The 72089-nt window shown below is 37.7% G+C and overlaps 2 long non-coding RNA genes across 4 annotated transcripts in view, besides 1 other annotated feature; both read right to left on the reverse strand.

The window, feature by feature from the left end:
• LOC105378851 (uncharacterized) overlaps positions 1–312 on the reverse strand; it is a 12321-nt gene extending 12009 nt beyond the window's left edge. Inside the window, exon 1 of the long non-coding RNA XR_947591.3 lies at positions 170–312. This is a non-coding gene — a long non-coding RNA (uncharacterized LOC105378851). The remainder of the gene's footprint in view (positions 1–169) is intronic.
• Positions 14315–14816: an enhancer, noted in NCBI's record as "NANOG hESC enhancer chr1:90967710-90968211 (GRCh37/hg19 assembly coordinates)". NCBI's record gives its function as "activates a minimal SCP1, AML or CMV promoter by ChIP-STARR-seq in naive H9 embryonic stem cells {active_cell/tissue: H9 hESC(naive)}" and the evidence as "EXISTENCE:reporter gene assay evidence [ECO:0000049][PMID:30033119]".
• On the reverse strand, positions 24149–60092 carry LINC02787 (long intergenic non-protein coding RNA 2787). 3 transcript variants are annotated; one of them, XR_001737796.1, is made up of 6 exons: positions 59897–60092; positions 45530–45801; positions 43784–43854; positions 42616–42748; positions 26144–26171; positions 24149–24170 (listed from the first exon to the last, which is right to left on the reverse strand). It is a non-coding gene; the product is annotated as a long intergenic non-protein coding RNA 2787 (long non-coding RNA). The 3 variants fall into 3 exon arrangements; XR_947592.1 differs by lacking the exon at positions 24149–24170 and having other exon boundaries at positions 25978–26171; XR_947593.1 differs by lacking the exons at positions 24149–24170; positions 43784–43854 and having other exon boundaries at positions 25978–26171.
• Between the last annotated feature and the right edge of the window lie 11997 nt (positions 60093–72089).

The following is a 72089-nucleotide window of genomic DNA, read 5'->3' on the forward strand; positions in this document are numbered from 1 at the left end:
ATCCCAGCAATTACATCATTATATGGAAATGATTTGGTTTTGCATTTTTTCCTAAACTAGATGGTAATCTCTTTATATGTGAGAATGTATCTCGTATCTTTTATCTTCAGGGTTTTATACCTCAGAAACAACTATAAGTAATAAACATAATGTAAATACATTTCCTTACAGTAACGAATGTCTGGCATTTCCTTCATCAGCTGATATTTCCTGTTAAGTCCCCAGCTACAACAAATTCAGATGAAATGGCAGTTATCATAGATATAAGAAATGGAAAAGACCTACTACATTAGTCTTTCCCAAAATGTGCCCTCAGAACACTGACACTATGATATGGTCACAGGATTCCATCTTCCTACGTGTCCGGGAAACGCTTTATACTCTCCAAATGCTTAGAGATTCACAAGGCACATTGGATTTAAAAGCCTCTAAGCAGTCATACAGTAAAAAAATTTGTTTTACTTTAATTCAGTGTTTCTAAAATTGATTAATTTGACCAATGAATCCTTATTGGGGGCATAGCACCTATTAATATCCCAGAGACTTACTATTCCTTAAAAAATATTATACTTTGAGAAACACTGCATTATTTATCAAAGTCATTATAATTGAGTCATTCACATGAGATGCTGGGAAAGTCAGAGATAGATTCTTCTCGAGAGATGATTTGAGTTCCTCTAACTTGTTTGTTTAGCTATTGCTCATAAAGATTATTTCTGAAACAGACTTGTGGATTTGACTATGAATGTATGAAAGAATGATGACTCTAAAAGACAAAAACTTCAATTTCAGAGAAGAAAACATTTTTGTGGTTAAAGGTTCCTACCACCACATCCCAGGCGTTGTCCAAGTGTTCTGAGAACCCCTGGAAAATGCCTGTATTCTTAATGAAAGCTCTTAACTCTCATCGTTCGTGGTAAGACATCTGGAAACATATCCGTTCTTGGGGATTGTTTATAGATTTGGAGTATTCTCAAGTGCATCCACTACAGACATCCATAATTTCCATGAGGAAATGTTCTACATGATACCAATCCCTGACTCATGAACACATGTGTATACAAATATACATACACATACATGCATTTACATGGTTGCAAATTAGTTATCAAAATTAATATATGCACCTAATGGTATTTAATTTGGCATATCCAAGCATTTTCTCTTTTTTAAATCTAAAATTAGTATCTTCTGTTGAAATCATTCTTTTTTTTCCTTAGGTTATTGGGGTACAGATGGTTTTGGGTTACATGAGTAAGTTCTTTATTGGTGATTTGTGAGATTTTGGTGCACCCACCACCAGAGCAATATACATTGCACCCTATTTGTAGTCTTTTATCCCTGACACCCCTACCCCTCCTCCCTCCAAGTCTCCAAAGTCTACTGTATCATTCTTATTCCTTTGTGTCCTCATAGCTTAGCTCCCATGTATCAATGAGAACGTACAATGTTTGATTTTCCATTCCTGAGTTACTTAAAATAATAGTCTCCAGTCTCATCCAGGTCCCTGCAAATGCCATTAATTCATTCCTTTTTATGTTTAAGTAGTATTCCATTGTATATATACACCACAGTTTCTTTATCCACTTGTTAACTGATCAGCATTTGCGTTGGTTCCACAATTTTGCAATTGTGAATTATGCTGCTATAAACATGCGTGTGCAAGTACGTTTTTCGTATGATGACTTCTTTTCCTCTGGGTAAACAGCCAGTAATGGGATTGCTGGATCAAATGGTAGTTCTACTTTTCATTCTTTAAGGAATCTCCATGTTGTTTTCCATAGTGGCTGTACTAGTTTATGTTCCCACCAGCAGTGTAGAAGTGTTCCCTGATCACTGCATCCATGCCATCTACTGTTTTTTAAATTTTTTGATTATGGCCATTCTTGCAGGAGTAAGATGGTATCACATTGTGGCTTTGATTTGCACCCCTGATCATTAGTGACGTAAACTTCTTTTATATGTTTGTTGGCCATTTGTGTATGTTGTTTTGAGAATTGTCATTCATGTACCTAGCCCACTTTTTGATGGAATTGTTTGTTTTTCTTAGTGATTTCAGTTCATTGTAGATTCTGGATATTAGTCCTTTGTCAGATGTATAGATTGTGAAGATTTTCTCCCACTCTGTGGGTTGTCTATTTACTCTGCTGACTGTTCCTTTTGCCATGCAAAAGCTCTTTAAATAAGGCCCAGCTTTTTATCTTTGTTTTTATTGCATTTGCTTTTGGGTTCTTGGTCATGAAATCCTTGCCTAAGCCAATGTCTAGAAGGGTTTTTCCAATGTTATCTTCTAGAATTTTTGTAGTTTCAGGTCTTAGATTTAAGTCCTTAGTCCATCTTGAGTTGATTTTTGTATAAGGTGAGAGATGAGGATCCACTTTCATTCCCCTATATGTGGCTAACCAATTATCCTAGCACCATTTGTTAAAAAGGGTGTCCCTTCCCCACTTTATGTTTTTGTTTGCTTTGTCGAAGATCATTTGGCTGTATTTGGGCTTCTTTCTGGTTTCACTGTTCTGTTCCATTGTTCTATATGCCTATTTTTATACCAGTACCGTGCTGCTTTGGTGACTATGGCCTTATAGTATAGTTTGAAATCAGGTAGTGTGATGCCTCCAGATTTCTTTTTGCTTAGCCTTGCTTTGTCTATGAGGGTTCTTTTTTGGTTCCATGTGAATTTTAGAATTGTTTTTTCTATTTCTGTGAAGAATGATGGCAGTATTTTGATAGGGATTGTGTTAAATTTGTAGATTACTTTTGGCAGTATGGTCATTTTCACAATATTGATTCTACCTATCCACGAGCACGAGATGTGTTTCCATCTGTTTGTGTCGTCTATGATTTCTTTCAGCAGTGTTTTGTAGTTTTCCTTGTAGAGGTCTTTTGCCTCCTTGGTTAGGTGTATTCCTAAGTATTTTATTTTATTTTATATTTTCTTGCAGCTATTGTAAAAGGGATTGAGTTCTTGATTTGATTCTTCGCTTGGTTGCTGTTGGTGTATAAAAGAGCTACTGATTTGTGTACATTAATCTTGTATCTGGAAACTTTGCTGAATTCTTTCATCAGTTCTAGGAGCTTTCTGGAGGAGTCTTTAGGGTTTTCCAGGTAAACAATCAAATCGCCAGCAAACAGTGACAGTTTGACTTCCTCTTTACCAATTTGGATGCCTTTTATTTCTTTCTCATCTCTGATTGCTCTGGCTAGGACTTCCAGTACTATGTTGAAGAGGAGTGGTGAGAGTGGGCATCCTTGTCTTGATCCAGTTCTCAGAGGGAATGCTTTCAACTTTTCCCCATTGAGTATAATGTTGGCTGTGGGTTTGTCATAGACGGCTTTTATTACATTAAGGTACGTCCCTTGTATGCCAATTTTGCTGAGAGTTTTAATCATAAAAGGATGCTGCATTTTGTTAAATGCTTTTTCTGCATCTATTGAGATGATCAAGTGATTTTTGTTTTTATTTCTGTTTATGTGGTGTATCACATTTATTGACTTGTGTATTTTAAACCATCCCTGCATCCTTGGTATGAAACCAACTTGATCCAGCTGGATTATCTTTTTGGTATGTTGTTGGATTTGGTTAGCTAGTATTTTGTTAAAGATTTTAGCATCTGTGTTCATCAGGGATATCAGTCTGTAGTTTTCTTGTTTGGTTATGTCCTTTCCTGGTTTTGGTATTAGGGTGATGCTGGCTTCATCGAATGAATTAGGGAGATTCCCTCATTCTCTGCCTTGTGGAATAGTGTCAAAAGGATTGGTACCAATTCTTCTTTGAATGTCTGGTAGAATTCTGCTGTGAATCCGTCTGGTCCTGAGCTTTTGTTTCTTGGTAACTTTTTCAATTACCATTTCAATCTCACTGCTTGTTATTGGTCTGTTCAGGATGTCTAATTCTTCCTGATTTAAGCTAGGAGGGTTGTATTTTTCTAGGAATTTATCCACCTTTTCTAGGTTTCCTAGTTTATGTGCATAAAGGTGCTCACAGTAGCCTTGAATGATCTTTTGTATTTCAGTGGTGTCAACTGTAATTTTCTCTCTGCTTTTCTTGGTTAATCTTGCTAATGATCTATCAATTTTATTTATCTCTTCAAAGAACCAGCTTTTTGTTTCATTTATCTTTTGTATTTTTTTTTGTTTCAATTTCATTTAGTTCTGCTCTGATCTTGGTTATGTCCTTTCTTCTGCTGGGTTTGGGTTCGGTTTGTTCCTGTTTCTCTGGTTCCTTGAGGTGTGACCTTAGAATGTCAGTTTGTGCTCGTTCAGTCTTTTTGATGTAGGGATTTAGGGCTATGAACTTTCCTCTTAGCACCGTGTTTCCTGTGTCTCAGAGGTTTTGATAGCTTGTATCATTATTGTCATTCAGTTCGAAGAATTTTTTAATTTCCATCTTGATTTTGTTTTTGACCCCATGCTCATTCAGGAGCAGGTTATTTAATTGCCATGTATTTGCGTGGTTTTGCGAGTTCCTTTGAAGTTAATTTTCAGTTTTATTCCACTGTGGTCTGAGAGAGTGCTTGATATTTCAATTTTCTTAAATTTATTGAGGCTTGTTTTATGTCCTATCACATGGTCTATCTTGGAGAAAGTTCCATGCGCTGTTGAATAGAATGGGTACCCTGCAGTTGTTGGATGGAATGTACTGTATATATCTGTGAAGTCCATTTGTTCCAAGGGATAGTTTAAACCATTGTTTCTTTGTTGACTTTCTGTCTTGATGACCTGTCTAGTGCTGTCAGTGGAGTATTGAAGTCCCTCCCCCACTATTATTTTGTTGCTGTCTATCTCATTTCTTAGGTCCATTAGTAATTGTTTTACAAATTTGGGAGCTCCAGTGTTAGGTGCATATATGTTTAGGATTGTGATATTTTCCTGTTGGACAAGGCCTTTTACCATTATATAGTGTCCCTCTTTGTCTCTTTTAACTGCTGTAGCTTTAAAGTTTGTTTTGTCTGATATAAGAATAGCTATCCCTGCTGACTTTTGGTGTCCATTTGCATGAAATGCCTTTTTCCACCCCTTACTTTAAGTTTATGTGAGTCCTTACGTGTTAGGTGAGTCTCCTGAAGACAGTAGACAGTTGATTGGTGAGTTCTTATCCATTCTGCAGTTCTGAATGTTTTATGTGGAGCACTTAGGCCATTTACATTCAATGTTAGTATTGAGATGTGAGGTACTGTTTGCTACATTGTGCTATTTGTTGCCCATGTAGCTTGCTTTTTTAGTTTTAGTTTTTGCTTTTTAACTTGTATTTTTGTTTTACAGGTCCTGTGTGATTTATGCTTTAAAGAGATTCTGCTTTGATTGTTTCCAGGATTTGTTTCAAGATTTAGAGCTCCTTTTAGCAGTTCTTGTAGTGGTGGTTTGGTGGTGGCAAATTCTCTCAGCATTTGTTTGTCTGGAAAAGACTGTATCTTTCCTTCATATATGATGTTTGGTTTCACTGGATACAAAATTCTTGGCTGATAATTGTTTTGTTTGAGGAGGCAGAGGATAGGGCCCCAATCCCTTCCAGCTTGTAAGGTTTCTGCTGAGAAATCTGCTGTTAATCTGATAAGTTTTCCTTTATAGGTTACACGGTTCTTTTGTCTCACAGCTCTTAAGATTCTTTCCTTCGTCTTAACTTTAGATAACCTGATGACAATATGCCAAGGTGATGATCTTTTGCAATGAATTTCCCGGAGTGTTCTTTGTGCTTCTTGTATTTGGATGTCTAGGTCTCTAGCAAGGACAGGGAATTTTTCCTCAATTATTACCTCAAACATGCTTTCCAAACTTTTAGACTTCTCTTCTTCCTTAGGAATACTGATTATTCTTAGGTTTGGTCATTTAACATAATCCCAGACTTCTTGGAGGCTTTGTTCATATTTTCTTATTCTTTTTTCTTTGTCTTTGTTGGACTGGGTTAATTCTAAGGCCTTGTCTTCGAGCTCTGAATTTCTTTCTTCTACTTGTTCAATTCTATTGCTGAGTCTTACCACAGTATTTTACATTTCTATAAGTGTGTCCAATGTTTCCTGAAGTTTTGATTGTTTTTTCTTTATGCTATCTATTTCCTTGAATATTTCTCCCTTCACTTCTTGTATTTTTTTTCTTTTTTTTTTTTTTGGATTTCCTTGCATTGGGCTTCGCCTTTCTCTGGTGCCTTCCTGATTAGCTTAACAGCTAACCTCCTGAATTCTTTTTCAGGTAAATCAGGGATTTCCTCTTGGTTTGGATCCATTGCTGGTGAGCTAATGTGATTTTGGGGCGGTGGTAAAGAGCACTGTTTTGTCATATTACTAGAGTTGGTTTTCTGGTTCCTTCTTATTTGGTAGGCTCTGTTAGAGGGAAGGTCTAGGGCTGAAGGCTGTTGTTCAGATTCCTTTGTCCCTTAGGGCATTCCCTTGATGTAATCTCCCCCTTTTCCTATGGATGTGGCTTCCTGTGAGCTGAGCTGCAGTGATTATTGTCTTTCTTCTGGGTCTAGCCACCCAGCAAGTCTACCAGGCTCCGGGCTGGTACTGGGGCTTGTCTGCACAGAGTCCTGTGATGTGAACTGTCTATGGGTCTCTCAGCTGTGGATACCAGCACCTATTCCAGTGGGGGTGGCAGGGAGTGAAATGGACTCTGTGAGGGTTCTTAGCTTTGGTGGTTTAATGTTCTATTTTTGTGCTGGTTGGCCTCTTGCTGGGAGGTGGCATTTTCCAGAGAGCATCAGCTGTGGTAATATGGAGAGGAACTGGCAATGGGCAGAGCCCTAGAATTCCCAAGAGCATATGCCTTTTGTCTTCAGCTACCAGGGTGGGTAGGGAAGGTCCATCAGGTGGCAGCAGGTCTAGGCATGTCTGAGCTCCTACTCTCCTTGGGAGGGTCTTGCTGCAGCTGCTGGGGGGATGGAGGTGAGGTTCCCAGGTCAATGATGTTGTGTACCTAGGAGGATTATGGCTGCCTCTGCTGAGTCATGCAGGTTGTCAGGGAAGTGGGGGAAAGCTGGTGGTCCCAGGCCTCACCCAGCTCTCACACAATCCAAAGGGCCGGTCTCACTCCCACCGTGCCCCCCTAACAGCCCCAAGTCTGTTTCCAAGCAGTGAGTGAGCGGGGCTTGAGAACTTGCCCCAGGCCACCTGCCTCCCAGCTGCAAAAGAAAAGGGCTTGGTTCTTCCCCCACCTGTGGAGTCTGCACACTGGATTTGCGCCCTCCCCCGAGTTCTGGCCAGGAGGCTTCTCACCGGTTCCAACTGTTATAAAGTTCAGCTGGAGACTTCCTTCTCCCTGTGGTGTTTCCCCTCTCCCCGATACCCGCAGCTCTGACCACCCTCCTGATGGATCCCTGTGGTGCTAGGCAGGAATGGCCTGCCTGGGGACAGAGCGAGCTCCCAGGGCCTTTCCCACTGCTTTCTCTGCCCCTGTATTTCGTTCAGCTCTCTAAATTGACTCAGCTCCAGGTAAGGTCGGAATCTTCTCTGGCACACAGACCTTCAGTTTCCCCAGTGGAAGTGTGTGTTCGGGAGAGGAGAATCTCCCTTTCCCACTTCCATAGTTTGGGCACTCACAGTATTTGGGGTGTCTTCTTTGACTTCTTTCTTGAGTTAAACTGTGAGCCCCTTCAGGGGAGAGATTTTTGCTTACTTAAACTTTTAACCAAATCTCAGTGTGTATTTCATTAAACTGACATTTAAAATTTCACATCTATGTTCTATCTGCCCTCCTGGAATAACTTTTTTTGAGATCAGTGATTGTGCCTTACCCGACTTTTTGTCCCCATCACTTACTACAATGTCTGATTCTGAGAAGATGAATAAATACTTTTGAATGAATAAATGAGTGAATGAACGAATGGAGTGAAATTTACAATCTAGTGCAGTAGCTTCTCACTTCACTATGCTTGTGAAGGATAGTTCAGTAGATAGACACACAAATAAATCTAATATAAAGAAGACTACAACAATACCACTATATTGTTAATAAAGGGAACCATTGAATGTGATAATAGAAAGAAAAAGTGCTAAACAAAAAGCAAGTATTAGGACAGGTGAGATTTAATTAGATCAGGCAGATCTCAGAAGACTTCATGGAGAAGGTAACAAGACCTTTGGGAAGAGTCAAATTTCAACAAGCAAAGATGGTGCAGAGGCATTAAGACAGAAAAGAATGGAACATTTGCATTTGGAAGAAGAGGAGGAGAGGTAAAAGGGAAGTTATGGCTAAATCACACTAGGGGAGAATATGAAAAGAGGCAGAAGTGTGCTCAGATACAGTAAAAAGCAATATTCTGATTTGATTATTAAGGACTTTAAATGCCAGTGGATTAAAAGCAGAATGGAATTTTTCCTGATGTCTGTGAGTTTCAGCTAACAGCCTAAAGCTAAGAATAACAGGTAATAAACATGCCACATTTTAAAGTGTGGTGCTAGATGTGTTGACGTAAAACTTATTCAGAGCCAGCCAAACTTTGTCGCCATCATCAGTCTATATATAACAGCTAGATATTTATTGAGAAGAAGCTTCTTCAAAGGGAAGAAATTAACATAAGTAGGGAATGCTGTGGCATAATCTCTCCCCATCCACACCAATCTCAAGCCAGGTGAAGGAGACCCCAAGAGAACACTTGCAAGGCCTGGAATTACTTGCTAGAGAAAAGATTTTATTCTCAAACTCAAGCCTGATGCTTGCTTTAGAGACAGAAATTGGTAGGCCTTCCCAGTGCTACTACCAGAGCAGGACTCAAAAAGTTCCTGGGCAAGTCTCATGCATGTGTTCAGGAGTAAAGGGATCAAATGACGAAGACAGATGCTGGTGCCTAGCAATGTAGGCAGGACAAGAAGGGAGGACTCAGTGGCTAACCTCCCTCAAATAAGCCCATCTGGTAGGGAAAGAATGGGTGTATTTTGTCATGGGCCACATGGATGCTAAAGAAGGTAACCTACCTCCAGTCATCTCTAATGGACCATTCCCCAAAAGAGGTCCCTGCTAGGGAGAGGAGTCCCAGGTAAAAGTGACAGAAAATCTATCATGGAAAGACAGGAACTGAGGTGGATGAGCATTTCCTGAGTCATGGAACAGAGCAAAGCAGAGGGCCACACAGCATGTCCCAAAGAGCACATCTAGAGATCGAGTTAACATTAGGATTATTCCATAGAGAGCTACAAATACTGCACTTTTTCTCTCTCCCTTCTTTTCTGACCACAACTTGAAGGATCTAAAGGGGAAGGGAAAAATCTGAAAAAAAAAAAAAAAAAAAAAAAAAAAAAAAAAAAAAAAAAAAAAAAGAAAGGCTATGACCCCACCTCCACCTTCCTCCCAGACCTTAGCTTTGAATTAAACAGGAAACAGAAATTTTGTTATGCTGGACTGGAATTATTAATACTGAAAAAAATCTCTTTTCTAATACCTAAAAGTGACAGAAAGCAATGGAATCGTCCCAAAATATCATCAAGGATAATATTGATGGTAGAAAAAAATAAAGCTATTTTCTCGTTATGGTTCCAGCTCATGTAAAATGCTAGTTATATCAGGGTGAGTAGTTTGGAATTGTTCTGCTTGTGAAGGATAGGTTTTTTTTAAGGGAAAAAAAAAAATGCTATGACCTGATTTGTGCATTAGAGACACCCTTCATGACCATGCGAAGATGACTGAAAGAATGACCAATCGCTACTATGTCAGGGCTTCATAGACTTCAATTGTACCATGAAATTTCCCCATATGGTAAAAGTAGGATGGCTTTGGGAAAAAGGAATATATTTTTCCTCTTCATACTAATTCCCCAAACAGAGTAGGATGAAAAGTCACTGTTAAACCATTGTAAATACCCAGAAAAAAATATTAAACCTGACTATTGAACTTTAGTGGACTCATGAGCATATCTGCTTAAGATGTGGAAATCCTATCTTTCAGACTGAGTGTCTCTTTTTTTAATCATTTGTTTGTGCATCCTGAAAGTACTTTGTACTTGAAAGTATCTTTTTCAAAAGATACTTTCAAGAGAAAATGGTTTAGTTGACACATATTAGCAAAGACCAGATGCATCCACAGGTTTACCTATAGAGCTACTCCCTTCACCACAAGGCCTCTGTTCTCCTGTTTAAGGGCCTAATGTGCAGAATAGAGTAATGCAGATAGTAAGTAGACTCTTTGGTCCTTTTCACCAACGTTACTAAGATATAAAAATAAGACTTAGACAATGCAATAGGGAATTTGATATATTTAGATGGTCACAAGCCGAATTTTGCTCGTCACTGCTATAAAGAGGTGAGGAAAAGCTTTTTAAAAAACTGTTTTTAAGATGCAAGGTGTAGGGAGTTAAGATCATCCCTATAACTTGCTAAAACTGATTCTAACAATACACAGTGCCACTTTCAACCTGTTGGGCTCTTATGCAACCTTATCATCACTGACAATGAGAGCTGGGTCAGGACCAATAAACTTTATTCCAAACCTATATTTGCAGTGCCTTCCCAAGTTCTCCAGGGCCCATTAGCCCCAACCTTCTTCCTAAAAACTAGATCATGTGGGCCTGGTGGTTAGTTGGTACCCACACTTAGTGGTCTCTCTCTTTTTTTTTCTTCTCTCCATCAGTCCTCTTTTGATCTAAATTGCAGAATCTCTCCTTTTTATCTTACAACCCCAATGCCACAAGGAACAAATTTTCTGGATAACATTACGTAAAATATAATAGAATTTATATTTGTCTTCAAAATACACAATCAAGGAGATTAGAGGCAGACGTTCATAATGATTGCTTTAAAAATTGAGAAATGAAGAAAAAATAAATGACTGTTTACTGCTGTACCATTTCAGAATAGACTAGACGTGACAAATTGAGGTACTGCACCAGACCTGTGTTAGGAATTATCAGGTGAGGTGAGTTTTTCTATGGCAGCCTGGCAATTGTTGGTGTTGGTTATGAAACAAGAAGCTTATATGAAGCTTACATAGAAGCTTAATTTGCTATACAGTACTCTTGTTGTCTTGTGCTATTCTGGCCTTGGCTATCATTTCTGCTACGAACTGGTTTTTGCTTGCCTCACTTCTGACTTGAAAAGCCTGATGCATTCAGGGTGTTATTGGTTAGAAGCAAGGCAGCAAACTAGAAACCAGGCAAGTATTCAGACAGACGTGAGTACCAGTTCCTACTGTGTTCTTCCTCTAGGTTGTAGTGCTGTTTGTGTTATTAATATTTTAAAAGTTCAGGATATTAAAATAAAATCCAGAATCCTGGTTTTGGGTTGGCCCTGTTTTGAATCATTTGAGCCATAACTTTCCGTTGAACTGTCCACTGTCAGTTGTGAATGGAGCATGATTTTCAGAGATAAGATAAACCAATTAATATCTATGAGATGCTCAGAGGTACAAAAGAAGGACTTTAGAGATTTTATTCTAGCATTAAGTAAAATAAAAAAATAAAATTAGATACCAGCATCATTTCCTTTGGTATTGGCCTTAAACTCTGCATAACTACTTAACCAGAGAATCAGAGGAAATTTTAGATTTTGATAGTCTTTTGATCCTTGATCATATGGGCACATTTTTATAAAGCAGATAACACAAAAAATTCAAACATCAGTAAATCTTCTTAACACATCATCCCTCCAAACAAGTAAAAGTAGAGTTTTGAAATCTAGCACAACAGTGTGGCTAAAGAAAGTGGTCATGTCATGCTACCATGACATTCAATTAAGGACCAGCAGTTCTTAAAGAACTGTCAGTGATCAGTAAATATTATTTCCCTTTCCATACTTTCCACCACTGTTGTCTAATTTTCTAGTCTGATTTGCTATTTTTGTCTTTCCTGTATATTTGGTCATTCAGTATTGAGAGTGCCAGGTGCTGTCCTAATTCCTGGAGATACAGTGCCAAATATGAGGGGCATCACCCTCACCAGCACAGTGTTTTTATTTTAGAGGGGAAGCAGACAACAAACATGTAATAATTAAATATGACAACTTCCGGGTGTGACACCTGCTATGAAACTAATAAAAGAGGCCAATGTAATAGGGAGGAAATATGCTCTGAAATGGTGCCATCAGGAGCGACAATGAAAGAAGGGGTTTGGACTCTCTTGTTTCCTGATAAACCCATGGTGCCTAGAACTGGTAACTAGTAAATCCTCCGTAAATATTTGTTGAGTGAATGAGTGAAAGAACAGAGGGAAGAGTGCACAGGTATTAAATGTATACGAGAGCAGAGGAGCCGGCAAAGGCAAGAACACTGAATTGGATGTTAGAGAAATGGAAGGCCAATATGGCTTTAGTAGAATGAGCAAAGAAAGAAATGGCAGGAGATAATGTAGGAGAGGGAGGCAGGGGCCAGATCATGGTTTTTGTCAGATACTAACCCCTAGGTTAATTAGCAAATCATCTCATGAAGAAGGTTCCCTCTGCAGAGGGCTGACCTGAACCTGTTTCCAAATTCTCAGAGAGTATCTTCTCCTTTGTGCTGTCTCCAACACAGAGATTCCTTCAACTTCAGGGTCTTCACACAAGCTCCAGTCTCTGCCTTCAAGCCCTTCCCCCAAATGTACCTTACTACCTCTCACTCATCCCTCAAGTTCTCTCTTACCCATGTCTTATCCCCCAACCTCAATCCCATCCCTCTCTGATAACTCCTCCCTGTACCCATTGCTTTCCCTTCAATACACTTGTCAATTTTTAACTTGTACGATATTGTCTGTCTCCCCACTAAACTGAAAGCACAACGAGGGCAGAAACTGTGTCTATTTGTTCATGGTAGGAACTCCGTACATATTTCCTGAATGAATAAATTAATTCCCACCTGACTTCAAGTAAAAGGACTGGAGGAAACCTGCTTAAAATTTTCTTATTTTTGGATTCAGTAACAGTTAACTTCATAGTCTCTGACCTTACGATGAATGTTGTCTAGAATAAGGCAAAAGAAGGCAAATGTGCTCGGCTGTCTTCCTGACTTTGGGCAAATCATTTAACCTGGCTTGTGCCTGGGTGTGGGAGGGGAAAAATAGCCTCAATCCTGCAACACATGTTTCAGGGGAAGGAAGGACAGGGAATAAGGAGGGAGGCAGAGAGAAAGAAAAGCCTACAGTTCTCTAGGATTTGTAAGTAGCATGTCCGCTATATCTCAAAATAATAACCACAAATTATACAGGCTTATTTGTATCTAGAGGCCATTTTAGGAAGCTGGTTTTATTTCCCTTTTCAGAGCAAATCTAAAAGAGCAAATGCATGTGAAGGAAGGTGCCTTTAGTTGAAATAAAGGTCAGCCACAAACAGAAAGATGCATTGACAACTTAATCATTGCTTTTTAGGATAACGGTTTTTAATTAAATATTTAAAATTGAGAGGGAGTCATAGGGAAGCAGTTTACATGTGTATTTTTTTCTGACATCAATACTGCCATTGATGAGCAGATCCAATTTAGTTTCACTGTGAGAGAGCAGACAATGGTCAGTTTTCCTCCAGCTGGCTTATTTTACAAGCATTAATGAACAATTAACCAACACTGGCACTCTTTCCATCTGTAATCCTGTAGTAGGATCACTAATCTCTACCACTAGCAGCTAATGATGAAGGTCTCTTAAGCTTTACTTCTTATCTCAGCCAGTTCTTAATACTTGCATAAGTATGCTTTCTGAGGAGGGGGCCCCCTACTGCTATGCAACTGGAGAACAAAAGCCCAGAGACATTTCTGAAGGGGTTTCTGTTCAATAACACTTCTATGCTTATGTTTGCCTTCCTCCTACAACAAACACCAGTGATCAGCAGAGGGCTCTGGAGGTCACGGAGGGCTCTGTGTTTCCATACTTCTAATACTTATAAGAATGTATTCAGACTGCATTATACACACCCCCACCCGCAACTGCACCGGCAGACTCCCCAAAAGTGGGGAGGGAAATGTGGACTAAATAGAATCAAACAGTATTTTTCTCCATGAGTCAGCTTTGATTTGGTATTGAATAATACTGAGTTTGAAACCACATTGTCATTAAAAATGTATATACGAGAGGCAGATTTATCTAGAAAACCCCACACAGGATGGGTCTTCATTTTTCTGAATTTAATGCAACTTATATTCAATTGTCTCTCTCTGGTGGGGCAGAAACCAATCCACCATTTCATTAGAGCTCCTCTGTAGGGTCAAGATTTAAAGAAAATGCAGGGTCAAGATTAAAAAAAAATTCAACCGTAGAGGGGCATGACTGTAGGATAATAGCGTAGGCTGAAATGACACCGTTTTCATTCAAAACTACTTTTGAGACTCTTACAACTTGCTGGGAAAGTTATTATTTTAAGGAAAATTGTGCGCAAAATTTGATTCCAAGACTAAAATATTAGAAAAGGTTGCACAAGCACAAATTCTGCTGGATTTGAGTATTGGGATAGAAGGAAGCAGTGGCGAAGGCGACAGTCGGGGCCTGAATAGGAGGCTTTTGCATCCAAATACTATAGCAAAGCAAACAGCACAGGCTCAAACAGGGCCCAAATCTCAGACATGGCATTTTCTGCAGTTTGTGGTCCTCAGAACGTTTTAGCACATTGTAAACGATGTTGATCTGGAAGCAGCAAAACGACCAGGGTTAGGTTGAAAGTGCTGTGGGTTCCAAGTGACTGAGCACTGCAGGGGGCGTCTGAATGGAATAAGTGCTAGGACATCTACTACCTTGACAGAGGAGTAGGAGTATGAGAGCGGAGGTGGACAGCAATCTGACGCTAGACACCATTTCTTGAACTTTACCCTTCCAAAGTTTCTAACTACTCTCATCACCTTCAATGTACTGCAATTTGGGGACTTGAAGATGTCTGATGCTCTAAATAAATAAATAAAATGTTAAACTATTCTGCAACATTTACCCAAAGTGAAATGAATCTTTCCCACAAATCACCTCAGTTTTTTATTTATCCATTTAGAATACTGAAATACTGTTTTTTTCTTCTAACATTCAGAGCTTCCTGCAATGGAAAAATGGCTTAGTAGACAGAGCCTTGGACTAAAGGTTTGGAAGTTGAGTCCTATTCACACACAGCTACTGACCCCTTGTGTGATCTTATACAAGTCACTTAACCTCTCTGCCCTTCTGCTTCCTCATTCATTCCACAGAGACAATGCTACCTGCCCCTCCCTACCTCTGTGGAGCTGTGAGAGTGAATGAGCTGTGTCTGCAAAGCATTTGAAAATGCCATTGGTTAGCGCTAGGCTCAAATGGTGTAAAATGTTGTAAAAGACCTGCAGTGAGATAACACACACAATGAAAATAAGGATAGATTATAAGACAGGGAAACATGGAGGTCAGGAGCATTTGCCACTAAAAATTTAGTCAACATGAGCTTTGAAAGTGATTCTCAGTGACAGGTTATTTACTTTATTTGCTCTTTATGAATCACCGGGCTGATCTAATTAATTTAAGTGAGGGTTTGGGCAGGAGGAGTGAAGTTTAAAAGGGGATAAATAAAATTGTGATATCCTGTGAATCTCAGATTGTTGCTTATTAACTCCCAATTAGGAATAATTCATTCAAGGTTATCTACTATTTTCATTCTCAGAAATGTTTTCTCCTTTTTTTCACATTCCAATTAAAGTCTCACCCACCTGCCCTTTCAAGGAATCTATAACAATCTCAGCCTATACACACGCACACACACACACACACATTTATATATATCACACATTTCCTAGAACAACACTGGACACAGGGAAAAAGTTTAATAAGCAGTTATGACAATGTGGTAAAAAGAACTTTGCATAAAAAGTCAGTTCCTTGAACACACCAACTATTTTCTGCCTCAGGACCTTTGCAGATGCTGTTCCTTATGCCCAGCACTGGCTCTGTCCCCACCCTACCCTCACCCCATCCCACCTCCTCCGTTTCAATAGCTGTCTGTTTCTAGTCTTCTGGTCTCATCGTGAATACAACCTAGTCACTGAGACCTACTCTGACCACCCAATATAAAGCAGCCCCTCAGCTCCACTGTTCTCTCACACATGCTATTCTTCCTTTTTATTAGCAATCATTACAGTTCTTAATTTTGTATTTATTTTATTATTTCATTATTATCTCTTCACTACTACAGCATACGCACCTTTCTCCTTTAATACTAGAGGCTTGCTTTGCTCACCACTTTTCAGTAAGTATTTGTTGAACTAATTAATTAATGATGTCACCTAATGCGTAAGACACCAATACACCAATATTGCCCAGCACTTTTTTGGCTGCCCTCATTGTTCTCCCTGAGGTAAAAAGGGTCTTTTCTTTTTTTAACCAATGTTGCAACTCTTTTATCAAGATCCGCCAAAAGGGGCCCAATATGTTTGATATTTTACAGTACTTTCTATGTTGACTTATTTTTTAATCAAACATACTCAGTTTCTTATCTCCCCTTCTCTCAAATTTGGGGCAAAGGCCTACAGGCTGGAGGGAAAACAATGAAGTAATGCATATATTGTGTCCAGAGGATCCCACCCCATAGAAATGCAACCAGTGTTCTAGGACAGAGCCCAGGCACTTCATTGTCCTGAGTCTGTTTGTCCCTTAACCACCAAGACCTTCCTGAGAAACTGAAAGTGGTCTTTCCTCCCAGCCCCTTGTTTCCCATGCCTTGGTATGAGGGACAAATTGATAGTTCCACTCTAACTTTTTCTTGACTTTTTGGAGATCTATTAGGTTTTCAATAAATGGCACCCTCTTCACCTCAGATTCCCCAAGATAAGCATGAGATTAGTATCTGTTCTGGGACCCTTGATATTTGGTAATAAAGTAACACATCCACCTCACAAGGTTTAATAACCAAATGAAATAATAGCATTCTGTAAACTGGTAAGTGCTACACAAATGTTACCTTTTATTACTATGACACAATACCACAAGCATGGTAGAAACATTAGACATGCATGGCTTACGACTGCTGTGGGCTGGCAAACATAAACAAGATTTATAAAAAGATAAGGAGATGGGATCAGACAGGGTATTTAGTGCTGTAAGTAACAGAAAACTTAGCTAAAGGATGTGTAAACATAACATAAAGTCCTGAGGTAGGGGGAGGCTCCAAGGTTGATTAATTTGTGGCTAAATTATACCATCAAGGACCCATGTTTTTCTTTCTGCTCTGCCATCCTTGGCATGTGGGCAAGCAATCCTCAAGACCACGTTTGCAGGTATTACATCTTCACACAGAATATCCAGAATTCCTCAACAGATTTTCTTTCATATTCCATTGTCTAGAACTAGATTAAATAGGCAGCCCTAAACAAATCACTTGCTTGGAAGTAGATTTATCATGGCTAGCCTGGACCAATCAAGATAAATCCCACTGCAACTGGAGGTGAAAGCCACTTCAGCCAGGGCACAGAGAAAGTGGACACCTACACGAAAAGTGAAAAAGTGCATTTTGAGTAGTCAGCCTGCTGAACTTTTATCTAGTTTCCAAATTTTCCACATTGAATTTATTTGACAGTCACAAAGAAGTTACTTTTTTAAAAAAAGTTCAAACACATAAATGCATAAGTGACTACAACTGGAAAAATGTGCAAATAAATATTTCTATCTTTCTTCAGTCTCACCATCATCCTTAGTCTACCCTGGTTAGCTGGCCACACTCACATTCAAAGAGCTTTAGCAGCATTTAACCTCTACATAGCTATTGCTTTTTTGTATGTAGTGCCATATACAATACCAGCTTAAGAAAACACAGGGCCTGGAATTTAACCAGAATCCATATTTCCAAATTTGATGGAGAAGACTGTGGACTCCTTGTTGCATCTTTCTTATGGTACACATCACACTTTTCTTTGAATTATATAGCTACTAGATTATAGCAACTCTTAAGTCAGAGTCTACAATTTAGTCATCTTTGTATTTGCTGAGGCATTTAGCACAATGCCTTGGACATAATATCTCATAATTTTCTCAACAAATATCTCTTTAAGTGAAAGTAATCCACCAATTAATAAATTAATGTATTAATAAATCAACTGATTTTTTGATTGTACACATGCCCTAGGAAAAGTGCTAGGCCATGTTTTAATACATACACACACAAGGAAGGTAAAGTGTCCCTGCTTTCAAGAAACTTTCAACCTCACGGTGAAGGAAAAGCTATCGCACATAAGCCAAATAAGTGCTACACTGTGTCATATTGCTATAACTAAAATAGAAATTCAGAGAAGAGAAAGACAAGCACAGACCATGCTGCAAAGCAATTCCAGCAAAGCATCTGCTCTCTAACCACAGACCATGACCTCATAGGCTACCCACCAGGCTTCTCCCATCCAATCTGACATGTTCTGCTCCAGTTCAATCCACTTAGTCAACCAATCTATTGAGCCCATATACTTAATTGTTCCCATACAAGAAAACCTGTAATTGTCTACTAAAATTTTAAAAATAAGCAAAACATATGCCTATATCTATACTTATTTAAGTCTACTGAGTCTAGGGGTGGTTCTTGAGAGAAGACTGGATACATTCCAGGTTATTCCAAAAGTTCAAATCTACTGTTACCTAGACAAATCTCCTCCCTTTAATTTGAGAATTTCTCCTTATCTCATCCTTTCATTGATCTAGCTAACCACTCATAAATTCCATAAATAGGAGATTTCAGTTTAGAAAGAGAAACAAAATATGTGTATCCATAATCAAAATAAAGAAGGAAGGTGTTAATTGCCTTAGGAGAGGGCAGATGAAGTGCTATGAAATCGCTTCTAGGCAGAAGAGGTCAACAAGTGCTCCATCAACAAGAAAGAAATGAGCTGGCCCTTCAAGGTAGATGGGAATGAGACATATAGACATGATGGGGAAACAGCATTATCAAAGCCATAGAGAAGATTTTTTAAATTATATATATATATATATACACATACATATACAAAAGCATACACACAGAAGAGTTAGGATAGCTTAATCTGATGGGAGGACAGGATGCTGGAGTTAAAGATATAAATGTAAACTTGAAACATAGTATAGAGGGAATTGGATCTAATTGTGGGGATAGGAGAGAGCCAGTGAAAGTTTCTGAGAAGGGGAAGTGCCTTGCTATCACCCAGACATCAGCTACTTTTGTTGAGTAAGAGGACTGCCTACTAACTAAGTCTCTTAGTTAACAGTTTTATTAATTCTGACTATTCAGAATAGGTATATCCACTAAGTACACCTACAAGGGATACCTTCCATTTTTATTTCCAACATCTACCTTTCCCTTAGAAAAGAGTTTTATTGCTTGTGCTATGGTAGTCCTGGAATGTTCCCACTCTGTCTTGGCTGTGTCATGCCATCAACCTAAAAATAGATGTTAATTAACAAGGTTATTTCTAACTTGCATTGTTAAAAGAGAGAAAAACAGTGATGAAACACAGAAAGAGTATCAAATTAACCAAGGCTGGAACCAAATTCTAATTCAAAATTCCCACCTCAAAGATATTCAATTCACTAAATAGTCTCTTTTTTTCTGAATCAGATAGTCATTATCCAAATTTCCTATCCCCAATGTGATAATATAGTGTGATGAGACATGCCCCAACAGAACATAAATTGACTTTTGGAGCATAGATGCTACATAGAGTGTGTGGGTGGTAACGCAAATATCTCACTCTATTATCTGTTGTCTCTGAACCAACAGATTACATGGTTCACTGAGTAGCTGAATAACTTTTAGACAGTTTGCTCATGTCTATTTACACATATTCCACAGAAATATATTAACGACTAAGAAACCATTGTAAAAACTATATGGCGAGATGGATAGACGAGAACATCAATCACTCCGTGTACATTTCTGTAGAGAAGACAAAAGTTTTACATGGCAAAGGTAATGGGGAAAAACATACATATGCATATTTGTATGTTGTGGCCACTACAAGGTGTAAATTCCATACAGTAATAGAGGCAGTCCAAGAAAACATGTCACATAATCTTCTAGAGACTTTCATCTATCTGGGATATGTGTTATATATTTTTACAGTGACGGGTTTAAGATTTATGTTTGTGCTCTAAAATAATTTACTGGGCAAATGTATTTTTAATAAGAAAGGCATGATTCATGTTCATTTAATAATCATAGAAATAATAGAAGTTTTCTGATTTACACTTTTTAAATATTTGATTTGATTTGATTTGAAGTTCTTGGGTACATGTGCAGGATGTGCAGGTTTGTTACATAGGTAAACATGTGCCATGGTGGTTTGCTGCACCTATCAACCCATCACCTAGGTATTAAGCCTCAGATGCATTAGCTATTTATCCTGATGCTCTCCCTCCCTCACTCCCCAACAGGCCCCAGTGTGTGTTGTTCCCTTCCCTGGGTCCATGTGTTCTCATTGTTCAGCTCCACTTATAAATGAGAACATGTGGTGTTTCATTTGATTTACACTTTTTTTGAGACAGAGTCTTTATATGTTGCCCAGGCTGGTCTGGAACTTTTGGGTTCAAGCAATCCTTATACCTCAGGCTCCTGAGTCGCTGGAACTACAGGCATGTGCCATAGCACCCAGCTACACTTTTTCTGTACTGGGGTGCACTGAGTAACGTAAGGGACTGCACTGTGATGCAGTAAGTAAGAGGGAACTGTACTGTGATACAGTAGGTAAGATAGGGGATGGCACTATGATGCAGGAGGTAAGATTAGGGAATTGCACTATGATACAGTAGGTAAGATAGGGGACTGCGCTATGAGGCAGCAGGTAAGGGGGACTACATTGTGATGCAGAAGGTAAGATAAAGGACTACACTCTAATACAGTGGATAAGATAGGGGACTGCACTGTGATGTACTGAGAAAGACAGAAGACTGCACTGTGATGCAGAGGGTAAGGTAGTGGACTGCACTGTGATGCACTGGGGTAAGATAGGGGACTGCATTGTGATACAGTGGGTAACATAGGAGACTGCACTGTGATGCAGGGGGTAAGATAAAGGATTGTATAGTGTTGCAGAGGGTAAGGTAGGGGACTGCACTGTGATGCAGTGGGGAAGATAGGGGACTGCACTGTGATGCAGGGAGTAAGATAGGGGACTGCACTTTAATACAGTGGGTAAGCTAAGGTACTGTCATTTGCCATAGTAAGACAGAGTACTATCCTATGATATAACAAGTATGACTGGGTATGTTTAACTGTGCTAAAGCAGGTAAGGCAGAGAACTACATTGTGTATAATCGGTAAGAAGGGTGCTATACTATTTACTCTGTTCCTCAGACATAATCAGTCTCTATACCTTTGTTCCTTCTGTTATCTCAGCCATAACACCTTATCTTTGCCAAGGTATAGCACACAATTCACTTCCTCTACTTTGTTTTCTAGTTTGTATTAAACAGATTTGTTACATATATTTTCTTCCTCCTCTGTCACACTATAAATTTCTTTAGGGATATTTTAAATACTAGATTTTATTCATCTTTGTACTCCCACATTGCCTAATACACTGCTGGGCAGAGAAATGACCCTCTTAGATGAGGTGACCTAAAGTCATCACTGAAATGAACTAAGTCCTGAATAACTGTGCTCTGGAAAGCAAAAGACGGTAAATAGAATGTAGAAAACCTAGGACCCAAGAAGAGAAACCTGGAGACCTAGCTGTATTACTAAAAGTGCCCAAGGCTAAAAGTTTACATATTAAACTAGCCTCAACCTTCCAGAGTCCAGGTCAAATTACATCAGCCTCTCCTGTTGATTTTCAGATTCTATACTCAATGTATCTTCAACCATTTCTAAAGTTCAAATGTTATCTTTGTGCCTAGAAACATGTCCTCAGAACCACAAATGAGAACATTTCTAAGGACTTAATGAAATTCTACTGAAATTGTGGTTGAATGAATTACATTTCTGTATCACTAAACCAACCAACAAACAACGAAAGTCACAAGATTATCATTGTAAGGTTAACTCCTAGAAAGTTCAAAACCAGATCATTCAACTCATCTGTGTCTCCCACTGAGGTTTCTTTGTCATTTGAATCAGACTTTCTTAGGCTTACTCAGACTCTTAAAAACACAATTGCAATCTACCCTCTTGGAGACACTTCACTTAAATTCATGGACTGAGGTGTCTGAACTATTGTTTAAATGTCATAAGTCAATTTGGGGAAAAGAGGAAGTAGGATAACTTTAACAACCTGTAGAAGTTCCACTTTTCCCATTAAGGTCAACTAAATTAAACTGAACAATTAAAGGAAAGATGGCTTTTCTTCTTTTTATTTATTTATTTGTTTATTTTTTACTAGTCAGCTCTCTCCTCATACCACCCATAATTTAGATCATTTAGGGTATAATCAATAAAAAGCACCATTGTTTACAGCTCAATTGCCTTAAGTTGTTCTTTGTTCAAAAGGACATAAGTTACTAGCAGGCAGAAATGGATGATTCTAACTTGGACAAATATTTGATATGTCCAAATTAAAATCTCCCCTGATATGGTTTGGCTGTGCCCCCACCCAAATCTCATTTTGAATTGTGACTGTCATAATCCCTACATGTCATGGTAAGGGCCCAGTGGAAGGTAATTGAATCATGGGGGCAGGTTTTTCCCACGCTGTTCTCATGACAGTGAATGAGTCTCATGAGATCTGATGGTTTTATAAAGGGGAGTTTCCCTGCACATGCTGACTTAACTGCCACCAAAGTCGTGTCTTGCTCTTCCTTTGCCTTCTGCCATGATTGTGAGGCCTTCCCAGCCATGCTGAACTGTAAGTCAATTAAACCTGTTTCCTTTATAAATCACTCAGTCTCTGGTATGTCTTTATTAGCAGCCTGAGAACGGATTAATATACACCCCAACTTCATGCCTACTTCCTTTAATACCCAGTAACCTGGCATTTATAGCTACTTTTATATTTGGGCTGAATACCAGTAAAATTTTTCTTCCTGTAAACAGAAATCATAAGAAGAACATTTCTTGGATTCCAATTGAAAATTAACATGATTCCAAACTTTATTTCAACACAATTAAATATTGCTATCTGCTGCTGGTGTCCTCACTTAAAGCCAAGTGTAAAAAGCAAAGTTCCAAGACTAATTACCTTTCCCTTTTGCTGCTCTGCTGCCAGAGCTGCAGTCGCTGAGAATAATCTTCAGAAGCTTGGCTTTATTTCTAGAGCAATGAATCCAATTTTAAGCATTTTTCGATATCTCTTTTTGGAGCCTTCCAAATAACAATAAGATATATCTCATCTAGTCCACTCTAGCAAGCACGAAGCTCATTTTTTACAATTCTGATCTAGATGTAAGAAAATTAAGAACTTAGTCAAATAGGACCCTGAAGCAACACTCACTCTGTGTAAAAACGGCATGGCATGTGCAACCTTCAGGCCAGTATCCGTTTCCACAGGGTGAGTGGTCACAATAAAATAGAAAAGAGTGACTAGAAAATTCCTGCTTCTTCCAGCTCAGACCCTCCAGCTAGCTCAAGATTTAAATGTACCACTGACCAATTTTACAATGTCCTATATTTCTGTTTACTTGTGCTGATCAGAAAATAAGCAGATTTGGGGCCGGGTGTGGTGGCTCACGCCTATAATCTCAGCACTTTGGGAGGCCAAGGTGGGCGGATCATGAAGTCAGGAGATCGAAACCATCCTGGCTAACACGGTGAAACCCCATCTCTACTAAAAATACAAAAAATCAGCCGGGCATGGTGGCAGGTGCCTGTAGTCCCAGCTACTCGGGAGGCTGAGACAGAAGAATGGCATGAACCTGGGAAGCAGAGCTTGCAGTGAGCCAAGATTGCGCCACGGCACTCCAGCCTGGGCGACAGAGTGAGACTCTGTCTCAAAAAAAAAAAAATAAAATAAAATAAAATAAAAGATAAGCAGATTTGGAATCTCTCCTTGAATGTTAAGAAACTAGAACATTTCAATCCAAATGTCCTACCGAATTACTAATATCAAGCTCACTGCTACCATCCACTAGTTTTTAGTTTATTTTGATTAAAAATGTTCTGTATACATTTTTATATACATTATAAATTTATACATTTGTATATATGTATACATATATTTATGTATACATAATGTAATATATACATTACAATACAATTCTGTATTGTAATAAGAAGCTTGACATATTTTTCAGAAATAGGAATTCTAAATATTAACAAATACATCAGACATAAAACAGACAGCCCCTACATAATTTACAATTTCAGTAACAGTAACCACCTTGTTTTGAAATTATCTACTTTCTACAAAGAGAACAAACAATGTCCAGAAGAACAGTTACCTGTGTACAGCTGTAGCCTCCACTGAAAAAGGGCAAAAGAGAGGAGGGTTTTTGGTTAATTGGTCAGCAAAGGTATTTATCAGTTTGTACCTATACAGTGTACAACACATAAGAATAAAACACATTTCTGCTTCAAATGACTAACAACAATCTAATTATTTGGAGTGAAGGCACTGAATAAAGTAGAGAAAAAAATTGTGTATTGGGCTTTGGAAAAACTGAGGAAAACAGGTTTATATTATCAGTAGTCCATTATAAAGATAAGGAAATATATTATAAGACGTGAACTAACTTGCATGGCTACCACTTGAACACACCCTAAAGCAAATGCAATTGTTCTTACTAAACCATTTTTCCAAGGCTAGGGTACACATTTACCAACTTTTGATCCATAGAATGTGAGTGAGATAAAGTATTCTGAGATTATTAACAATACATTACGATTACTAGAAAACTATTAGTTTTAAATGTTCATTGAGTAAGCTTCCATTTACTTAAAACCCAATGAGTGAATTAAAAATTCCCTTCCAGGAGGCTCTTGAATGATGTGTTTCAATGATTTTTTCCTTTAAGGACATTCTGTGTTTTTGAGATGCAAATTGCAGCTGCCCTCAGTGACTGACATGTGATTGTAAATGTACTATGAATCACTAAAGACAATATACACCTATTTTTTAGTGGTAGGTTTTAAATGCATAGCTCTCAAATAGTTCTCACTACGATGAGTCAGTTTTTCTGAATATAAAATTTGGCCTCTGACACTTTACCTCTTTTTACCTTCTGTGAACGTTTGCTCACTTGTTTCCCTCGCCTGAGACTGTTTTACTTTAAAATCAAATGGAAAATCTGTATTAAATGCTAAACTTAATTTAATAAATATATCATAAAATTCCAACTTTTTGCAAATTTATTCCTAAGAAACCATCTCACAATGATCTTTCCCCTTAGAGATCATTTTGTATGTAGTAAGATTTGTTCTGTTTTGTCATTTAGGAGTTTTACCTAAGGATATGTCTTGTTTCTCTAACTAAATGCCATGCTTCTAAAGCAAAGGGATCCTTTTTATTTCATTTATATCTGAATTGCCTATGATATGTTTGGCAACAGATTAGGTATGTTATAAATGTTATTTGAGAAGATAAAATCAAAGATGAAAGTCGTTGTGAGATGTGACATCTATAGTTAAATTTTATATTTGTGGGTTTTTTTAAATCTTGATATTTTCAGATAAGACTTTTACATAATTAAGCAGGTAAAGCAGTCATTCATTAAATATTTATTAAACATCTACTATGGGTCTAACACCATGCTAGGTGCTACAAATAATATAAAATTATAAATAATGGACTTTGCCTGCGCCCACCCGGAACCAGCAGTTCTCCAAGCACCCAGCATCCAGCAAGATGCACTGTGCACCAACGGAGTCATGTTCTTCTCTTACTTTAAAGTCTTCAGGGCACTGCCTTGCCCACAGGACCGATATGGTTTGAATCTGTGTCCCCACCCAAATCTCATGTGGAATTGTAATCTCCAGTGTTGGAGGTGGGGCCTGGTAGAAGGTGATTTGATCACGGGGCAGATTTCTCACAAATGGCTTAGCACCATCCCCTTGGTACTATCCTCACGATAGTGAGTGAGTCTTGGGAGATGTGGATGTTTAACGTGTAGCACCTCCTCCTCCTCTTTTGCTCCTGCTCTGGCCACGTGACATGCCTGTGCCCCCTTCGCCTTCCGCCATGATTGTTAAGTTTCCTGAGGCCTCCCCAGAAGCCAAGCAGACAACAGCATCATGCTTCCTGTACAGCATGCAGGATCATGAGCCAATTAAATCTCTTTTCTTTATAAATGACCCAGTCTCAGGTATTTCTTTATAGCAGTGTGAGAATAGACTAATACAAAGACCATCTGTAATCCAGTCCCAGTTGTTACATCTTCTACTACTCATCCTATACTCCATCTTTAGTCCAGGCACAAGAAACTTGCTGGTGTACTTACTTCTTAATCATTTATTAGTTCATCCATTCTGTCAAGAAAAAAAAAAACCCTTATCAGGCAATTGCGCAAAACCTTTTGCTAGGTGATAAGAATATAGATGAGCTTGTAATCTAGTGACAGACACATTGCATTGGGCAAACAGTGACTGCGTAGCAGCAATGACTACTCAGCTAGGTTGGCTTGCTCATTTTCCTAGATTTCTGTGGTAAGGTGGCAACAAGCTTAGAGATTCAGACACTGTGCTACTTAGCCAGACAGCCAAAGCACTATCAGCATGGTGTCAGCGCCCCCTCCCCTAACCCCGAAAGCAGCTGACCCACGGGACAGCACTAAGCTGGTGAGCCAGGAAGCAGATGGCATGAGTGGTGTGTTACTCTGTCATGAAGGAGCCAACTCTAACATACAGGCAAGTAGTTTAGTAGACACACACAGAAGCCTGCAGCTGTCCTCTAAAGGGAGGTGGCAAGAAATGAAGCAGAAAGTCCTGCTCTCAGTCACAACCAGGGAGATGAATGAGGAAGCCCCTCATAGCAACCTCCCACGAGATATGATAAACTGTCTCGTGGTGGCTTCTTTCCAGGTTCATCTCCCATTACTCCAGGAGATATCTCAGGGCACTGTACCAGACTCAGGTCAGGTCATGACCACGCCTTGCCTACTTAGCCCATGTGGAAATATGCAAGGTCACCAGGGCACCACAAGTGAGCCATTCCCCTACGCAAGTAAAGAGAAATGCAGTGCCATATGTGTGATGGCAGAAAAATGCTCTGAGAACTGTGGGAACATATAGGAGGGTGCCCTAGCCTAATAATGCAATATGCCTTTTCAGATGCTTGATCTGCCTAAATGTCTCTACCTCATAAAGATTTGTCCAAATCAAGTCCAGGGTAAAAAGTTCCCACCACCTCCTTTGGTCGCCTTCTCCTAGCATTCTAGGCTGAGTAAATTGCTCTTTCCTTTGTATATTCAGAGTCCTTAATTCACATCTGTGTTTATTATTTGCCATAAACCATGTATTTATTTATAGGCCAGGCACTGCCTAAGGCACTGTAGACACTGCAATGAACAAAATGGAAAGAGCCTTTCCCTCACGGGGCTTACATTTGTCCTGTTCTATTCTGTCCTTTCAGTCTATCTCTAAAACTCTTGAAATTGTCTAATAGCCGAGATCCCCTGAAAGATCAAAAGCATCACTTCCTTTCATAAAGTGTATTTAATTCACAGTAGGAGAAACAAATCTATAATGCAGTTTCAAATTTATATAACAATGCAATAAAATTTCACAAAACTTCTTTTTGCCATACAGCTCCTAAGAGGAAAAATATTATACTGGTGAAAGGTGTGCTTATAATTATCATAATGCAGGCATTCAAGTCTAATAGAAGGCTTGTTAAATTCAACTTATGGCTTACATTGTTTTAAAAAGCACTGGAAAAGTTTTCCTATCCAAATTAATAATACTATCTGGCATAGCCAAGTTCTTTCCATTTACTTTTCCCCTTCTCTTATTGTAGTGGTTTTTAATTCCTGTCTGAATTTTGGAGGAAGGAAGGCTTTTTCCTAAGTTGTCTTTTACTCAAAAGCCCTTTTTTCTCCTGATTAGCAAGAGCAATTTAACCATCTTGTAAATTTCATGTCAATATGTAACCCCACGGAAATAAGTCACATATCAATTCTTTAAAGATGTAGGATTTCTTCTTAACGGATTTTTGCAATTCTGCAAAAAAAAAATTATAGAGCTGTGAGATGACTGCTCTCCTTGTTAGAACATCTATCCCCAGCCTAGTGCTATGCACTTAGCTGTACAGAAGAATACAAAGAATGGACTCTGTCTCTCTGAGGATAAAGGCTATGTCTGCCATGTTCACCACTACAGCTCAAAGTCTAGCACGTGGTACAATGCAGTAACTAGGAGAATGTGCTCTACAGTTAGAAGCCCTATGCTTCAACCCTGGCTTTCAAGCTGAGATCTGGAAAAATGTCTATTTGAGATCTCCATGCCTCTGTTTTCTTTTTGTAAAGAGGGGATAATAAGATCATTGTGGGGATTAAATCAATAAAGTGCTCAGTAAAGTACATGATACAAAGCATGAGCTCAATCAATAGTAACTATTATATTAAATTATCAATAAGCATTTGTTGACTGAATGACCCTCAATGAATTACTCAGTATCATAACCGATTTCTGAGCTTAACTGACATCCATCTATCCATACCTCATCTGTGTCCTACTATTTCCAACCATTGGTTCATTCTCTTCCTTTGTCCTTAAGACCACCTTTCAGCCTGTCTTTCAGTCCTTCAGGCTTTTTCTTCAACCTATCTATCTATTCTTCCTGCAACCTCTTAGATACTGACTAAGCAACTCACCTCCAAATATGGACTGACAGACTGATAACTACTCCAGTTTTTAAAGAGGTGTGCAGACACACACACACACATACACACACACACACACACACAACACACACACACTCCTACTTGACCACAGGGTGCAACCCATCTCTGGGAACCCTAGCCCTATTCTTGAGAAGTTCTGAGAACTGTCACAGACAATGGCTTCAAGTTGGAAAACACAATAAACTAGATGCAACACAGAAAGAACAGGGAGTATTGTATTTTGAGGATGATAAAACGAACAAAGAGGTAAGAAAAAATAGTGATGGGAGACTATATAAGGACATTTGCTGAAAGTCCTCCCAATTGAAAAGCAATGATTCTGTAAGTTCTTAGCTCACCTTGTTGACAACTTCCTTTCTCAGAACACAGAGCTAGTGACAAGTTAAACAGTCCATCTGTTGTAATTGTAATCCACAAGAATTGAATTGTAATCTACAAGAACTGGGTGAAGCGTAACTAGGGCCCATGATAGAGAAAGGGAGGACGGTTGGACAAAACAACAAAAATACTCCATGTTTTAAGGGGGTAAATGTAAGTCCCAGAGAAAATAAACAATTCCATTGCTTGATCCCCAGAGCAGGTAATTTGGAGACTATAAAAAGAAGATAATAGAAGAGAGTTGGCAAGATTTTCAAAGTGAACCCTTCATCCTAATGAAAAATAACAAGGGAAGAAGGTCACAAGGAATATTTGCTGGTTTCCTCTTCAGTATCCATTCTATCCTTCTTATGTCAAAAATAAATTTTGTGAAGGTTAATATTAGGTGTCAACTTGACTTGATTGAGGGATGCCTAGATGGCTGATGAAGCATTGTTCCTGGGTGTGTCTGTGAGTGTGCTTCCAGAGAAGACTGACATTGGAGTCAGTGAACTGGGAGATGAAGACCCACCCTCACTGTAGGTGGGCACCATCCAACTAGCTGCTAGCACAGCTAGAATAATGCAAGTGAAAGAAGGTGGATAAGTAGCTTGCTTGCTGAGTTTGCTTGCTCTCTCACTTTTGGTACCATGCTAGACACTTAGCTGTCCTTGGACATCAGATTCCAGGTTCTTCAACCTTTGGACTCTGGGACTTGCACGAGCAGCATCCCAGGGGCTCTGGGGCCTTCAGCCTCAGACCGAGGGCCACACTGTTGGGCTTCCCTGGTTTTGAGGCTTTCAGACTTGGACTGAACCATGGTACTGGCTTCTCTGTTTCCCCAGCTTGCAGACAGCCTAACGTGGGACTTCGCTTTGTAATCATGTGAGCCAATTCTCCCTAATAAACTCATATATGTTTTATATATATATATATATAAAAAATTGGGTCTGTTCCTATGGAGAGCTCTGACCAATATACCTTTGTTTTCAATTGTGGAATTCATCTCTTCCTTCATTCATAGATCAGTGAATTAAGATTCCCAAATGCCATGGTCAGCCCTTCATAGTTCCCCAGTCACACAGATTGGTTTACAGGTGAGCATTAGCTCAAGTAGAAGAAATAAGACTTTAAAAGTTGTTTTCTAAGATTTTTGCCTAAGAAACTCCTCTTTATTCTTCTGCAAAGTAATCAGAAAAGACTTTTTCCTTCCTCTGTATAAATAGCCACATGAATAGGGAAGAATGTAGAACCAGGATTTACTGGAAATCATATTCCAACTATGAGGGGAAATATGTCTCTTTCTTGAGACTTAGAAATAACATTAAATAAATAGAGCCAAGATATAGAGAGAAAGGAAATAAGTCCTAGTTTTAAGCTGTACCTGAAGCTTTACCTCAATACATGTTACTTACATAAGCTAATGAGTTTGCCTTATTGTTTAAATAAGTCTGAGTTGAGTTGTCTGTTTCTTACAACATAAGGAATCCTTGTGAATACAGGCTATAAGAGCTGCACAGGAAAGAGATCAAATTTTTGGTGACATCAGATTTTTAAAAGATAGGGGGAGAGGACACATAGACAAGGACAAAGACAAAAGTAGATCTTTTTAGTAAAAAGGTATTAAAATGTTTAATGCTTAAATAGAGAGAAGCCTGAAAATGATAATGTTAACAAAATACTCTTAAAATTATGTTTAGAACAAAAAGAGAAAATAGGCTGCAGTTTACTATTAATAAATGGCAAATAAATGGCAAAAAATGATTCTGATAAAACCTTCAAAGCAGCTATAATAAATACATTGAAAGAACTTAAAGAATCTGTGTTAAAAGAATTAAAGTAAAACATAACAATGACTCAACAAATAGGAAATCTCAACAGAGAAGTAGAAACTATAAAAGAGAACCAAATAAAAATTCTAGAGTTGAAAAGTACAATAGCTGAAATGAAAAATTCATTAAGCTCAGCAGCATATTTGAAATGTAAGAAGAAAAATCAGTAAACTCAAAGATAGATCAATAGAAACTATCCAGTCCAAGGAACCTATCTTTTCTGTTCAAAAGCTTAAAGAAAAATGAGCAGAGTTTCAGAGATCTGTGAAACAATATCAAGCTTATTAATATATGTGTAATGGGAATTCTAGAAAGATAAAAAAAGGACAGAAAAGTATGTGAAGAAATAATGGCTGAAAACTTCTCAAATTTGAAGAAAATCATTAATTTACATACTTAAGAAACTCAACAAGTTTCGAAAAGAAAAAAATACAAAGAGATCCACACCTAGAAACATTATATTCGAATTACTGAAAATCATCAAAAGACAAAGGAAAAATCTTTAAAGCAGTGCAGTAAAAGAAAAACACCTTATGTACACAGCATCAACAACTTCATTAATAACATACATCATTAGAAATAATGTAGGTCAGGAGCCATTAGAAAGACATATTCAAATTCCTGAAAGAAAAAAAATTCAACAAAGATCTTTATATCCAATAAAGCTATTCTTCAAAATAAAGATACTTCAAGGTAAAATAACTGATGTAAGTTATTGCTAACAGACCTATCCCATATGAAATACTAAAGAAAGTCTTTCAGGCTGAAAAGAAATAGCAACCTACAATAAATGAAATAACACACAGAAAAGGAAATATTAATTATCAAAACAGAAATCAATAAAATAGGAAAGAGAATAAGAAATAATAAAACCAAAAGTTCGTTATTTGAAAAAAATCAACCAAACTGATAAATCCTTAGCTACAGCAGAAAAATAAGACAGAAGACACAAATTACTAAAATTGGAATAAAAAATGGGAGATCATTATAGACATGACAAATAAAAAAGGATTATAAGAGAACAATTTTATTCCAACAAATTAGACAAACTAAATAAAATAGACAATTTCCTAGAAGAACACAAATTACCAAAACTGTCTTCAGAAGAAATAGAATATCTGAGTCCACATATATCAAACAAAGAACATGAAAAAGGAATTTTGAAGTCTTCTCAACACTCCATCACACACACATATAAACTTCAGATTACACTGATTAAATTCCAAAAATATTGAAGGAAGAAATAATATCAATCCTTTCAGAAAATAGAGAATTTCTCAACTTGTTTTATGAGGCCAGTATTGCCCTGATACCAAAGCCAGACAGAGACATCACAAAAAATTCAACTACAGACCAATAGCCCTAATGGATATAGATGCAAAAATTCTTCAGAAAATATTAGCACATCAAATCCAGCAACACATTAAAAAAAAGTTATGCACTAAAGCCAAGCAGGAGTTATCAAGAAAAGATTGGCTTAAGATCCAAGATCAATTAATGTTAACATACCATATTAATAAAATAAAGAACAAAAACCATGATTATTTAAATTGACACAGAAAAAGTATTTGACAAAACTCAACACCCAGTAATAATTAAAAAGGAAAAAGAAATACTTTAAACAAAATAGGAATAGGATGTTTCTACAACCCTACAAAAGTTATCTATGAAAAACGTACAGTTAAATCATACTTAATGGTGAAAGACTGAATACTTTCCCCCCTAACTAAGATCAGGAACATGGCAAGAATGTTTACTCTCACCACTTCTATTTAAAGTTGTATGGAAGGTTCTAGCCAGTACAGTTAGGCAAGAAAAATAAATTAAAGGACTCATTGGAATGGAAGAAGTAAAATTACCTTTCCTGGATAACACAATTTTGTATAGAAAATCCTAAGAAACTTATTTTTAAAATCTGCTTAAACCAATCAGCAAGTTTTGCAAGGTCACAGGATACAAGTTTTTATACAAGATATACAAAAAACAATTGTGTCCTATATAACAATTCTAAAACATAAGAAAATAATTCTATTAACAATAGCATCAAAAAGAATAAAGTACTTAGAAATATATTTAATAAAAGAAGTGGAACTCCTGAAAACTAAAAAATATTGCTAACAAATTTTTAATAGACCTAAATAAATGAAGAGATATATCATTTTCATAGATCGGAAAATCAATATTGCTAAGATGGCAATTCTCCCCAAATTAATCTATAAATCAATGTAATCCCTATCAAAATCCCCACAGGAACCCTTGTAGAAATTAACTATCTTAATTTAGGTAGAAATATAGAGAACCAAGATTAGACACAACAACTTTGAACAAGCAGAACAAAGCTGGGGGACTTAAACTGCCTGGTTTCAAAACTTATAAAGTTATGGTAATCACATCAATGTGGTATTGGCAAAATGATGCTAATACCATATTGACAAATGGATCAGTAGAAAAGAATAGAGTCTTGATATAAAACCTTCACATTTATGGTAAGTAAGACAATTCAATAAAGAAAGGATAGTCTTTTCAACAAATGGTGCTGAACAATTGGCTATCCATATGTAAAAAAGGAACTTTTATCTCTTGGAAGAAAAGGAGGAGGAGGAGAAAGAACTTACACCTTTACCTAGCACCATACACAAAAATTAATTTAAAATGAATTTCAGTCCTGAATGTAATAACTAAAACTAAAACCTTATAAAGAAAATATAGGGGCAAATTTTTGTGACCTTAAGGCAGATAAAGCTTTCATAAATATAATACCAAAGGCAAAACCCATTCAAAAAAATTGACAAATCTGACCTCATCAAAACTGAAAACTTTTGTTCTCCAAAAGACATCATTAATGAAATGAAAAGCCAAGCCACAAATAGGCAGATAATATTCGCAAATGCTATAGCTGATAAAGGACTTTCACCTGGAATATATAAAGAACTTTAGCAACTCAATAACAAGAAGACAGACAAACCAATTTTAAAAGAGGGGAAAAAACTGAACAGACATTTTATTAAAGAGAAATATAAATGGCTAATAAATACATGAAAAATGTTCAACATCATTAGTTACTAGGCAAATACAAATTTAAACCACAATGAATACCACTAAACATCCATTAAAAATGGCTGTAATCAAAAACTGTGACAATGCCAAATGTTAGCAAGGATGTGAAGAAACTGCACCCCATACATTGCTGCTGGGAATGTAAAATGATATCGCCATTTTGGAAAACAGTTTGGCAGTTGTTGTTTTTTTAAGGTAAACATAAATCTATCATAGGACCCAGTAATTCCATTGCTCTGCATCTACAGAAAAGAAATCAAAATCTATGTGCACACAAAGCCTTCTACATGAGTGGTCCTCAATAGCAAAAACAAATGTAGTACTGTGCTATTACACTTAAAAACACAGATGGACCTCAAAATCATTATGTTGAGAGAAAAATAAATGTTTTCAACAGAATGAAGGACAAAAAAATATGATCATCTCAGTAGATGCATAAAACGCATTTGATAAAATTCAAACCCCTTCGTGATAAAAACTCTCAACAAACTAGGCAGAGAAAGAACATACCTCAACATAATAAAGACCATATATCACAAACCCATAGTTAACATCACACTGTGTGGTGAAAAGTTGAAAGCCTTTTCTCTAAGAACTGGAACTAGGCAAGAATGCTCGCTTCACCACCCTTATTTGTCATAGTACTGGAAGTCCTAGCCAGAGCAATCGGGCAAGAGAAAGAAAAGAGAAAGTCAAATTGTTCATCTTTGTAGATTACATAATTTTATTATATTTAGAAAATCTTATATAATCCACCAAAAACTCTTTGATCTAATCAATAAATTCAGTAAAGTTGCAGGATATAAAATCAGCATACTCAACATACAAAAATCAGTAGGGTTCTAAATACAAATAACAAACTATCTGAAAAAGGTGTTAGGAAGGCAATCTCATTTAAAATAACTACCAAAAAAATGCCTAGGAATAAATTTAACCAAAGAGGTAGAAGACCTCTACAAGAAAACCTACAAAACTCTGATAGATAAATAAATAAATAAATAAATAAATAAATAAATAAATACATACATACATACATACATACATAGGACACAAACAAATCAAAAGACAGCCTATGCTCATGGATTGGAAGAATCATTATTGTTAAAATGACCATACTACCCAAAGCAATCTATAGATTAAATGCAATCCCTATCAAAATGCCAATGACATTTTTAACAGAAATAGGAAAAATAATCCTAAAATTTATATGGATCCAAAAAGAGCCCAGATAGCCAAAGCAATTCTGAGCAAAAAGAACAAAAGTGGAGGTATCACACTACCTGACTTCAAAATATATTTCCAGGCTATAGTAACCAAACAATATGATATTGGTATAAAAACAGACACATAGCCCAATGGGACAAAATAGAGAACCCAGAAATAAACACATGGATTTATGGCTAACTAATTTTCGACAAAGGCACCAAGAACCTATATTAGGGATAGGACACAGTCTTCAATAAAGAGTGCTTGGAAAACTGAATATCCATATGCAGAAGAATGAAACTAGAGCCCTATCTCTCACCATATACAAAAATCAACTCAAAATAGATTAAAGACTTAAATGTAGAAACCAAAACTATAAAACTACTAGAAGAAAACAGAAAAACTCTTCAGGATGCTGGTCTGGCCATGGCTAAGACCCCAAAAGCACAAGGAACAAAAAACAAAATAGACAAATGGGACTATATTAAACTAAAGGAAATAATCAACAGGGCGAAGAGGCAACCTGATGAATGGGAGAAAATATCTGCAACATATTCATCTGAGAAGGGACTAATTTCTAGAATACACAGGGAACTCAAGCAACTCAACAGCAAAAAAAACAAAAAAAATTCTGCTAAAAAGTAGGCAAAGAATCTCAATAAACATTTCTTACAAGAAGACATACAAATGGTAAACCGGCATATGAAAAAATGCTCAGCATCACTAATCATCAGGGAAATGCAAATTAAAAACACAATGAGATATCATCTTATCCCAGTTAGAATGCCTATTATCAGAAAGACAAAAAAAAAATAGATGCAGAGAAAAGGGAATTCTTATACACTGTTAGTGGGAATGTAAATTAATACAGCCATTATAGAAAACAGTATGTAGATTTCTCAAAAAACTACAAATAGAACTACCATACAATTCAGGAACCTGACTACTGAGTATTTATCCAAAGGAAAAGAAATTAGTACATCAAAAAGATACATACACTCCCATGTTTATTGCAGCATTATTCAGAATAGCAAATATATGGAATTAACCTAAGTGTTCATATAAAAAAGATTAAAATACCTAGGAATATAGCTAATCAGGAAGGTGAAAGTTCTCTACAATGAGAATTACAAAACATGACTCAAGGAAATCAGAGATGACACAAACAAATGGAAGAATATTCCATGCTCCTGAATAGGAAGAATCAATATCATTAAAATGGCCATACTGCTCAAAGCAATTTACAGATTCAATGCTATTCCTATCAAACTACCAATGATGTTCTCCACAGAACTAAAAATAACTATTTTTAAATTCATATAGAACCAAAAAAGAGCCCAAATAGCCAAGGCAATCCTAAGCGAAAAGAACAAAGCTGGAGGCATCACACTACCCAACTTCAAACTATACTACAGGGCTACAGTAACCAAAACAGCATGGTACTGGTACAAAAACAGACACATAGACCAATGGAACAGAATAGAAAGCCCAGAAAGAAGGCTACATGTCTATGATCATCTGATCTTTGACAAACCTGACAAAAATAAGCAGTGAAGAAAGGACTCCCTATTCAGTAAATGGTGCTGGGATAACTGGCTAGCCAAGTGCAGAAGACTGAAACTGGACCCCTTCTTTACACCATATATGAAAATCAACTCAAGATGAATAAAGACTTAAATGTGAAACTCAAAACTATAAAAACCCCGGAAGACAACCTAGATTATACCATTTTGGACACAGGAATGGGCAAAGATTTCATGACAAAGATGCCAAAAGCAATGGCAACAAAGGCAAAAATTGATAAATGGGATCTAATTAAACTTAAGAGCTTCTGCACAGCAAAAGAAACCATCAACAGACTAAATAGACAACCAACAAAATGGGGGAAAATATTTGCAAACTATGCATCTGACAAAGTTCTAATATCCAGCATCTATAAGGAATTTAAACAAATTTACAAGAAAAAAAACCCCATTGAAAAGTGGACAAAGGACATAAACAGACACTTTTCAAAAGAAGACATACACATGGCCAACAAGCATATATTAAAAAGCTCAATATCACTGATCATTAGAGAAATGCAAATCAAATGAGATACCATTTCACATCAGTCAGAATGGCCATTATTAAAAAATCAAAAAATAACAGATGCTGGTGAGGTTGCAGAGAAAAGGGAACATTTATACACCGTTGGTGGGAGTGTAAATTAGTTAAACCTTTGTGGAAAGCAGTGTGGTAATTCCTCAAAGAGCTAAAAACAGAACTACCATTTGACCCAGCAATCCCGTTACTTATACTGAGAAGAATATAAGTCATTCTACTATAAAGACACATATACAAATGTTCATTGCAGCACTATTCACAATGGCAAAGACATGGAATCAACCTAAATGCCCATCAGTGACAGACTGGATAAAGAAAATGTGGTACATGTACACCATGGAATACTATGAAGCCATAAAAAAGAACAAGATTGTGTCTTTTGTGAGAAGATAAATAGAGCTGGAGGCCATTATCCTTAGCAAACTAGTGCAGGAACAGAAAACCAAATACCACATGTTCTCACTTGTAAATGGGAGCTAAATGATGAGAACTCATGGACACAATGAACGGAACAACAGAAATTGGGGCCTAATTGAGGGTGGAGGGTGGGAGGAGGAAGGGAAGGAGAGGAGCAGGGAAAATACCTATTGGGTGCTAGGCTCAGTACCTGGGTGATGAAATAATCTGTAAAACAAACCCCCATGACATGAGTTTACTTATATAACAAACCTATACATGTACCCCTGAACCTAAAATAAAAAATAAAAACAGAAAATGTGGAATATATACACAATGGAATATTATTCAGCCATTAAAAGAATGAAATTCTGTCATTTGCAGCAACATAGATGGAACTTGAGGCCATTATGTCAATTGAAATAAACTAGACATGGAAAGACAAATAGTTCATGTTTTGTCTCATATGTGGGAGAAAAAAAAAAGCTGATCGCATGGAGGAAAGAGAGTAGAATGTCAGCTACCAAACACTGGGAATGGTGTAGGTGTGGGGAGCCAGGGGCAGGGCAGTGGAGAGATAATGAGAGTTTGGTTAATGGGTATAAACATACAGTTAGATAGAAGAAATGAGTTCTAATGTTTGATAGTATGGTAGTGTGACTATAGTTAACAGCAATGCATTTTGCATTTCAAAATAGCTAAAAGAGAGGACTTTAAATATTCCCAACATATAGAAATGATACATGATCAAGGTGATAAATACTCTAAATATCAACTTGACCATTACACATTCTATGCATGTAACAAAATAGCATACGTACCCCATAAATATGTGCAAACATTTTGTATTCATTTAAAATTAAAAAAAAACACTATGCTGAGTGAAAAAGAAAAACAGATACAAACAACTATATGAGTGGAAAAGCCAGAGGTAGGAAAAAGGATTTAACTGAACAAGGCAGCTGTCAGAGTCACTGAGACCTCAGTCCATGCCCTCTGCAATCAGCACAGACTCCCAGAAAACGAAGTTCCTGTAGATAACACTGTCAGGGCAATGGTGAAGAGCTCAAATTAAGACTGAGAAAATGCAGGAGGCTAGAATTATTTATTTATTTGTGATTATGATGGTACAGATGATGGCAATAAGTTGCCATTTATTGAGTGCTGACTCTGACAAGCAGGAATTTATCAAAGCCCTTTACCAATGTCACATTTAACTCTCACAACAGCCATAAATGGTAGGCCTTATGTGGCTTCCTCAATAAAATGGAAATCGTAAACTCAAAGAGGTGAAATGACTTTTCCAGAGTCATGCAACAAGCAAATGGCAAAACCAGGATTTAAATCTGGGTCTGTTTGACTCTCAAGCCCTTGCTTTTACCCACTATCCATATTGTCTGTCCCATGACACAAACATTTGCAGAGTACCTACTATCTAAAATTCAGAAAATTTATGTACACAGTTATAGTCAGGACCCCTGTTCTTATTTCACAGAGCATAAGATAGGTACACAAACTGCTATTTGGAAAAATTCTGAAGACTCCCCACATTTAGTCAACAGTGCCCCAGAGCCCAGCTTCCCTTCTTACTTCAAGCCCAGTAGGAATCTTCACTTCAGGATTTAATCCCTCTTCTCCCTAAAAAGATAAGAAATGTCCAAGAAATCTACCCAGTTCCAGCACTCAAAGGAAAATTTGTCACAGAGACAATATCTAGGGAGTGGAGAGATGACTAAATTTAGGTGTTGTTAACTTCCTCTTAAACAATGTTAAGCTGGAGGAAAGTGGGGTTTGAGTTGGCAGATCTAACAATGTTTCAGAGGGAGGAAGGCATGGGCATATTAAAGCTCACAACATTAAACTCACAACCTTGTCTATATAAGTAGGATGTGCAAAAAATCCAATAGGCTCTGATTACCAGGAGATGGTAGTGCACTAGTCTCATGTGCATCCTGATTGAAAATTCAGCTGCATAACCTTCCATGAACTGTTTATCTTATGTACTTATTTAACTAACATTCAAACTGACAAGACTCCTACTTCTGGGCCTTCTTTTTATACTTTCATGTACGAACGATCAGATGAAGCTCAGATACCACAAACTTTGCATGTTTTTGATTTTGCACATAAACTGAAGGTTAGAATTCTAGTCTGTGTCCTCAGTCATTCAATTTTTTTAGATCTTTGAACATGACTTCAAACCCTGCCAAAACACAACCCAAATACAGGCTTGCTTCTATGTCTGTACAAATACGTAAAAGAAATGGGTATGTCAACTTTCAATGGATACCAGCCTAATTGAAGCTTTAACTACTGTCAGGGAACAAAGGCAGCCAGAGCTAACTAAGTCTGCTTTGTTCAAGGGTAAGGAGACATTCAGAAAGATGAGGAATGAATAAGTGCAGGTAGCACAATGGAAACAAATCCAAAACTTCACTGGCCACTACAATATACACCAACTTCTCCTTATTCTGATCTCCTACTGCACTTACAACCATACCCAACTGCAGCAAAATATTTAATCACACACACTGTATGAAAAGTATTGGTTATTGTTTCGTGCATATGTCTTACAAATAAAAAATACTATAGTTGTATATTTCATCATTTTAATACTATCTCATTTTATCTCTAAAATGGCCTATTGAGGTAGATATATCATATAGAACCCTTGATTTCACAGATGAAGAAATCGAGCCTGGAGATTTCATTTATGCATCAGTATTCATTAAGCAGAGAGCTGAGAATCTACGCCCATCTTGGGCTCCAGGTCTGTTGCTCTTTCCCTGTTATCACACCACCTTAACATGAGAGCAGTGAGACACCTGCATTTCCCCGTAACACAAAGCTGCAGAGATGCTCAATGAATACTTTCTCACATGACTCCTACTTCTACCCCTCCGCAGGTAAAGCAATCTGTGGCAGAGGAAGCACTCACTTTTTAATTTGTCTGTACAAGTCCATTAGACCTCAAGAGTAGTGTGAGTTGGGAGAAAACATAATCTTTCAGCTTTCAGGCTGATTATGACTGACTCCAGAATTCTTTAAATGTTCAGAGAATATATGGTCTTAACTGTCCATGTCTCAGGGCCAAGCCATATCCTCCCCTGCTGCCGCTTGCACAGGGTGGTGGACTACTAAATGGTGACAATTCATCCAGAGTAGGAAATCTGAAGTCCAATAGAGGCACTAGGATTTTCATATAATTGATATAGTTAGCTCCTTTTCCCCCATTTTTCCACGACCCTTCTTAGACCCAGCTATTTTGTCTCTACATTCCAATCTTTCTCTCCTGAGTGGTTTTCCTCCTGCTGGGTCACTCTGGAAACATTGTAATAGGTGTTACAACAGCTTTTTTCCATTATATTTCACCAAAACAAAAAGACATAGTTCACCGAGAACAACACACAATCAATTTGACTGGAATCGTGTTGACTGGCCACTGGTCTTAACTCCTCCACCATTACTCTATCCGAAAAGCCAAAATTATTGAATGTTATACAAACAAGATAAAAAGTGGTAGATTATTAGGAACAACTCTGTTAGGTTCCGAGAATTCATGTTACAAGGCCAACATCACAGTTGTGCAGCATCAAAAAGAGAAAACAGAACCTGAGGGCCATGATCTCCAAGGTATCCCTTTTGCTATCTAGTTCTGTATCCTGGTTGCTTAATGCCACAGCTTATAAGATGGATGGTACCTTACATTTCATGTCTCCTTCCCGCACCCATAGCCTCCGAACAAAACTGACTTGGGTCCTGCTCAAGCAAGGAATTGCCCTCTGCTTCTTAATCTGACAATTGCTAAGGCATTTTTATGTACAGCGTATGCACAGGTTAATTTGTTTCCCATTCTAGGTAACATATGTGCATTTTAATAAAAGCTTTCTAAAATCTATGCCTTATCTCAAAGGCATGGATTTAAAGGTGAGAATTTCAAACAATAGGGCAGGGGACCCTCTGATCACGTCATGCTTTCAAGACAACTGCCTCTTCCACCCTCACTGGACATAAGCTCCAAATGATTCAAATGCTAATAAGCACTGGGTAACACTTGTTTACCATACTTTTCACCAAAGCAAATAGACTACAGGTCAGATCACTTTTCCTCTCAGTGTTTTTGTGCAGCAAGTCTGTGAAGCAAGGCCTGGTGTTGCAGAACATCTCCTGAAGGTTTCAGCACAGCTTCACCGAGTTCTCAAACCAGCCAGGGAATTTGGAAGCAGTTGTGCTAGATATTTGTTCCCCTCCTTTCCTCAAAGATGTTCACTGTTTGAGACCTCAGATTACTTTCCTCTCAGTATTTTTCCTTTAAATTCAAGGTGGACAGATTTGATGTAAATCATTGAGCATGTATTTGGACACCTTTTTTGTGTTGGCCTGTGTTCCATGCTAGGAGTACAAAAATCAGGGATAGCCCCTGCCCTCAGAGATCAATGTTTTGAACTAACCATTCACTCAGTTTGCTTAATAAGTCTGTTTTTTTTTTAAGTTAGAATATTGTTTGAGTTTTTCATTAAAATTTTAAAAAACATCCTCCATCACCACCATCAATTTACTTTAGAATCCCTTAATACAATGAAGTTAATAAACTCACCCACATTTTGAGGATAAACTTAACCCCTAGGGATTGTGTGAGGCAAAACTTAAATCCCAAAAGACAATGTGTGGCAGAGGCACAGCTGACAATGTACACAGGTTTATAACATCACCTCCCTGAGCAGTTCCAAAAAGCCAGATTTCCACATTGGCTTTTGGGTTTCTACGCAAAGCAGATAAGTAGAAATTGCTTATCATCTATTATAGGGTGGTGTTTTGATCCTTCTGGCTTTCGCTTCTTTTTAATAGTATCGAAAATTCCTGTGGTTCAGTCCCCATTGCCTCTAGGCCAAGAACAGTAGTCCCCTAGTGCCCTGTAGACACTTTATATTCCTAGACACCCACCTCATTAATGACTCTATGAAGGTTTTTCAGGAATGTCTGTGCTCTCCCATGGTCCTCTTTTTACAGCATTATTTCTTTTCTCTCTTCCTTTGTCTATTGCATAACTCTGCTTTTCTTTCTCACAAACAAACATCACCCTACCATCCTATTTGGACTTCAGAACTACTTTCTACTTACCCTGCAGTGAGTCTGTGAAGTGAGGCCTGGAGCTGCAGAACATCTCCAGGGGGTTCCATCACAGCTTCACACAGTTCTCAGACCAGCCAGGGAATTCGGAAGCAGCTGTGCTAGATATTTCTTCCCCTCCCTTCTGCAAAGATGTTCACTGTTTGAGACCTCAATAACCATTATTTAGCACTGATATTAACATATAGCATTGGCAGCTTAGAACTTTCCAGAAAATAAAATCTGATAAAAGACAGTGTCCTAGACACAAGATAACAGACATACAAAGAGAGACATTTTTATATTAGTGGGATAACAAAGGGTGAGATGAAGCCAACTTTGTTGGAGCAGAGCAGTGGCACTCAAAGAAAAGTGTTATTGAGCTCCAAGTGAACAGCCACCACAGGCCACTGACTGGCATGAATTGTTTACATTAGTCATTCCCAGCCTGCCATTCTGTTTCAGCTTGGTCATGCGGAGTAACCCAAAGGAGTAAATAAATAGGAGAATAACAAACCATCTCAACAAACCATTCCAAAATAATTCTAGAAGATACTATGCCATTAACATGCCATCTACACCTGCAATATTCCAGCAACTTCCCATTCACAAATAAAAAGAACATTATAGTATTGTCAATTGCTCATACTGCCCATGCCATAGTATATTTCAAGCAAAAAAGGAACCAGACAAAATTATCAAACTTTTCAAGCTACAATCATGTCATTAGTTTAACATTCTCAAAATGTTCAGAAAGAATTATTAAATGACTCAGTTTATTATCAATACACATTTATTAAATTTCTAGCTGCACTAAGCACTGAGCTTATGTTATCATAAGTAAATTGCATGGGCCAGTGACTGCCTTCTAAGAACTTGGAATCTCCAGGCAACACACTGTATAGACAAAAAGCTCTAAGATGGAGACATTGGTCCATTACAAAAATATCTAGGCCCATAAGTGAACTATAATCAGAAGCATCCTGAACTACGAGCTTCATCTTAAACAACTGATAGTATCAGTGCCCACAGGTTATTCAGGGGTGCCTGCTTTATCAATCACACTGACAAGCAGAGTGCAAGACAAGAAATCAATCTTCGGAGAAGCCATCTCTCAACAGAAGACAGAAGAGTTACCCCATTTATTCAGTTATTAAATAGATAATTATTGTAAACTTACTATGAGATAGGCCCTTGGGATACAGTGGTGAGCAAAGTAGACAAAAATCCTTGCCCTATGGAGCTCACTTTCTAGAGCAGGAGATAGAAAATGAACCAAATAAATAAATAAATTAAATTGCTTATTGAAAGTGATAAGTGCTGTGGAGATAAATAAAGCAAATAAAGGGAATACAGAGATTATTTTTTAAATAAGTCATCAGGAAAGGTCTCACTGAGACACTAATATTTAACTAACAACTTGAAGTTTGAAGTTGGAAGACCCATAGGTGTGTGGAGCTCTAGACAGAGGGACCAAGAATTGGGAATTTCAACTCTGATTTAAACTTTAGGCTGAGGCCTCAGTCATTTTGATTAAATAAAAAGTGAATCAGCATAAAAAAAATATCTAGTTAGGCAAAGTAAATAAATTCTAAAATTATTTTAGAGATGAAACTAGGAAAAGTAGATTATTAGAATAGAGGTTAGAGATAATAACCTCAGAAGAATTTTCTTGGAGAATAGGAAAACAGAAAAAGCAACAGAACTAGTTTCTTGTTGCTTTCTATGGGGATTGGGTAGGGATAGGAAAGAGAGGGATATGAGCACTTTCCTAAATCCAGGGACAAAGGTTTCACTGAGGAGTGGGATTTTAAAAGATTTTAAAATACTGTGGGCAAGGCATTTGACTAGGCTGGGAAGAGAAAGATGTTCCAGGTGTATTCATTCAAAATTCATGTGCTTACTCATTCAACACCACTGGATACACTGAGAGATACAGAGGCAAACCAGAAATTATTTGGGGGTATGCAAACAGAAATACAATAGCCAGTATCCCTACCAGCGCACTATTAAATCACCCCTCTAACCTATATTCATTCACTGAACAAATATTATTTGTGTTTCCACTCTGTGCTAGGCATTTCCTAAGTATTATGGAAGATTAAAAAAGAAAGAATAAGATAAGGACCTGCTTTCGGGAGCTTACTAGGAGCAGTAATAATGATAATAGTTATTACAATAATATACGGTAGACAGAGGTAAATGCCTTAAGGAGATAAAAATGAAGTCTTATGGAAGGTCAAAGAGTTCTCATACTCAAATCTTATCTTCTCTAGGAATTATGGCTTTCTCCTTTGAATTTATTATGCACGTTGTTCATTTGGCACTTATCTTTTATTGTCTCATATTAGCAGGTAGACGAGTTCATTTTATGTCTTATGTTTCCAAACAGATTATCATACTTCTCAGTAGTTCACCACCCCCACCAAAATATTCAGCATAGTGCAGTGTACAGCACACTCAGTCTAATATGTACACTGCACTGTCTTCAACTTGTTGGAAGGGACAGAGTTTCCAACTGTCTTCAACTTGTTGGAAGGGATAGAGTTTCTTAAACTTATTGTAGTCTCTGTTACAAGTGTTTGGGTTTTTTTTTTTCCTACCTCCAGCTAAAATGTGACTTCCTTAAGGACAAGAACTATGTATTGTTGGCAATCCCCTAAGGCCCACAGTCTTGAACATAGTGTTCAATACATGTTTGCTGAATGAATAAATGCTTAATGGGAAACTTTCTGAAAGTGTCATAATGATACCTCACATAGATATCGGGATTTACAGTTCTCAAATTGCTCTAAAATACACAACTGCCTTGAATCCTCTCAATAGAACGGTAGAGTTGCCACTGAGATGGTTATTGCACAGATGAAAGAACAATGATCATGGAAGATCAACCACCAAGTCACTAAGAGGCAGAGCGGGGACTTACCAGGTGTGTCAGGCTCCACATCAAATGCTTCTTTCTCCACCAAGGAATCATTGAATCTCACAGTGGGGCTTGACTTGGCCTTTGTCTCCAAGTCATAGCTTAGTGTCATGAGACAATAACTATCAAGTGACAAGTAAAATTCCTTTCTTCTTCAATGTCATACTGTGGAAATATGGTGAACTCAGACCACAAATCCAGGCCAGTTTACCTCGGATGCAACAAATGGCTGATCTTCGTTTGTATTATAGACTGAAGTGGAGGGAGCTATCTCTCTGGAAGAAAATGAGATGTATTCAAGTCATTTGTATTAGGGAAGAAAATCTTAGGTAAGTCTGATGTAAACACCAATTTTCTGCATGACCTGGGCAGTACAACAAGTAGGCAGTCTAGATCGGGAATGAAATCTATGTCAAAATTGGCAGTAGTAGAACTTGGGAAAGGTCAACAAATCGTCTGACACAGGCTTTTAAGATATCCATAGTAATAGGCTCTCCAGGCCTTTAAAAACCACTGGAGAATCCCCAAATTCATCTGGTATAATAAATAAACTCTGGGGTTTTCACCCAAATTCAAAACTCAGCCATTCTAACCCTTCTTCAGCCATCAATAGACATACGCTGCTTTTCAATGCGTTTCTTGTACTCACCTTGTCTCCTGTCAGCAGCCAGAAGTTGGGGTTTTTTTTGTTATCAAGAGTAAGATTCAAACAGCCTGCCCTGCAGCAATCCCATACTGCAGTTCTTTGTCAGAATCCTAATGACGAATTCTAAATACATAAGAGACCATCTCCAGCTGTAAAAGTGAAGAGCTTCCAGGGCCTGTTGAGTTCCCTGACCCCAGACCTATTTTTATATTTTGATCTTGGGGACCGTGCCTCATGACTTTCAGAACCCTCAAGTTATCCCCGGGGTTACAGAGCACTAGCTTAACCAGTCATAGCAAGACTTAAAACAGGGCAGCCAGGATCAAAGTGGCCAACAAACTAGTGCATTAGCCACCAGACCAGCCCCCGAGAGAACTGCAATAAGCTGCATTGTACAAGTGGTTAAATTCTTCTCATGAAAAACCTCAACACTCACGGCTTTCAGTTGCATATATCTGAATAACCATTTTAACAGCTACTCGCATTTTGACATAAAATGTAACAACAGCAGTTTAATGTTCTGACTGAAGTACAGAGACAACAATACAATTTGATTTTGTTTTTTAATTTAAAGCTGCCTAAACCTCAAAGTTCAGTGTTACTTGCTCTACATTTTCCTCAGGCTGATATTAAAGGGACTTTCCTCTATTCAGAGAGCATGGATGAGAGAATGTTTAAAAAAAAAAAAAAAGAAAGAAAAGAAAAGAAAAAAACCCTGAAGAGTCTGGATTAAGAATAACATAGCACAGAGAGGTTTTGTCAATGAACTGACACTTCATTTTTCCTTCCATTGTCTGCCTCCCCGAAGAGCAGGAGACTAGCAACTGGGATGATCACATGAAGGCGGGAAAAACACAACTGTCAGGCTCCAAGGACAAAGCCTGCTCTTAACAATACCATTCCTTAAATCCAGACATTAGAGCCGAAGGAATGAGAAAAAAGCAACTCACTCATGGATAGCTTACTGAGGATACTGCAGAAGATTATGCTAATCTTCACTTCATTGTCCTCTGCAAAATGTTTTCATATCAAGCCTTTTATCTGGGGAAGAAGAGATGCCCAACCTCTCAACTCAGTAACAGCCAGCACTTTCTGTGTGGTTTCTGCGTAATTAACACCAGCACTAGACCTTTTCATTTGTGCTACTCAAGCTTAGGGCCTTTTGAGGGTGTCCACAGGGGAGCAGCCCTCACCCTTTGCCTGTGGCCCGGGAGCCACAGCTTATGCTTAGATCTGCGTGCCATCTGTTAATGGCAGAGGGAGCAAAACTTGAGCTAACTTTTCCTTGACTGCCAGAGAATGCAAGAGACCAAATCCACCAGCATGAGATGAGCAAATTATTATTAAAAAAAAAAAAAAATCTAACAGAGGAATTCAAGCCAACTGCCTCATTTTCCCTATCAGATTTTTGCCTCATTATAACTACTTTTCATTTGGGACTTAAAGGGCATGAAAGCCCTAGCTTAGGTGGTAACTTGAATGGACCAAAGGGACACTTTTCTTTCTTTCTTAGGAATTGAGCTTCTGCATTCGCCTCATTTTATTTCAGAATTGTGTCACAGATGAGCCACATACACACTCCTGACTGACGAGAGGCTATAGGCAGCCCACAGGAACGTAAGATTTAAGGCTGAATTTTCCTCTCTAATCGATTTCCCTGGCTTTTGTTGGCTCAGGTCAAACTCATATGAATATCATAAAAGCCAATCTTCATAATGATGAAAGTCATGTGAAAGTGTTAAAGAGAGGCGATCGCCCGTAATGCTTTTGTTTGTTGTAATTGTTGGTGTGAGAATTTAGTTCTTAGGAGTTTCCCAACAACATGTAAAAGGAAAGGTTAATTGTATATAAAAACACATTTCCCTCAGACGATTCTACTACTCCAGAGGTGAAGAACTATTGCCACACTTTTCACTTGTTCTCTAAAAAACTTTCTTTAGACTTATTAGCCAATTCAGTTTTACCCAGAACCTGGTTTCAAATCTGCTTCAAACTAACTCTATGTTGTTGGGGAGGCAAAACTCAGGTAAGCTCAGCTCCTTCATTAACATAATGAGAACACACAGGATCATAGGTTCCCAAACTGAAGCCAAAAAAATCTCTAGGAATCTCCCCCAGATAGATTACTATTCTGGAATTATTTGGACTTATTTTGTAAACTAATGGAAACCAGACTCATGGGTAAATATACCATACAGAAAAAATAATAAAAAGAAGTCTTGATGGATAAAAATTTGGGAACCACAAAATCAGAGGGTCTTTAGGATTTCTTGAAGTTTTGTAATTATCTGGTTTAATATGCCTTGGCCCAAATGAGGTGATGTTCTTTGAAAGAAGCTCACGATTTGGTTTCCGTGTGTGGGCAGTACATATTGTTTGATAGTGCTGTGATCTCAATGAATTTTTGTGAATTAAGTCAAACTAATGTATTAATAGGGGTCCAATTAATTGGGAAAGGAGTAGTATGAACCAGCACTGTTTGCCTCCAAAACATACTACCAGCTCTGGAAAGCTAAAATGTGCCACTCTCCTTGTTCGTCCTGCTCCACTGAATGAGCCTGCTTTATGACAGCAACTACACACCTTACGGGCATTGGGTAAACATGGATGTGCCCCTTCCTGCAGCGACAGTCCTAAGTCAGTGCCAGAGGGCTTGCTCTTGGTCCATGCAACAGGCTCAGATGTGGGACATACACTGGTGAGGCCAGATGTTCTATATTTTTAAAATGGGCTTTTCCTGTTTTTGGTTTATGCATTACCCTCTATAACAAACAGGGATCACTGTACAATGCCATCATGGCTTCCTATTCCAAGGTTTTGCAGGAAAAGTAGGTGAAAAAAATAAAAAAGGAAAGACTACAAGGAATATACAGAATTCTCTCCCATCAAAATGTTGAAGTTTCTGGTGAACTGCACTTTGAATTTTAGAAATTTACAAATTCCATATGTAATTATAATACATCTTTCTTTGTAATCACATTATAAACAAAAAGAAAATTTTTTAAAAACTCTCAACCCTAGGTAAATTCTAAACATTTTCTCTTGAGATTTTGGTGAAAGATGAAATGATGACAAAGGACTAAACAGAAGTATTTTATTGTATTGCCTACTTTTATGTGAAAAAGTATTCTTTATATATATACATACATTTAATATATATTTTGTACATGTATGTGTATATATCTGACTTTCTATTCTATCTAACCTCATAACTTACCAAAAAATACTGTCATTGTATATATCATATATAAATCAGACTTTCTATAATATCTAACTTTGTAACTTGCTGGTGCTCTAAAGAATTAAAAAGGCATTGTCTAATAATCTAAATTTACTAGAGTGAACATGTAAATCTTCATAGAGTAAGAAAGAACTCTCTAAAGTTAGAATACCCTTTAACAGATAAAGCATCTAAATATAAGAGGCCACCTGCTTCATTCAGCAACCACACAATTTGGTGAAATTAAACTCTTCCAGAGCAGTTAAAATTGCATGGCTGTGAAAACACCATTTACTGACTACCGAGAGTTTTACTTAGTATAAGCTGTTTAGACCACATGAAATCTGCAATACACTGTTAGATCTTTACAAATTTCATGAAATCTTTTTCGGATATCCAAAAAATCCTGAACTGCTTGAATCTATTGTATCCCAGCACTGGGGACTGACCCATAATCTCTTTCCCAGCCAGGATACCAAATCTGTACCCAACCTTGTCACTGATTCCGGCAGCTGCTTATATTCACCAGAGGGGATGGCAGCAATCCTACTTCTAAAAGAACACCACAAGGGCTTACGTTCACGATGCCTTGAAGAGGGCCTGAAAGGAAGGTCAAAGGTGAAGAAAAGATAAAGTGCCAAACAAGGAGATCAGTAACATAGGGTCTTCTTGATGAAATCCTAACGTCTGATTCTTCAGGATGCAAGCGTCATAACTGCATTTCCAAAAAGTCTGTTTTGTTGGTGTTTGTGTGTATGTGTGTGTGTGTCTGTGGATTTGTGTGTGTGTGCAAGTGTGTGTGCAAAGTGGGTTTTGTTTTGTTTTTAGGTCGGATCACTGTGCATCTAAAAGCCTTATTCAGTTGTCCTTGTCCCAAGTACTTTGTCTTACACAGGCTGCATTACTCTTGTAAACAGAGGCTTCATCAAAGTGAGAGCAGAGAGAGTCACATCAGTGGATTAAGGCCTTCTGCATGATAAAGTAGCTACCTAGGGGGGGATAAACTTAATATGTGAAAGAATGTTATTGAGAGGAATAAAGTACCAAAACTCCGTCATTCTCTTCGTAATGTCCTAATCTAATGCCTGACACTGGGGCCTTAGGCCAGGGTTAGTGTTAATCAATGAAATACCCATCTGTGTTCCCTGTCCTTATCGCTATTTAAAACTAACCTAAACTCAATTATTGTCTCTTAGAGACCAAGATGGGATACTAAGTTGATTGAAAGGAATTGTGTCCCACAAAGAAATCCCAGTGTTAAAATGCAGAGGTGTCAACATCACTAACTAAATTTCAGCCAAAAAGAGATTAAATGCTAATTCTTAGAACATGAAAAAGTTGCATAGATGACATCTGGCTAAAAATCCTTATTTGAAAACAGCTAAATTCTGGTAAACAGAGAAATCAATCCAGAGAACATTGTGCTCTTTAGAATAAAATGGATTGTTTATGTCTCCTGTATCATTTATAGCACAATAAATATACAAGGGGAATATTAAGTTCAAACGAGGATTCAGGTTTTAGGCCAAATAAGAGATAACATTCTTGAATTCATAATTGCTAGAATCATGATGACTATTTGAAGGATATATAATTTATCCCTTAATAACTGAAAGGTGTCATCCAAAACTGTTGTATTCATAATTAAATTTAAAGGTATTCTTTAAAGAGGCAAGGAGCAAAGAAGAGAAGGTGAGAAAAATGGTCTTATTGCTCAGTAATATTCATTATTTCCTTATTAATACTTGGGCAAAAAACGTCACACTTTTCCATTTTTATTCTTTTTGTTTTGTACCCAAGTTTATGGAAGATTGCTTTTAGAACTGAGCAAATTCTCTAAAACCAGGTTTCATGGCATGGTCACATATGTATCAAACATTACTTTGAGAAGTTTTGAAATAAAGCAAAAAGCAATTATTTAAATCTGTAGGAAAGTTAATCTAAAATGGTGTAAATATGTTTTTATTGTGCTTCTTGAGCCTGCATATATGTTTAAATACAAATGGGTTTATATAAATACCATTTCATAAGTTAATAATAAAATTATAATTAAGAAGCTTTTTTCTGATAAATTGTTTAGTGGAAAAGCAACATTCACAATGTAGGCATCTTATAATTATAATTCTAAAAATATATGCATACAAGGAAAAAGACTGAAAGGAATATTTAAAAATAAATTCTGGGATGACTGATTCTTCATGTTTAAAATCTGTAATATACACAATACAGGTTGCATTTTTTTAATGATGGTAAAATACACGTAATATAAAATTTACAATCTTAATGCTTCTTAAGTGTTTAATTCAGTACTGTTTAGTACATTCATATTGTGCAAATAATCTCCAGAACTCTTGCCATCTTGCAAAACTGAAACTCTACATCCATCAAATGCCCTATTTCCTTCTCCACTCAGTCTCTGATAAGGAGAAATCTACATTCTGTCTTTATGAGTTGACTATTCTAGGTATCTTATAGAAGTAGAATTATATATCCCATTTGTCTTTCTGTGTCTGGATTATTTCGCTTAGCATAGTGACCTCAAGGTTCACTCATATTATACAATATATAGAGATTTCCTTTCTTTTGAAGGCTGAATAATATTCCATTGTCTGTATATACCACATTGTTCTCATCCATTGATCTGTCAATGGGCATTTGGGTTGCTTCCACCTTTTGGCTTTTGTGAATAGTGCTGCTATGAACATAGATGTACAAATATCTCCTTGAGATACTGATTTTAATTCTTTTGGGTATATATCCAGAAAGAGAATTGCTGGATTACACAGTAATTCAATTTTTAATTTTTTGAATAATCACCATACTCTTTTCCACAGCAGCTGCATCATCCTACAGTTCTACCAGCAGTACTCAAGGATTCTACTTTCTCCACATCCTTGCCAACTCTTGTTATTTTCTGTTTTTTTGATAGTAGCCACTCTAATGAGTGAAAGGTGGTTTGCATTTCTCTAATGATTAGTGACATTGAGCATCTTTTCACGTGCTTGTTGGTCACTTGTATAATTTCTTTGGAAAATTCTCTCTTTAAGTCCTTTGACAATTTTTTAAAAATTTTATTGATACAAATAGATGTATATATTTTTCAGGCACATGTGATAACTTAATACATTCATATAATTTGTAAAGCTCAAACAAGTGTAACTGGGATATTCACCACCTCAAAAAAATGCTACATCAAATGTAGCATCAAATGTGGCATCAAATGCCACCTCAAAAAAATACCTACAAAAAAGAAATGCTCATCCCTTGTTAGAATACTAGCCCTACTGATACTAATTTAATACTAATTACTAATACCAATTAAAACAGACATGATTATAGCACAAGAATACACTGAAAAGTCTATGGAACAGAATAGATGGCTCGGAAATTATATCATATGAATATGCAATATATGACGAAGGAGAAAGCCTAAGTCAGTAGAGGAGAGAAATACTGACTCAGTCAATACTGCTATACCCAATAGGAAAAGAAGCCACTTTATCTTCTCCTAATATCTTATGTTATCTTATCTTAATGTTAAGATAATATCATTATCTTATAACGGAACATAAATTCTAGATGAGTTTTAAAAGTTAGGTTATTTAAAAAAATTATCTAGCAGAATAGAAAGATAGTTTCCAGAGGCTGAGAAGGGCCAGTCTAGGGACTGGGGATTAGGTGGGGATATTTAATGAATACCAAAAAAATAGAAAGAATGAATAAGACCTAGTATTTGATAGCACAATAGGGTGACTATAGTCAATAATAATTTAATTGTACATTTTAAAATAACTGAAAAAGTACAACTGGATTATTTAAAGCATAAAAGATGAATGCTTCAGGGGAGGGATATCCAATTTTCCATAATGTGATTACTATGCATTGCATGCCTGTATCAAAACATCTCATGTACCCCATAATACATACACTTACTATGTACCCATAAAACTTAAAAATAAAATTAAGAAAAATAATCTGGCCAGGCACGGTGGCTCATACCTGTAATCCCAGCACTTTGGGAGGCCGAGGTGGGTGGATCACCCGAGGTCAAGAGTTCGAGACCTGCAGGGCCAACATGGTGAAACCCGTCTCTACTAAAAATACAAATATTAGCTGGGCGTAGTGGCAGGTGCCTGTAGTCTCAGCTACTCGGGAGGCTGAGGCAGGGAGAATCACTTAAACCTGAGAGCTGGAGGTGAGCTGAGATCATGCCATTGCACTCCAGCCTGGGAGACAGAGCGAGACTCCTTCTCAAAAAAAAAAATTAATCTATCAAGAGCTAGAAGAAAATACATAGTATAAAACACCGAAATTATAGAAAGAGAACATTCTAAGCTAAAACAGTGAGATAAGTCACACAATAAAAGCTGTTTGATTGAAATTACAAGTAAACTGTCTGATTTAACTACAAATACAAAGTATTTGAAAGAATTAAAATTGAAAGGTAAAGAGCAAACTAGGAAAAATATTTATAGTAAGTATTATACAAAAAGGGCTAATATCCTATTCATCGAGGTGAAAGAACTATAACTTTCTATAGAACACAAGTCAGTGAGATCATTTTTCATATCACAGTAATCACCACCACCTTGAGAAGCTACGGAAGATGTCGCTAGGATATTTCTAAGTTAAAGATGTAGAAGACAAAGGGGTTAAGTACGGAGAGCAAACATTTTGGGCACAGCCAGGAGAATTTGTGAATTGGCACAATTTACTTTCACCCCAAACTCACCCATTCTGTACAACACAGGGGACCAGAAAATGCTGCTAATGCTAATGCATATTTTCATGATATAAAGTCAACATGACATGGCCAGATTTGCACATTTCCAGATAATGATTAATTCTTCCAGCATGTGCAAACTCTTGCTTCCAAATACTTACAAAATGAAGCTTCTAATCTTTAATTTAGGGGTGTGAGTATAGTGGTTTTGATGTTTGGCATTCAACAATTCACTTGTTGTGTTAAAAAAAATTACAAGTCATATTAAATAATAACAGAACAAAACAAAACATTATTTCAACCATTATTCCCCAAATCTAGCAATAAGAAAACAGCAAGGGGAATGCATAAGTAATTCTTAAATAAGAATTTCATATGGAAAGTCTTGAAAACTCAAAGAATCTAAGGTGCATTATTAATTTTTTCAGTTCAAATTTTACTTAGCGATCTTGCTAGTCAAGGCCCAAATTCATGTAATTAAGTATCAGCACCTTGTGCAGACACAGAGTAATTTTTAAAAGCTTTGACTTTGCATGATCTCATAGACTGGTTTTATCAGACAATGGTTCTCTAGGTTAGATACTAAATATTAATAGATCATATATTTGTTTTCAACAGTTCCAAAACATTTATCCTCAGTTATCGACTTTTAACTTTGAATAATGGTAACTAGTATTTGACTACTTAGTGCAGCAGCTGGCTGATGGAGTAACTTTTTACAGTTTTTCAGAGGGAGATGGAGTAAGAAGAGAAAGAGAGTTAAAAGACACTTGGAAATTTTGCCTAACAGCTTTGGTCATAAAGTTTTAGGAAGTTCAACCAAGTCTTCTCAACCCCCTTCTCCAAATAAAAATTTCTTGTTCATAGCCACTCAAATGGTCAAACACTCAGAAAGCCAAGAAGAATAAGTAGGAAACACATTTCAATGTGCTGATGCTAATATACAAAATTTTAACTTCAATCATCTTACCATAATTCCAGAGAACAGTACATAATAGTGTGATTCTATTTACATATAACAAATAGGGAAATGGCCTTTCTAAAACCCAGTTATTCAAGCACAGCTAATATGAGGGCAGAGTACCTTATGTCAGCGTCAGAGAGGGAAATGGTTCTGAAGTCAAGAGCATCTGAATCAGCCTCCAAATGTCAGATTGAAAAAATGAAAGAAAACGATTGTTATCTTTCAGGGACTGAAGTGGGAGCTGAAGTGCTCTCCCTCAATTAGGCAAAGTGTGGTACAGCTGATTAACCTGAATGTTACCTTGGTAACCCAAGAATTACACTGTAAATGAAATATGTTCAATGATGGGTACCTTTAATCAGCCAAGAGCCACATGAGCATTTTGAGCAAGAAAGTCATAAATCTTAGGTTTCTAGCACTTTAATCATTCATGAAATAACAGTCTTTTTTGACAAAAGGCAAGCATGGCCACTAGTTATTAAATAAATAGTAACAGAACATGGGTTTTAGTGTAACCATGAAACACCTAAGGCTTTGACTCCGGGCTTGATAATTGTAAAACAGTGCCTATGGAATAGAGGTATTAACATATTGACTGACATATATAAAGCAGAGATTACTAAAAATACCTTGTGATTTTTTCAGTGGGGCCTAGTTTACAAAAGGCTATGTTACTACAATATGTCAAAAAAAGTACTGCTTTCCTTACTGCTTTCCTTTTTTAAAATCCTGCATATGAAGGAATAGAAAATACTGATATTTTTTGCATTAACATTCTTTTTCTTTATATTATCCATCCCTTAAAGAGGTTCCATAGAACAGATAAAGTATAAATCCTGCTGTGTGTACATGTGTTACAGTTTTTCCTCTATAACCAAGCCAGTATAGTATAAAAATAATAGTAATAATTAGGTCCTGGGCCCCATTCCTTTTGTGCACTTCTATTGAATTCTGAAAGCCTCTCTTGGCCTTCCAGGGTGCTGGGAGCACAGATAAACATTTGAAAACTAAATGAAGCTTTTAAAGTGCTGAAAACTGCCTCCAGGACATGCTTGTGACCATCATCTTGAACTTGAGTCTAAAGAGTAAAGTCCTAGGGCCATACTTAGAGCTTTAAAGACACATTTTAAAATTGATGGTGAGTCTTTTAAAACCTGTGATCAGGTGTGGGGGAAGAGGTCAGTCATTCATTCCTCTTTGTGGCTATGTCTTTGCTAAGGGACACTTCTTCCAAAGATCTCATTGCCTTTAGTTCTGCTAGATGGAGAAAGATATGCAGACAGACAGACAGACGCAGAGACTTATACCAGTTCTCTCCTCCCTTTAGAATTTTTATCTTATTCATTTAACTCTGAATCCCACATCACCCTAGCAAAGTTTTTCTCAAAGGGTATTCTAGAAAATACTCTGTGAGACATTTACAGGATATCTTCATCAAAAGGGTTCAGGGCCAAATGAAATACTGGGTTAAACAAAATTTAACATGTTTCTTTACTAAGGACTTTGTGGATCCTTTTGTGTTAAAATTCATTAGCCTTCTTCCACACACTGGGTATACGGGGGCAGGGAATAAAACAGCCATGGTCCCTGTCACCAGGGAGGAGCATTGCAGACAGCCCACCGGATGTGTAAGTTAAAATGTCATCTCGCGTTTCATTTGGCACTTTGTTTTCCAAGGTCCTTTGATATCCTTTGCACAATAGCTGTGGGAGGTAGTGGCTATTAATATCTCCAGTTACATACACAAGTTAACTTATGTTTTTTATCTTGATTAATGCTATCACCTTTTCAGGAATACAGGCTTGAAAACTGACAATCCTAGTCTCTCTCTCTCACCCTCGAAGCCAGTTGTTATCAAATTCTCATAATCTTTGTGCCACATCCATACTTATGCCCGAGTCCTAATTTATACTCTTAATTCTTCTCATTTAAACCAGTAATATCACCTCTCAATTAGTCCCTCTTTTGCAAAAACCCCACATCCTCCAAACACACACACGTACACTTCTGCCCTGGTATATAGCAATACAAGCTATCCCACACATTGCTCCCAGAGTTTTCTTAGCTGCTTCTTCCTTTGGTATGCAAAGACCTCCATGATTTGACTCCAAAATTAATGTATACAAACTTATTTCACAACAGTCTTCTCTTCCCCTCCCCTGGCTTTTACCCACTAAGTTCCAGCAACATCAGTCTACTTAAGTGTAAGCTTGCCAGGAAGAGCTTTTGTCCCACTCATGCCAAATAAAATGCCATCCGTTTTTCCAGTTTAAATCTCACAGCCTCATGAAGTCTCCTCTGCCTCTCATATTCAGAACTGCCTTTTGTTCCTGTGTTCCTGTAGCACTTCATTTGTGTTTCTAGCACAGTACTTGTCACAGTCCACCCTGTATTCAAAGCTTTTTATGTTTTTGTCAGTCTGACCTCCTACCTTGTGAGACTCTGAAAAAGAGAGTGAACCTTTTTATATCACCACCTGATACCGGACACATAGTAGGCACTCATTATATATTTGTTGAAAGGGCTTGAAACAAATTAGATGAGAATGACTTTGATTCCATAGCAGGGTATAAGCAATCATCATTATGAAAACAGCTCTGGTCAATAGGCTGACCAGAGGTGCCTAACTAGACATATACAGATAAATTCAAGGGAATAGTAAGACATTTCAGGTGCGCTCAACAAAATAAAACCACTTCTTAAAGAGGTAATGTGCCAAATTTCAGCTGGAATTGATGTTTTTAGTGACCAGGTATTCCTCAGAAAACATTGAATGGAAGTAATATATTGGCAGCCAATTGAAACATAATCGGTTTTTAACCACTTACAATGAAATATTGCATTACAGGGTCATTGTTTCTGTTTTAATCACCTCTGAGTTCAGATAGTCCATATACCCCTTCCCTTCTGAAAGATTCTACACATACATTGAGGCAGAGGTGCTAATTTTCCCTAATATTCACTCTCGTCTTCTTTTTGTTAATGAAAGTTCTCTCTGGAGTTTTAGCTAGGCATATAATTGCCCAGCTAGGGACTATATTTTCCAGTATTTGAATAAAACACCTGTGACCTTGGTGTTTATTCTGGCCAATAAGATTTAAGCAAAAGTGATTTGTACAACTTCCAGGTCATGCCCTTGATGGAAACTGCTTACTGTCCATGTCTTCTTTTCCACTCCTTGTGGGATGAAACCCTGGTATGACAGCAGCCATTGAGATGAGGTCAACACCTTTGAGGACAGAGACACAGCATGATAGAGAGGATCCAAACCTCTGGATCAGCTCATGGAACAAAGCTACCCTACTGCCCTGAGACTAGCTCAGACTTTCACATAAGAGGGAAATGATTTTACTATTTTGTTTAAGCATGAATTGTTTCAGTTGCTAATAAAGCAGCCTAACCAACATCTGACCTAAAAAATGCTGTTTTATATGTCCATAGCACCTTAAAAACTTTACCCCCTCAAAAGTCACATCTGGCACCTGGAAGTGTATGGCATGAACACACTAATATAAGTTTATTTATCAGATTATTAGTCCATTTTCCCCAAAAAAAGAAAACAGAGCCCAAGAGAAAGGAGCACAGACAGTTACATTTTGGTTTGAGAAAAGCCATAGAATGAGGTTATAGTGTAGGTCTCTCTGTATGACACTATTCCCTCAAAGAAAGACATGGAAGAAAAGAAAGAAGCAGCAGGGATGGAAAAGTTGGAGGGAAAGTGACCTATTCCAGAGGTTTATCAAACAGATGACCATGTCGTTGTTCATTATACTGAGAGCTCCTTGAGGGAAGTGGCACTTCTTTTTCCCTAAATCTTATGATACATTAAAGGCAAATGATAAATGTTTTTCAAATAGAATAAATAAATGAATAACCAACTGACAGTAACTGATCAGTTTTCTACTTAAATACCTAATTGCCTATTAATCACTCGTCCATCATAATTATTCTAATAGGAGTTTAAAAAAACTATTAAACAATTTTGAATTTGCTACAACTGAGTAGCAATGAAATCCTCAAGAGTCTACCTGACAGAGTGATATCAGGAAGCGACAGGCAGCAGCCAGAAAGGCAGGTAGCAGATGCCAAAATTAGGAGGCACTTTACACTCATCCAGATGAAGAACTGTAAAAGGAGTGATGGATTGCTGCACAAAGAGAAACCTTTAACTAGGTTTTGCTCAGCGTGGCATCAAGTAAGTACTATTGGCTGCATTCAGCAAAGTAGAAGTGTCTGTATGCTGAGATGTCAGCTTGTAAAAGTGTCAGTCTCCAAAATAAATCGAGTAGCAAATGAAAATATGTAAATAACTATACTTGATGCTAAAAACACCGAGTAAGAAAAAAGCCATTTTAAAGGAATTTTCCTTGTTAACCACACAGCAAGTTGGGCTTAGAAGGAGGGTTTTCTAGATTAGCACATGAAGTTTTCTGGTTTAATATAAAGTAGATGGTGGTTTCAGGGGCTGGTGGAAAGGGCACTGATAGGAGAGGCCAAAATCTGGGGCTTTGCCTTAACTCTTTTTTAATGACACTACCTGTGTCAAGAATTTTTATCCCTCTCACTTTGTTCCATCCTCATAAAATGGAGACTGAGAACTTACTTCTTTCCTTTGCTGCACCTCATCTGCTCACAAAGTTTAAAAATCTGATAATGACACCACAATTATATGCTCAAATTTGGGGGTGGGGGTGGTAGGGCCACACTGTTACCCAGAGAATAAAGTATGTGTCTTCAGGGAAGTTAGGCAGGATCCATCACCCCACAAACACAACCAATCATCTGCTCAATGGTGCTAACATGAATCAAAACCTTACCTTGTGTGGCATAAAGGGATACAGCACAGGCCTGAGGCAGCTGCATGATGGAACAAATGAGACCATCAGCCTTAAGATCAAGAGATTCAGTTCAAATCCTAGTTTAACCCTTCATTAAATACATGACTTCAGTAAGTCCCAGTTTCCTCATCTGTAAAATGGGGCTGGGGCTGGGGCTGGGGCTGGATTATCCATAGGTCAGCTGAAATAAATAAATGATAGAAACAGGTTGTCTACCACACAAATAAAAACATGTTTTTTCCAAGTACGAGTAGAAACACAGCCTTGTCAATCAAAACAGAAATCCTGCTTCTCTGCAGGTGGATGAGAAGAGAGATAATCTTATCTTCATTGCATAATCAGAAGAGCTTGTGCCTCTCAACATCTGGAATCCTGCGCCCAAAGTTGGAGCTCCTGGGGGCCCTCCATAATCAACAGAAAGACTTAATAAATTTCTATTTATAAGTGAATTTTATTACATTGGGCCCCAACTTTTGCCCACATTTCTATCCAGTTGATTCCCTCAGCTCTGAAATACTTCAGAAATTGTGTGGCTGCCATATTTTAAAGGGTGAGGATAGGGGATCAAGAATTGAAAATGTTTATCTCCCATCTTCACTTTCTCACCCTCCTCAATGATTCACAATTGCTACAAGTTCTCCAAGTGCCTACATTACATAAGGCCAACTGAAATGCCCACTTTATGATATTAACTCATGAGGATATTTCCCCCTTAGGTGATCTGAATCCTGATTTTTCATCTGCATTTGAAAGAAGCATTTAGGATCAAATTCATTATATGGCTATTTCTGAAAGACATACCTATATTTACATCCGCCTTCTTACTAAAAGACATATACTTCCACAAAATTATCACCTCCAGTGATCTGATCTAATTCTGTCAAATGGCTTCTGTTATAAAGTTTTCCCTTAAGGATCCCTTAATTATGACTTCACTCTCTTCCTTGGGCATTTTATTAAACTACTAATCCAAATGATTATAATTAGGAAGTTCCCTATGTTGGAGGAGTTGAGTTGGTTACAAGGCCACCTGTTGCATCTGAAGTAATTACTTAATGGTGAATAATTCGGCGGGCTCAGGCCAAGAGTTTCCTCAGGATCATTCCTAATTTTCTACTAGATTAATGTCTTCTTTCCTACACATATAGATTTTCTGTCATGTAAATGTTCTTCCACTAGTACTGCCTCTATCTTGCTATCACTGAGCAATTCTCTACAGGTAACAAGAGTCCAATGTATTATGCATGTCCTATTGCTCTAATAAATAAAAGGATTAGCTTGTTTACAGCTGCCAGTGAGGTCTGTTAATTTGGCATTTCATCTGGCTATGTTTGACTGCAGAGACTAAAATGAAGCCTGCCTTCATTTTTCATCTCTCCAGAAACATAAAATGCACAGGCTAATTGCTCAACTATCCAACTTTGGTGCTTGAAGTGAAAAATATGAATCTATATCTTTACTTTTTCTTCCCAGTCCTTTTCAATATCATTGTTGGGTTTTTTCAAGGCTGAACAATCTCTTGGTTAGCTACATGATTATTTATTCTTGTGATTCTCACAACTTGCAGCTAAATACTTTACTTAGGAAAAAATCAGATAAAATATACATTCCCTAAATTATACTTTCAGAAACAAAGCCTTGATTATAATATTCACAACCTTAACAGCTTCCTGGAAGGGGAAAACTCCTTTCACTGGGCCGTCTAAAAAGCAGAGACTGCTTAAGCTGATTTCAAAATATACTTCATGAAACTTGGTAATATTATGATACTGAAACTTCCAGAAAATTTCCTGTTGCAATATAATTCAAACATATACTTTATTATTGTATATTCTAATTTCTCAAATAATTTCCTTTAATTTTTTTCTTCATCTGTTGTTTTCTTTCTTTACTCCTTTAAAAATCTATTTTGGACTTTCTTATTCTTTTCCTCATATAATGCCTTCTTAACTCTTCTCCCATAAGATCTTTTCAGAACCTCTAGAGGACACCCAAAACAGGAAAAAAGAACAAGCTACCACCTGCAACAAAAATGAATGACTTTTCAAGTCACTTTCAACCAAGTATCAATTATTCTTTGATTCAATTTATGTTCCTAGACCTTGAACTAGGGCTGTAGCCAGTGGGAACAGAAGAGATGAAACAAATTTGTTAAAATTAAATTCACCAATAGAAAACTAAAAATAACCCCAAATGAGATACTTATGACACAGAGAATTATGATCACATTGCCTTCATGTCTCATATGCCTATAGTATTTTCTGAAAGGCACAGCCACCAACAAAGGCCAGCATTTATACTCCTTTGAACTGTTTTGGATCTGGCATGAATCTTGCAAAGCTTGGTTTCCTAAAATATTTAAACAAAAAAGTAGAAAATAAGTCTTATGTCATTTCTACAAGCTACCTAACACTTTGAACATTGCAAACAAGTAAGGTGCAAGAGAAAAGAAGTGTCCAGTTGCTCATATCTGACACAAGCTAAAAGAGTAAATATTTATTGACTGCTCATTATGCAGCAGACATAAGGCCAAGGGCTCCCTTTATCCTCAAAACAACCCTGTCAGATGAATACTGCTTTATCCTTATTTTACAAAAGGGGAAACTGAGACTTGGAGAAACTAGGCAATTTGCTACAGACCAAACCATAACAGAAGTTGAGCCTGAATCTAAACCCATGCCTGTCCATGCCAGAACCCAAGTGCTTACCCATGCTTAAAGCCAGAAGACTAAGGTTTGAAGCTAATAGCCAAGGTATTTATTATGATTCTATTCTAATAGATTAGTTGTCAGGCAATATTAATCACACTAATAGGCCCCCAATCTTTCAGCCTACATTGGAACCCAGTGGATATTCAATAAATTAGAGCATAATGACGATGCCTTCCTCTTACAATTGCCAAAGCAAGTCCAGCCCAGCTGCCAGGAATATTACACCATCAAATAAATCCAACGCCAAACACGATTCTTATGTTTTGCCAGCCAGGTGGCCCTGTACATATGGCAGCCCTGCTCCCTAGCAGGAGAAACATAGGGGGAAACAACCTGAATGATGAAAAACAGCAGGCATTTAAATACTTCCACTCAGACAGCAGGTAGCTTGTTACCTGAAATGCCCGGGATCCATCATTTGGCAACGAGAGCATGAATACCAGACGCTGATTTCAGGAACACAGCAGGAGAATACCACTGTGAACAAATTCATGATGGAAAGAGATGTTTTCTGTTTCAGATCTGGGTTATCTAAAGTATGCCATAGCCCTTCCCATATTATACCCTCCTCAGAACTTTTCTCAAGAAATCTGAACAGGTCCAGATCCGTCTCTCTCTGCTGCCACTTTGGAGAGCTGCAACACAGCAGGGTCTAACCGAGTCTAGCAAGCAACAGAGGCACTTAATGCATTGACCTTATGTGGGGCTATTGGAAACCTCTGACTCAGCACACCAGCTCCCCAAGGGACGGAAGGAGGCATTGCTAGGTGCGACAATCTACCTGCACAGCAAGATATTTTCTTAGCAAGGGGTTTTATCCGATGACTTGTGGCTAAGAAACACCATAACTCAGTTGTTTATTCTATTCCCTTCTCTTCTTCCCCGCCTTATTCTTTTGTCCCATCCTCCTGCCTTCTTGCAAACAGCAGTGGCCTAATCAATAAAGTTCTCTTAGTTTTACAAGGAAATTTGACAGGATTATTAGAAACCACTAAGACCCCAGACAACACTGTCAATTCAGGCTCCACTTTTGAGGTTTTTCAGAAACATCATTTGCAGATTACTCACTTGAATAGAGGCTAGTTGAGGACTACGAGTTGAGATGATCTGATCTATACCAGAGTTACCAAAAGGCATCAAACAGCAATAAATTGGTAGACTAAAACAAGATGGCTCTTGCCAACTGTCTATGTTTTTCTCACGTAGAGGTAAATGCAACTCTGATTTGCAATCCATGCTGAGGAATGTTGTTGTTTCTTTGAAGGAAGGAGGGGTGTTGTTTTTGTAAAAGGTGTTTATGTCTGGTTGATTTGATTGCAACGAGCAGAACCTCACTCAAACTGACTCAAGAAAATGTTAGGCAAGTGACAATTAAGTTAATGCAAAGATACATTGGAGTAATAAAAAAAAGATAGTGACATTAAAGGAATTAGATAACTGAAACAGGATTCAGCAATTCTACCTTCCGAGTCCTCTGGGAAACAATGCATCTCTCCATCTCTCTTAGGGTCTTTGTGTTCTGTCTATGATTCATGCTGGCTGCTGGTTCCTCCCCCGTCTCATCTATCTGCAGCTTCTTTGGCTTTCCTTAGCCTGCATATGGTCCATCGTGGTCTTTCTCCACTCCAAGACATTTCTTAGTATAACCTGTCCTGTCCCACCTCCTCAATTTCACCTCCTCAACTCAACCTGTTCAATTTCCCAGAAGAATCCAACTGACCCAGTTCATCTTCTCAGACCTGGTTCCAAGTCTCTCCAACGATCTTCTCCTGATGTCAGGCTGAAATAAATCTGTCTCCACAGAAAAAGATGCAAAATAATTATTAGCCAGACACTTACTTGGGAGGTGAGGGCACTGGAAAAGCAAGGGGGCCTTATGTGCATTTCATTGCCACTGTAAATATATTTTTTTATTTATATGATTTTATACTCCTAGCTGATCTCTTAAGTTGTTAAATTACCTACAGGATAAATTCAGAATTAGGTTACATTATTGACCCCAATCTACAACTTGGGACAAATAACTTTAGTAAGCCTATCTGTAAAATGGGAGTATGTTACTTGGCTGCCTCTTTCTCTTTCATGAAATAGACAACAGATGCAATGAATCAGCCCTTGGATAATCTCAGGTGAGAGTCTCTTTGTAGACAGGAGGAATTGCTGTTTCCCCATATCACTGACGTGCGGATTTCCTGGGATCACAGCTGCTGTTCACCTCCTCTAAGACCACTGGCAAAGCTTCACATCCAGGTATATACATACTGAAAATCTACTTCCTGACAGTTTCCTAGAATGGGCTCCCAAGATAAGAGATTAGCATGGAAAATGATATGAGCCCCAAATCTAGCTTCCCATTTTCCTAACAACTCCTCCTTTTGCCTGCGTAGTTTTGATGCAGACAATCATTTGGAAAAACTATGCACAGGGGATTTTGAAATTTCTGAGTTCAAATGAATTAGACATACATAATTAGAACATTAGGTAGTATTTTCCAGGAGTATAAACTGTACTTGAATCTCAGTGACAAGCTCATGAAGATAAAACTTAAACCTACCCAGTCCCATGAATATTGGTATCTTGGGCTAAGGAAAGTGCATGCTGATGAACTGTTAATGCTAAATGATGATAAAGATAATAACACCTCTCACTGATTTAGAACTATATCCCATTCAACATTCTTTCAGGACCATTAACACATAGATTCTCTGAAAAGAAAGAGACATGAACAGTTGGTGCTCCAAGATAAGCTTGTATTTTTTTATGTACTCCTCTACCATCTTCCTAAATATTGCAGACTTTATATAGTCGTGTGTTCTGTAAAGGAAAAGTTTATTGATGGAGAACATTAATTTAAAATATATGTTGCTACTCAGTCTAATTGTTGTCCTTATAGAAAGCCAGTCTCTCACACATAGGATAAAAATAAAGGGATGGAGGAAGATCTACCAAGCAAATGGAAAACAAAAAAAGGCAGGGGTTGCAATCCTAGTCACTGATAAAACAGACTTTAAACCAACAAAGATCCAAAGAGACAAAGAAGGCCATTACATAATGGTAAAGGGATCAATTCAACAAGAAGAGCTAACTATCCTTAATCTATATGCACCCAATACAGGGGCACCCAGATTCATAAAGCAAGTCCTTAGAGACCTACAAAGAGACTTAGACTCCCACACAATAATAAAGGGAGACTTTGACACCCCACTGTCAACATTAGACAGATCAACAAGACAGAAAGTTAAGAAGGATATCCAGGAATTGAATGCATCTCTGCACCAAGTGGACCTAATAGACATATACAGAACTCTCCACCCCAAATCAACAGAATATACATTCTTCTCAGCACCACATCACACTTATTCCAAAATTGACCACATAGTTGGAAGTAAAGCAATCCTCAGCAAATGTAAAAAAATAGAAATTATAACAAACTGTCTCTCAGACCACAGCACAATCGAACTAGAACTCAGGATTAAGGAACTCACTCAAAACTGCTCAACTACATGGAAACTGAACAACCTGCTCCTGAACGACTACTGGGTACATAACAAAATGAAGGCAGAAATAAAGATGTTCTTTGAAACCAATGAGAACAAAGACACAACATACCAGAATCTCTGGGACACATTTAAAGCAGTGTGTAGGGGGAAATTTATAGCACTAAATGCCCACAAGAGAAAGCAGGAAAGATCTAAAATTGACACCCTAACATCACAGTTAAAAGAACTAGAGAAGCAAGAGCAAACACATTCAAAAGCTAGCAGAAGGCAAGAAATAACTAAGATCAGAGCAGAAATGAAGGAAATAGAGACACAAAAAACCCTTCAAAAAATCAATGAATCCAGGAGCTGGTTTTTTGAGAGGATCAACAAAATTGATAGACCACTAGCAAGAGTAATAAAGAAGAAAAGAGAGAAGAATCAAATAGACACAACAGAAAATGGTAAAGGGGATATCACCACCGATCCCACAGAAATACAAACTACCATCAGAGAATACTTAAACACCTCTATGCAAATAAACTAGAAAATCTAGAAGAAATGGATAAATTCCTCGACACAAACACCCTCCCGACTAAACCAGGAAGAACTTGAATCCCTGAATAGACCAATAACAGGCTCTGAAATTGAGGCAATAATTAATAGCCTACCAACCAAAAAAAGTCCAGGACCAGACGGATTCACAGCCAAATTCTACCAGAGGTACAAGGAGGAGCTGGTACCATTACTTCTGAAACTATTCCAATCAACAGAAAAAGAGAAAATCCTCCCTAACTCATTTTATGAGGACAGCATCATCCTGATACCAAAGCCTGGCAGAGACACAACAAAAAAAGAGAATTTTAGACCAATATCCCTGACGAACATTGATGCAAAAATCATCAGTAAAATACTGGCAAACCGAATCCAGCAGCACATCAAAAGCTTATCCACCATGATCAAGTGGGCTTCATCCCTGGGATGCAAGGCTGCTTCAACATACGCAAATCAATAAACGTAATCCAGCATATAAACAGAACCAAAGACAAAAACCACATGATTATCTCAACATATGCAGAAAAGGCCTTTGACAAAATTCAACAGCCCTTCGCTTGTTTTTCTCAGGTTTGTCAAAGATCAGATAGTTGTAGATATGCGGCGTTATTTCTGAGGGCTCCGTTCTGTTCCATTGATCTATATCTCTGTTTTGGTACCAGTATCATGCTGTTTTGGTTACTGTAGCCTTGCAGTATAGTTTGAAGTCAGGTAATGTGATGCCTCCAGCTTTGTTCTTTTTGCTTAGGATTGACTTGGCAATGCGGGCTCTTTTTTGGTTCCATATGAAATTTAAAGTAGTTTTTTCCAATTCTGTGAAGAAAGTCATTGGTAGCTTGATGGGGATGGCATTGAATCTATAAATTACCTTGAGCGGTATGGCCATTTTCACGATATTGATTCTTCCTACCCATGAGCATGGAATGTTCTTCCATTTCTTTGTATCCTCTTTTATTTCATTGAGCAGTGGTTTGTAGTTCTCCTTGAAGAGGTCCTTCACGTCCCTTGTAAGTTGGATTCCTAAGTATTTTATTCTCTTTGAAGCAATTGTGAATGGGAGTTCACTCATGATTTGGCTCTCTGTTTGTCTGTTATTGGTGTATAAGAATGCTTGTGATTTTTGTACATTGATTTTGTATCCTGAGACTTTGCTGAAGTTGCTTATCAGCTTAAGGAGATTTTGGGCTGAGACAATGGGGTTTTCTAGATATACAATCATGTCGTTTGCAAACAGGGACAATTTGACTTCTTCTTTTCCTAACTGAATACCCTTTATTTCCTTCTCCTGCCTAATTGCCCTGGCCAGAACTTCCAACACTATGTTGAATAGGAGTGGTGAGAGAGGGCATCCCTGTCTTGTGCCAGTTTTCAAAGGGAATGCTTCCAGTTTTTGCCCATTCACTATGATATTGCCTGTGGGTTTGTCATAGATAGCTCTTATTATTTTGAGATACGTCCCATCAATACCTAATTTATTGAGAGTTTTTAGCATGAAGTGTTGTTGAATTTTGTCAAAGGCCTTTTCTGCATCTATTGAGATAATCATGGGGAAAGGATTCCCTATTTAATAAATGGTGCTGAGAAAACTGGCTAGCCATATGTAGAAAGCTGAAACTGGATCCCTTCCTTACACCTTATACAAAAATTAATTCAAGATGGATTAAACACTTACATGTTAGACCTAAAACCATAAAAACTCTAGAAGAAAACCTAGGCAATACCATTCAGGACATAGGCATGGGCAAGGACTTCATGTCTAAAACACCAAAAGCAATGGCAACAAAAGCCAAAATTGACAAATGGGATCTAATTAAACTAAAGAGCTTCTGCACAGCAAAAGAAACTACCATCAGAGTGAACAGGAAACATACAGAATGGGAGAAAATTTTTGCAATCTACTCATCTGACAAAGGGCTAATATCCAGAATCTACAAAGAACTCAAATTTGCAAGAAAAAAACAAACAACCCCATCAAAAAGTGGGTGAAGGATATGAACAGACACTTCTCAAAAGAAGACATTTATGTAGCCAAAAGACACATGAAAAAATGCTCATCATCACTGGCCATCAGAGAAACGCAAATCAAAACCACAATGAGATACCATCTCACACGAGTTAGAATGGTGATCATTAAAAAGTCAACAACAGGTGCTGGAGAGGATGTGGAGAAATAGGAACACTTTTACACTGTTGGTGGGACTGTAAACTAGTTCAACCATTGTGGGAGACAGTGTGGCGATTCCTCAAGGATCTAGAACTAGAAATACCATTTGACCCAGCCATCCCATTACTGGGTCTATACCCAAAGGGTTATAAATCATGCTGCTATAAAGACACATGCACACGTATGTTTATTGCGGCACTATTCACAATAGCAAAGACTTGGAACCAACCCAAATGTCCATCAATGATAGACTGGATTAAGAAAATGTGGCACATATACACCATGGAATACTATGCAACCATAAAAAAGGATGAGTTCATGTCCTTTGCAGGGACATGGATGAAGCTGGAAACCATCATTCTCAGCAAAGTATTGCAAGGACAAAAAACCAAATGCCGCGTGTTCTCACTCATAGGTGGGAATTGAACAATGAGAACACATGGACACAGTAAGGGGAACATAAAGGGGAACATCACACACCGGGACCTGTCGTGGGGTGAGGGGAGGGGGGAGGGATAGCATTAGGAGATATACCTGATGTAAATGACAAGTTAATGGATGCAGCACACCAACATGGCACATGTATACATATGTAACAAACCTGCAGTTGTGCACATGTACCCTAAAACTTAAAGTATAACAAAAAAAAAAAAAGAAAGCCAGTCTCCATTATTCAAGCTCAAACCACTTTTTCTTCTATAACAAAGGGCAAGGTGAAGGCTGATAAGGGGTTGTTTGAAATCATACAGGAAGAGTATTTCAGAATTTAAAATACTGAAATACAAATCATTATTTTCAGGACCAGAGATTAGGAGAAAGCTTGAAGTTAGTAAATAAAAAAATAATAGATCAGCAAGGAAGGATTTATTGAGTTTACGTAAATGAGATGAGCTACATGAAAATTACAAAAGAGAGGAAAAGTGTGTGATCTCAAAGAACAGGTTTTCCTTATCACATTAAAACACCCTAATCAGTAAGCTATAATTTCTTTATGCATGCACATGTGCACACACATATAATCATAGAGACTCAGGATAAGTACCCAAAGTTACTGTTTTTATTTTCAGTCCATAAATTCACCTACCTGAAGTGAAAAGTTGAAAATTTTGGACAAAGGTAATCCAAAGGTAACCACGTAGCTTTCCTCATTGACAAAAGATTTGTAAATATTTTTCTAGGTCACATTTGCAACCCCAGAGCCTAACAGTCTCTGGCACAGTGCCAAATAGCTGTACTACAAGAAACGTAATGAAGAAATATGGTGACGGAAGGAGGGGCGATAGAGAGAGATAAGGAAATGAAAGGAGGAGAGGAAAGAAGGAAGAAAAAAAGAGATGGCCTGGAAATTCCTAGGGGTAATGACATTTAGATTTCCAACCCATAACATGTATTCAAATGTTTCTTCACTTTCTTGTCTGTATCTCCCCTCAATGTCATTCCTAAGACTTAACTCAGTGTTCCCAAATTCATGATCTGACATCTGAGGCTGCTCCACCCTACCCATGGTCAAGGCTACAATACTCTACACAAAGCACCTGCAGCTATTTCTCAATGACTAAGAGATTCCCACCAAGCTCCAACTCCTTATCTTTAATCTAAACCCTTGCATCCTGGTGTGGGGGCACAGGTTTTGTCCTGTAACCTCCTCCCCTGCTCTGCTTAGTCATGCGGCTTTCTCAGAATGACAGCTGTATTCACCTTCTGCCTGGATTTTAGTTGGGCTTCTTATCCCTGTGTCAAATCTCCCTAGAGTATCTGGTCTGGAACCCTCAGGCCAGCTCTTTCCCAGGCTTTGGAAACCAGTCCCCATCTAATGCTCCAGGTTCTCATTAGTCTGAGCATGCAGCTCCAAGTCCTGATGTTTCTGAGAGCCACTGTTGGCAGGACTGTAACCACTACACGGTGCTCCATGGCTTCTACTACTTAACTTGTGGGACTTTGCTGCCTCAGTTTCATCATCAGAAAAATATAAATAATAATAACACCAGGTGTACAGGGATGCTCTATTAAACATTAAAATTGTGTGGGAAGTGCTTTGTAAGTTGTAAATAACTATAAAAATACTAGTGATTTTTTAGAGATTTCTCATAGGACAATATCAGACACAGGAAAAAACAAAAATAAACAACAAAAAACAACTTAGCCCTGTGCTCAGTTACATCCCATACCAAAGCCAGAACCTCTCCTTTTGCCAGTGCTATGACATAATGTAATATTACACCAGTGGTGTTTGTGGTGAATGACTATTTCTTGTTTAGTTATTTATCTCATCCCCAAAAGAAAGTGTGTGCTTCCCGGTTTTATGTTTCCTACTGCAGTTTGACAAGTGGCCAGAGGGAAGTTTCGAAAGAAAAGAACAAATGCCATGAAAAGGGAGACAATGCTGTAAATAACATGGAAATGCCTCCTCCCAGAGAGCATCTGAGACACAGGTGGAACTCTCACCATAACTCAGTGGCCGCAGCACAAAGCTCAGAACTGGCTCACAAGCGGGGTGCTGGCAGTAGGAACATGTGGCCCCAACAAGGCCCACTGTCCATCATGTTAAAATCTACTGTGTGGTCAGTGAGGTTTCCCAGTTTCTTATATGTATTCACGTAAGTGGGCGGGGGATTTTTTTTTTTTCTTTAACATCACAAGGTACTTAAAGCCACTCTTCAGGAAGGCTCTACAGCATCTTGGACCTAATTTTAGGGAAAGAAGGAACTCAAGAGTCCATTATTTCAGAGAGAAAACCCACATCTGAGAGCACTCAGCTCCATCACTACAGTTATTTCTGAGGTTAAGCCAAATAAAACCTTCAAAAGTGTGAGTAACTGCCCTGAAATTTCTTTTCCTGTCAGGAGCACTAATACTAAATTAGATTTAGGATTGCAGATGCAAGAAATCACTGTGAAAACTTTTCCCTCCTTTTCTTCCTTTATCCAATAAATTACTAACTGTAGACACTTAGATTAGCAGCACTGTGTCATTTCTATTAGTAGATCTCCAAATTAGTTAAACTATCAAAATGTATAGTCTTTAAAAGCAAGTGTGTAGTTTCCATTGTTCACAGTTTTCAAAGAGGTAGATGCTAGTGCAATCATAGGATACTTACCTGACTCATTATTTTTCAAATGAAATCTTACTAGGTCTGTAGTGTACATTATGATGTCAGTTCATGAAATGATTTATATGTGAAGAGAATATTCCGTATCTGTAAGACAAGCAATACTTTGCCTTTCAGCATTTCCAGGCAGTAAAGAATATGCATATGAACAACA

Source organism: Homo sapiens, chromosome 1 (assembly GCF_000001405.40).
Source record: "Homo sapiens chromosome 1, GRCh38.p14 Primary Assembly".
Classification (NCBI taxonomy): domain Eukaryota; kingdom Metazoa; phylum Chordata; class Mammalia; order Primates; family Hominidae; genus Homo; species Homo sapiens.